This window comes from Durio zibethinus, chromosome 12 (genome assembly GCF_047325235.1).
Source record: "Durio zibethinus cultivar Kanyao isolate XHJ-2024 chromosome 12, ASM4732523v1, whole genome shotgun sequence".
NCBI classification, from domain to species: Eukaryota; Viridiplantae; Streptophyta; class Magnoliopsida; order Malvales; family Malvaceae; genus Durio; species Durio zibethinus.
Genome location: NC_143173.1, coordinates 1,574,082 through 1,643,065, shown reverse-complemented (window position 1 = coordinate 1,643,065; position 68,984 = coordinate 1,574,082). Strand labels below are relative to the sequence as shown.

Below are 68,984 nucleotides of genomic sequence, written 5' to 3'. Positions count from 1 at the left end.
ATAATCTTCTGAATTTTTCGTAGTTTATAATTCTCATGCATGGCATTGAACTGTATATGATTTCAAACTTCAATGAGAGCCATGTCTCAATCCACAATGAACAGAAAAAATTAATAAAAAATGCATTATTTTGATGCTTTCAAATTTTCTGAGTTATATTCTAGAACTTAAGGGAGGTGATTGTAAAAATCCAGTCTATATGATTGTTGTGGCAGAAAAACTGGGAAACCAATCCCAATCAAAAGGCCTTCCCCAATGCCGAGCGGACCCGTTCATATGTCTGTTCCTCCAGCACCGTCTGACTGTTCAAGAGTTCTGCTGCTGCTTCCACCACCCACCAACACCACCTTATAATTCATGAATTCCACACATTACCTTTTTATTATTATATTTTTAATTTTTCCTCTACCTGATGAATAGTTTTGTGTAATTGTTAAATCTTCGATTTTTTTTTTAATGTTTTCCTGGTAATATCTGCTATTTGGACTTTATATATAAAATGTTTTCAGCAGTGTGATTGGCTGATTGCTGTTGGTCAAAGAAACAAATACCTTTATCTTTATAATCAATGAAATAATGAAAAATGGAATTGAAGTTTCCAAAGGCTCCAATAAAAAATAGTTAGATTAGAATTGAACTTTCGAATATTAAACTTTCAATCTGATATTTTGGAAAGATCTTATATTTATGTGTTTAGAATGGTCCAGACCACTTCAACACTTCCCATCACATCTATCACATGATATAAACTTTACGTGTAATGTTAATAGGCCCATCACGAAAGGGTCAACAAAAGGAGATTCAAGTCTTTATAGAAATTAAATGGAAAAGATACATCCTTTCAATTCCACTTCCACTTCCATAAGTAATTAACTTCTTCCATGTTTTTTTTATTTATTTGAAATTATCAAAAATTAAATTTTAATAATTGAAAATAAGAGTTTAACACTTTATCATCATCTACTGCCTTACATAATTCAGCCATTAAAAACCAAAATTAGCGAAGAAAGTAAAATCATGATTCCTTGGCATCCAACCAATTAACAGTTGGCAATTTGACTAATGGGGTTTTCAAACAATGACCAATTGGAGAACTTAGGATAGGAAAGGAGAAAAATAAGATACAAATTAATTAACACCAACATGTCTTAAAAAAGTATGGAATGTATTATCTAGAGGTGGAAATACCCTATGTATTAGGGGTAGACTTTCAAACATGTTTCCCTTCCTTCTTTGTTTAAGAAAAAAGAAAAAAAAAATATATAAACATATAACAAAAACCTAAAATTTAATTAGCTCAAACTATTTCTCATTTTCCGTGTTTTTTTATACATAAAGAAGTCGTAATTTATGTATAAAAAAATAGGTTGTAGATGATAAGATTTGAATATTCTATTTACTGAATATTATATTTTAAAAATGATTATATAAATTAACTAAATTAAGTTGTAAGTTTTCGTTTTTCTTTTTTGTTCTTCTCCGAGACCTATAGTTAAGTTTTACTCAAAAGTATAGTTGGCAACGGCAGCACTCCCTAGAAGTATCTCCCCTGTAAAGGCGGTTTGAGATTGAACATAAGAAATGTTAACTTTGCTAATAGATTAATAAAAAAAGCTATTAAAGTCATCTCTTCTATCTTCTACAAGATACACATTATTCAATAGATATGAATTATGCTTACCCCGTAATTGAATCACCACTTGACATCATAAAATAATTAGTTATCAATTTTGAAGAAAATCATTAGGGGCATTTGATGGTCAAGAGGCATAATGGTTTTTTTTTTTTCTTTGAAGCTTTCAGTAAATAATTAGAGATACTTTTATCATTTATGCTAATTTGATATATCGAATTAATCTGATACGTTCAGTGTCACATCAATCCAGTATTATCCTTATTGTCCTCTAATGATCCCTCATAATTTATTTATAAATATGAAAGTCCCAACATCATTAAGAGAGCTTGATACTACTTCATTTTCTCTCATTCCCACTTCATTTCCAACGTGAATCTTTTTGACATACGTGTCGGAATGCAAACACAAGAAATTTATCCTACATTTGCCTCTAACCGCCCTTTTCTTCCCCATTGCCTTTCCAAAAACACCCCAAGGTCAGAGCTCAGCCATAACAAAAATATTAAGAACTTTCTAATTAAGCTTAATAATTTACAATTTAATTAAAAAAATCCATCTATTCCTATATATATAAGAGCCAAAATGGTAATAGGCTTCCACAATCAGAATGAAGGCATCCTTATCCATGATTGTAACTCCGTTGCTCTTAGTAGTTATTGATGGAATCAGTGCTAGAATGTGTTACGGTAGGGATATTCTGCTGCATTTTCATCAAATCCACCGTGAAAGAATGGCTTTGCAAGCTGTCACACGGTTGAAATCCACAGGGTTTCCATCGAACACTCTATATCCACCACCAGCGGCCATTATAGAAAAGTTCAAACTGCACCAATTCCAAAGATATGGCTACTACAACTGCCACCATCACCGCCGCCACCATCCTCCTTTGGGATCCGCTTAGGTGATGAAAGAAGTGGTGTCAGAGGAGGCCGAAAGTGTAATCTCCAGTATTTTTAAAGACGAGGGCCTTATTCTTCAATACCTCCTCATCGATTAGAAGTGATAATAATTTGGATCAAATCAAATTTGATTCAATTTTTCAAATATTATATAATATTAAAAATTTTTAAAATTTAATCTAAATTCGAACCGATTTTTTGTACAATTTAATTTTAATCAAATCGAATTTTATTAATTTAATTCAGTTCAATTTATCAATTTTTAAAATTTAATTATTTATATATATTATTTTGATATAAAATTTTATATATTTAAATAAATTTTCATATACAATTATTATTTTTATTTTATAAAAATTAAAAAATATATAACTAATAAAAATATATAATTTTGTTCAATTCGATTTTTTTTGTTTTTATTTTTTGATTTAAAATTGGATCCTAACCTAATATATATATAATATTCAAGCTGAATTAAAAAAATCAATATAAACCAAATTAAAACTATTATTTTAAATTGATTTTTAATTTTTTCAATATTTTCACCTTAATACCCAACCCAATGTAGTAGAAAAGGTCTTCAAATCCATAAAAAAAAAAAAAAAAGGAAAAAATTGATCATAGCTATCATTTTCTCCCCTTTCTCTGACCACATTTTGATTACACAATTAATAAAATTGACAATGATATATAATTAATATGGTCTCTAATATGTTATTGTTCAAAAATGTGATTGTTCATATATTTTTTATGTTTTTATCCATTACTAGAATTTGACCCCCCACTACTTTAGGATAAGTTATTTTTCATTGTTTTTAATATATTTATAATTATTTTTAATACAAAAAAAAATACTCACATGTTGAATCTTATAAATATATCAAAATTAAAAATAATTAATATACTATGATTACGTTTTTGTTGTTGGTTTGTTTTTTTCTATGAAGTGAACTTTCATTTTTTATTTTTAAATTTATAAACTATTTGATCAAATCTATGACCTTTTTTCAATTTATTTTAAATTATGAACATTTGAATCTTATAAATATATCAAAACTAAAAATAATTAATATATTATGAATACGTTTTTGTTGTTGGCTTTTTTTGTGCGATGATGTGAACTTTTATTTTTTATTTTTAAATTTATAAATGATTTGATCAAATCTATCCCGTTTTTTCAATTTATTTTAAATTATAAACATTTTAAAAACTTTTAGAAAAAGAGAAAGAAAACTACGAAAAAAATTGTTTTCCCTTGTAAAACGACACTCTCTAATTTCTATATAATTGCAATAAAAGCTTTCAGTTCCTTTGGATTAATAAAAATTTTAGTTTTTGAAATTTTAATTTTGAACAACAAATCAAATCATAAATATGACTAGAATAAGAAATATTTCAAATAAGAGGATTTATAAAAAAAGGCACCCAACTCATATTGAATAAAACTCCAACACATATTTATGAGTCAAATACATTAACACACATAATTTTATTTCATTTTAATAAATTATAACATGAAATATCACTTCCAAATCAGAATACATGGATTAAGTAAAGAGCATGCAAATCAAATTATTACATTACCAAACACACCGAAGTGAGCTACCATTACAAATAATTACATACCAATAGTAGCCCAAAACACGTACAGCTTGTCACCAATTTGCTCCAATTTTTTATAATAAGCAAACCTCCAAGACCTGATTAAAAATAGGGGAGCCACGACTCCCCAAAACCCCATCACAAATCCAAGCACTATGCTCACATAAAGCCAATTCACCTCAGATATTTTCTTTCCTCCACTACTACCCCCATTTGTAACATCGGGCCTTCCGCCATTTTTGTTGCAATTTTTAGTGACTGGAGGTCCGCAAAGATGATTGCCAACGTAAGAAGAATTGTCGAAGCTTTGGAGTTGGGTGCTTGATGGGATTTGTCCTGTCAAGTTGTTGTAGGACAAGTTGAAGTGATTCAAGAAATTCAAATTGGAAAAACTTGAAGGGATTTCACCATGGAGTCGGTTCATCGACAAGTCAAGAGATTCCAACATCTCCATATTACCAATGGTCTCTGGTATCTTTCCAGTTAGGAGATTCCCTGACAAATTTAATGACAACAGTCCCATGAGATGACCAAGTTCTTTGGGGATCTCTCCTGTGAGACTGTTAACTGAAAGGTCTATGCCGGTAACAAGTCCGAGTGTGGTACTGTATTCATCCACTCTTCCTTTCATCACCAATAATGCACTAAAATGAAACGAGTTGTCAGGGTAGAATCTCGAGAACCAATTAGCCACGTGTGGGTTGAGGTTTGTGGCCACGGCACTTAGGTTACTAAAACATTTTGGAATAGCTCCTGAAATGTTGTTATAACCAAGATCCAAGACATGAAGAGAATTAAGAGCACAAATCTGATCAGGAATATAGTCTTGAAAGCTATTCGAACGGAGGTTTAGAACCACAAGGTTTGAGAGCTTGTCTCCAATCCATGCTGGAATACTTCCCGTCAATTGATTTTCACTAAGATCAAGAACAAGCATATTAACTAAATGCTGCAATATGGATGGTACTTCTCCAAACAGGTTATTGTTACGAAGGCTTAATGACTCAATAAGACGCATAGATCCCAAGGATCTAGGAATTTTCCCAGTTAGACTGTTGTTTCCTAAATTTAGGACTTCCAACATTGGCATATTTTCCCAACAATCTGGAATTTCACCTGACAGAAGATTTGATTCAACGTGAAGAATGTTCAAAACTTTCAGGTTATTTGAGGAATTACAAAGAAAATTAAAAAGTGATCCTGAAAAAAAGTTCTTGGACAAAAATAAATCCCCCAATTCTGAGAATATTGCCTGTGGCAATGGACCTGTGAATAGGTTGGAACTCAAGTCAGCAATCCAACTTATCGGTAAATATGAAAACTCCCCGACTAATTGGTTATGGGAAAGGTTTAGATATTCAAATGAAGTCGAAAGGTTCCAAAACCAAGTGGGAATGACACCTGAAATTCCAGCATGGGAGATATCTAAAATATACATGTTCCTTTGGAATTGTAGCCACTGAGGAAATTGCCGACCAAGACGCCAGTTACCTAGTCCAATACCTTCACAGTGAAAAGGAGGAATCCAACTTGGGTTTGGTATAAACGTTAACATGTTGTTAGATGCCCAAAAATATCTCAATATCGTGAGATTAGAAAAGTGTGTTTCTGAGATATTTCCTTCCAACATATTATTGCTAACGTCTAAATGTTCCAAATTCCCAAGTTGTACTAAAATTTGAGGAAGAGTTCCATTCAATCTGTTGTATGAAACATCAAGAAATTTCAATGATGACAACTTACCTATCGAGAATGGAATGGGACCAGAAATGGAGTTTCGGTAAAGGGAAAGGTATGCCAAATTTTTAAATTGGCCAAGTTGATCAGGGAAATTGCCAGAAAGTTTGTTAGATGCAATATTTAATGACTCTAATCGATCCAAACTACATCTAGACAAACTCTCTATGATTTCTGAGACCTCATGATTAATTGTATTATTTGACAAATCCATCTCCCTCATATTGCAAAGACTTTCCAAATATTTGGGTTCAATCTCAAGCTGGTTATTTGAAAAATCAAGATGAGTAAGAGAGCTTAAGTTTCCAATGGCACTTGAAAAATTACCTTGCAGGCCGACACTGTTAAGACTAAGGAATTGAAGTTGGTTTAAATCAGACAACCAGTTGAGTGTCGATGATGAAGAGAATGAATTCCAACTAAGATCAAGAAATTTGAGAGAAGACATGTTTTGAAAGCCACTGGGAATCATACCTTCAACTCCACTAGAGCTAAGATCAATGGACACAAGACTACGAAGATTGAATATCCATGTCACCGAAGACAACATGTTTTGAGAAAGATCAAGAACAGCAAGAGATGTGTAATTAACACTGATTGGAGATGGACCATTATTTAGAGAGCATCCTGACAAGTGTAACTCCACCAAAGAAGGAAGATTGTGTGTTGCCTGCAGCCAATCAGTTGCTTTACTAAGATTTGCAAGGCTCAAACCAAGATACTGCAGAGATGAAAGACCAGAAACCCATTGAAGAGTTTTAGCTTCAAGTAAGGAATTGTGTCCAAGATCAAGATAATGCAGTTTTGAGAGATTTCCAAGATTATGGGGAATTGCTCCTTGGAAATTTGCCCAAGAGAGGTTAAGATACGTCAAACTCTTCATCGAACCAATGAATTCGGGAATTGCCGGGTCTCCAAATTCATTATTACTTAAGTCTAGGAAACTGAGATGTTTCAAATCGACCAAAGATGGATTTATTTTGCCTCCTAACTTTGATCGAAAGTAAGCATCCCATTCAGCAGCCGGTGCATAAGTATCAGGATTACTTGAAAGAAGCCCCAAATGCAGCTCTTTAACATGGCCAGTCAGGCTATTGCAGAAAACACCATGCCATTCACAGCAATCCTCACCTACAACCCAAGAAGATAGCCTGTTTGATTGATCAATGAGGTCTTGCTTGAACGTCAAAAGGGCTTGCCCCTCACTTCCAATGCAAAGCACATTGGAATTCCCATCACAAAAGCTAATAATAGCGGCTGCGATGACAAGAAGAAACCCAAACAAGGAAATTGTAACTGCTTTCATGGTTGCGTACTGATCATTGCTACCAACACCTAATATATAAAGTTAAAGAAAAGTGTTTTCTACCACATCAAGCATTAGGAAATTTCTTCGAAGACGCCAATTTAAATTTCCAGCTTGAATTTTCCACAGAAAGCATTCATATGTATGAATGAAATTCGACGTGTAGAAAGAACATCAAAGGAACTTGACAAGGAGGTCAAGTCAAGTCAAGTCAACCAAGTATATGGAGTTAAAAATTTCCAGAAAATCCAATTTCCAACTTGAATTTTCCACGGAAAGCATTTATGGTCCATTTAAATTCTACAATTCTAGAAAGAAGAACAAAAAAGACTTGACAAGTAAGTCAAGTCCACCAAATCTATGAAGTAAGTTCCACGGCCAAACAATTAACTCTTTAAGTCTTAGAAAAGAGAAAAAATATAAATAAAAATGAAAATATAGAAAAAAAAAAACTACAAAAAATCTAGAGAAGCTAAGACTCTTTTTCTTTTCTTTTTTTTTTTGCTATAGTTACTTACTTTTTTTTAATATATGTATGGCGCCTAAAATTATGAAATTTGTCGAAACAAGAATATTAATTCAAATTTAAAAAGTGGTTTTATATAAAAGTCTATGAGAGTAAAATGCTTAATTTTGCAAATTAAAATTTCAGTTTATCTTTCATAGTTAACATAATTATTTTTTATCCGTTAACTTTCAATACAACTTTAATCACCAAATATTAGTATAATTTTCACAATTTATAATTACAGATGCTAAATTTTAAATTTTAAATTTACTAAATAGGATATTTTAAAAATATTTGTATGAATTAATTAAGTTAAATTTTAAATTTTTAAAACAAGATTTCAATGCGTGATTTGATTGTATTTAGTATAAGTCATATAGTATCACCTAACCTTTTTTTTTTATATATCCAACAAGCAATGGAACTAACCCCTCATATAAGCCATGGAAAAAAAATTCTTTTAAAAGTACAAGGAGAGAATTTATAAATTTTAATGAAATGTTGTATTTTGATTGATTGAATCTACAACTGATGTAATAAAAAATGTAATAATTTTTTTGCATAATTGAACGATATTAATTTAAGTAATTATAATTTTATTATTTCGTATAAATTGTATATAAACTCGAGTTGTATAATTTAAATGATATATATTTAAATATAAAAGTGTTGGGCTAGTTTTGTTTGGCCTTCTACCTCCAAGCAAATGGGGTATTAGAATCTTGACAGGCCCAAACAACCCTGCTGCTGCTAATATACAAAATAAAGCCTTCCCCTGCTCCCTCCTCCCTATAAATATCTTCTATCTCTAATTTTCCTCACCATTCTCTCATCAACCTCTCTCAAACCCATCACCAATTGCCAAAATCCTTTCTTTTCTTCGTGTTTGAACCAAAACCTATCTCTTTTTTCCTTTCAGCCCCCTTTCCCACCTTCTAAAACCCTCCTAAAACCCATATAAGCTATTCCAATCCCCAGCAACCCCAACCTCTACAGCAACAACTTTACTAACCTTTTAGGCCACCCCCATCTCCATTGCCTGCCCAATTCCATTCCTTTGAACCATGAATAAGAGTCCTATGTATTGTTAATTGTGGTCATGAATAATAAAAGTATCATGTGTTGGAAATAAAATTGTGACCCAAGCATAATAAGGTAATCAAATATATCATAAAAGAAAGGTAAGGGGGTAAAAAAATAAAACCCATGAACTAAAATTGAACATTTTCGTTATCAATTAAGCCCTTGTTAAAGAAAAAACGATTAATTGTTTTCATCCAATAAAGAGCTTAATTGAATGAAAATAGATGTGTAAGAGTTTAATTGAGTGAATATATTTATTTAAATGTTCAATTGATTTGAAATAAAAGATTTAGAGCTTGATTGATTGTAATAAAATATCAGAGACTTACATGATTATTAAATTTTTGTTTAAGGTTTTTTTTTTTTAACCCTAATGCCTAAAAAATTGATAAAAAAATTACATAAAATTTAGAGAAATTAAGACTCTTTTTTCTTATTATTCTTTGCTATAGGTTTTTTTTTGGTTATGCTATATATGTTTGGCTAAAATTAAGCAAATTGTTAAAAAAGAATATTAATTCAAATACTACACTAGTTTTATATAAAAATGAAATTATAACACTCTATGTTTGTGATTTGAAACGTTTAATTTTGCAAAATTTTAATATATCTTTCGTAGTTAACATAAGTATTATTTTTTCACTAATTTTTAATAAATTTTAATCACCGTTCATTAGCATCATTTTCTCAATTCATGACTAAGTCTTAAACACGTAAATAATAATGATAAATACATTGAAAAATAAAAAACACGGCGCATAAACAAGCCAATTGATCTACCCCGTAAGGAAGAAAGCTTGTGACCGATGCTTTCCAACTTTTCATAGTAAGCTAGCCACCATGATTTGATGAAATACAAAGAAAGCTTGTGACCTCCAATTTCCTACTTGAATTTTCCACAAAAAGCATTTTATGATCCATTGAAATCCGATAATTGTAGAAAGAAGAACTAAAGGCTTGACAAAGGAGTCAAATCCACCAAGTCTGTGGAGTAAGTCCCACGGCCCGGTAATTAACACTTTAGGTCTTAGAAATGAAAAAAAATTACAAAAAATTTAGAGAAACTAAGACTCTTTTTCCTTATTATTTTTTTTTTGGTATAGTTATTTTATTTAATTTTTTTGGTATATTGTTGGAGCCTAAAATTAAGAAAATTGATGAAAAAAGAAAATTAATTCAAATATAAAACGTGATTTTATATAAAAATGAAGTTATATAAAAATCTATGAAAGAAAAACATTTAATTTTGCAAATTAAAATTTCATATATCTTTTGTAGTTTAGGTGGGTTTGAAATTAGAAGAGCAGTTTTTGATTGGAAACATTTGAAGCTTGAAGTAGATGAGACTCAGTATGAATTTGTTACTTGTTATAAGGTCGAATATGAGATTTATACATTTTAGAGAAGTTAAAAGATTCCTTTTTGCGTATTTTTTTTTTGTTATAGTTATTTTCTTTTTTTTTGTTAAATCAAATTTTACTATATTTGTTTGATTAAAATTAAGTAAATTATTGAAAAAGAATATTAATTCAAATAGAGCACTGGTTTTATATAAAAATGATGCTATAATACTTTATATATATTAATGTGATTTTAAACATTTAATTTTGCAAATTTTTAATATATCATTCACAGTTAACGCAATTAATACTTTTTTTCATTAATTTTCAATATAATTTTAGTCTCCATTCATTTGTATTATTTTCTCAATTCATGACCAAGTCTTAAATACGTAAATGATAATGATAAGTGCATTGAAAAGTAACAAACACGAAGCCTACTTTGCAAGAAAGAAAGCTTGTAACCAATGCTTTCCACCTTTCTTAAGCTAACCACAATGATTTGTTGAAATACAAAGAAAAATTGTGACCTCCAATTTTCAGCTTGAATTTTCCAAAAAAGCATTTTATGGTCCATTGAAATTCGACAATTGTAGAAAGAAGAACAAAAAAGACTTGACAAGTAAGTCAAGTCAACCAAGTCTATGGAGTTAAAATTTTCCAGAAAAACCAATTTCCAACTTGAATTTTTTTATGGTCCATTTCTAGAACAAAAAAGACTTGACAAGTAGTTCAAGTCCGCATTGTCTATGAAGTAAGTCCCACGGTCAAATAATTAACTCTTTAAATCTTAGAAAAGAGAAAAAATAAAAATAAAAATGAAAATTTAGAGAAACAATAAAATTACAAAAAATTTAGAGAAGCTAAGACTCTTTTTCCTTATTATTTTTTTTTGCTATAGTTACTTTTTTTTTTGTTAAATCAAGTTTTAATATATGTGTGGAGCCTAAAATTAAGAAATTTATCCAAAAAAGAATATTAATTCAAATATAAAAAGTAGTTTTATATAAAAATCTATGAAAATAAAATGCTTACAGTTTATCTTTCATAGTTAACACAATTATTTTTTATCCATTACCTTTTAATACAACTTTAATCACCAAATATTAGTATAATTTTTACAATTCATAATTATAAATATTGAGATTTAAATTTTAAATTTATTGAATATCATATTTAAAAAATATTTGTATGAATCAATTAAATTAAATTTTAAAATTTTAAAACAAGATTTCAATGCGTGGTTTGATTGTACTTAGTATGATTCCTATAGTATCACCAAACTTTTGTTTTTTTAATATCCAACAAGCAATGGAACTAACCCCTCAAATAAGTCATGGAAAAAATTCTTTTAAAATTATAAGGAGAAAATTTATAAATTTTGATGACGTGTTGTATTTTGATTGATTGAATCTACAATTAATGTAATAAAAAATGTAATAATTTTTTAAAATAATTGAACGATATTAATTTAAGTAATTATAATTTTATTATTTCATATTAAATGATATATAAACTCGAGTTGTATAATTTAAATGATATATACTTAAATATGAAAGTGTTGGGCTAGTTTTGTTTTGCCTTATGGCACTAAGCAAATGGGGTATTAGAATCTTGACATGCCTAAACAACCCTGCTGCTGCTAATAAACAAAATAAAGCCTTCCCCTTCTCCCACCTCCCTACAAATATCTTCTAACTCTATTTTTCCTCACCATGCTCTCATCAACCTCTCTCAAACCCATCACCAATTGCCAAAATCCTTTCTTTTCTTCATTTTTGAACCAAAACCTATCTCTTTTTTCCTTTCACCCCCCTTTCCCACCTTCTAAAATCCTCCTAAAACCCATCTAAGCTATTCCAATCCCCAGCAACCCCAACCTCTACAGCAACAACTTTACTAAACTTTTAGGCCACCCCCATCTCATTGCCTGCCCAATTCCATTCCTTTGACCCATGAACAAGAGTCCTATGTTTTGCTAATTGTGGTCATGAATAACAAAAGTATCACGTGTTGAAAATAAAATTGTGATGCAAGTATAATAAGGTAATCAAATATATCATAAAAGAAAGGTAAATGGGTGAAAAAAAAAAACCCCCATGAACTAAAATTCAACATCTTTTTTTATCAATTAAGCCCTTGTTAGAGAAAAGCTGGTTAATTGTTTTCATCCAATAAAGAGTTTAATTGAATGAAAATAGATATGTAAAAGTTTAATTGATTGAAAAAATATATTCAAAGGTTCAATTGATTTGAAATAGAAGATTTAGAGCTTGATTAATTGCAATTAAATATTAGGAACTTAAATGATTGTTAAATTTTTGTCTAAGATTTTTTTTAAACCTTATCCCTAAAAAATTCATAAAAAAAATTACATAAAATTTAGAGAAGTTAAGACTCTTTTTTCTTATTATTCTTTGCTATAGTTTTAAATCAAATTTTGCTATATATGTTTGGCTAAAATTAAGCAAATTGTTGAAAAAGAATATTAATTCAAATACAACACTAGTTTTATATAAAAATGAAGTTATAATACTTTATGTACATGATTTCAAACGTTTAATTTTGCAAAAGTTTAATATATCTTTCGTAGTTAACATAATTATTATTTTTTCACTAACTTTTAATAAATTTTAATCACCGTTCATTAGCATCATTTTCTCAATTCGTGACTAAGTCTTAAGCACGTAAATAATAATGATAAATATATTGAAAAGTAACAAACACGGCGCATAAACATGCCAATTGATCTACCCCGTAAGGAAGAAAGCTTGTGACCTATGCTTTCCAACTTGTCATAGTATGCTAACCACCATGATTTGATGAAATACGAAGCAAGCTTCCAATTTCCAACCTGAATTTTCCACAAATAGCATTTTATGATTCATTGAAATTCGATAATTGTAGAAAGAAAAACAAAAGACTTGACAAAGGAGTCAAATCCACCAAGTCTGTGGAGTAAGTCCCACGGCCCGTAATTAACACTTTAGGTCTTAGAAATGAAAAAAAATTACAAAAAATTTAGAGAAACTAAGACTCTTTTTCCTTATTATTTTTTTTTTTGGTATAGTTATTTTATTTAATTTTTTTTGTATATTGTTGGAGCCTAAAATTAAGAAAATTGATGAAAAAAGAATATTAATTCAAATATAAAACGTGATTTTATATAAAAATGAAGTTGTATAAAAACCTATGAAAGAAAAACGTTTAATTTGCAAATTGAAATTTCATATATCTTTCGTAGTTTAGGTGGGTTTGAAAATATAAGGGAAGTTTTTGATTGGAAACATTTGAAGCTTGAAGAAGATGAGACTCAGTATGAATTTGTTACTTGTTATAATGTCGAATGTGAGATTTATACATTTTAGAGAAGTTAAAAGATTCTTTTTTGTTTATTATTTTTTGTTATAGTTATTTTTTTTTTTTTTGTTAAATCAAATTTTACTATATTTGTTTGACTAAAATTAAGTAAATTATTGAAAAAGAATATTAATTCAGATACAACACTGGTTTTATATAAAAATGATGCTATAATACTTCATATATATTAATGTGATTTCAAACATTTAATTTTGCAAATTTTTAATATATTATTCACAGTTAACGCAATTAGTGTATTTTTTTTATTAATTTTGTTAATAAAATTAATAACAATCTTCCACCTCTATTCTTCCTCACCATGGTTTCATCATACTCTCTTAAACCCATCACCTATTGCCAAAATCCTTTCTTTTCTTCATTTTTGAACCAAAACCCATCTGTTTTTTTCCCTTCACCTCCCTTTCCCACCTTCTAAAACCCATCTCAGCTATTCTAATCCACAGCAACCCCCCAAACCTCTACAGCAACAACTTTACTAACCTTTTAGGCCACCCCCATCTCCATTGCCTGCCCAATTCAGTTCGCTTAACCCATGAATAAGAGTCCTCGTCTATGTTCTGTTAATTGTGATCTAGTATAATTCAAGTATCATGTGTTGGAAATAAAATTGTGATCCAAGTACAATATAAATGAAATTGATCAGTTCCTCTCCTAACCAAAAATGTATAATCTGATAAAACATGACACTGAAACAAATTTTCCTTCAGGAATGCCTCAAATTTCTATTGGAACGTACATTATCAGTGACTAACAAAGTGGATAGAGTCCAAATTGCCATGTAGAAACATAAAAAAAAATACAGTACTTCATCATTCCCAGCTTCTCCAATTATCTTTTGGCTGACCACAGTCTTCGATCACAACTGGTTGCAAAGTTCTCCCACTGTCTGAGCCAGCTTTTTCCATCTCCTTGACAACGCTTATCCATCCACTTCTTTACCAAACACAACATGCTTTCCATCAAGCCATGGAGTCTTCTCAGTGCATATAAAGAATTGGGAACCATTGGTGTTTGGTCCAGCATTGGCCATTGACAAGCAACGAGGTCCAATATGTTTGAGCTTGAAATTCTCATCTGCAAATTTCATGCCATAGATTGATTCTCCACCAGTGCCATTCCCCCTTGTGAAATCTCCACCTTGACACATGAAGCTCGGGATGATTCGGTGAAATGCTGATCCTTTATGGTGCAATGGCTTCCCAGACATTCCGAAACCCTTGTCGCCAGTGCAGAGTATTTGCAATTATATTGTGGGCTAACACAGTCAAGTAATCCAGATTTAGGTCAATTAATGTCAAATTACAAATAATTATAGTGGTATCATATTCGAACATGTAGTATGATATTAATTAAGTATGATCCTAGTTTAATTCTGTATTTAAATCCATAATATGATTGGTCAATTTTGATTAATTTATATATCGAAAAGCTCATGATGGTAACAACACATCCATGGGCTTGGATTTAGGGGGATTGATTTCTTTTCCACATTAAAAACAGTTTTAGTTATAAATTATGATAGTGATTCGGTTAGCCTTCAGCCAAATTGGTTATAGTTCAATTAGAGCTTCATCTAATTCAAAATTGTGTCCAAATTGCCTTGGCAATTGCACATATTGCTCAAGGAAAAAGTGGTTAATATTCTTCTTTCCCGAAAAGAAAATAAAAAACCTCAATTGAAAAGAAAATAGAATGGCTTTACTGATAAGGATATGGTGAGATATGGATAGAAATCTTATAAATTAGAAAACATATTTTCTTTTATACCAAGAAAAAAAGAAATTGTTGGGAATATTGACTCAAATCTCATAAGAGATTTGTTAGAGATTTGTTTGAGATTTGTCAGATATTGCTTGATGGACAAGAAGACTTGCAAGAGAAGAATTCTAAAAGGAAAGGGATTCTTAATAGGTAAGTTTGACTTACAGGAGAAGAATTCTAAGAGGAGAGGGATTCTTAATGGGCAAGTTTGTATGGTTATAAATAGGTGAAGTCTCTCAGAGTTAGGTATGAGAAAAAGATGTAAGAGAGTTGTAGGGTTTTGTGGGATAGACACCCCATAGGAGTATTGGGGCTCTACGTCTTATGAGTGTGTATATTTGTTTGTGAGTGGATTAGAGAGATTGAGAGGGTCCACATAGGTATGGTGAATGGGAGCATATGGGTATGTGTTTGGTTATGTTGAAAGGGTGCACAAGAGTTTGAGTTTGTGTTTGTTTGGGTTGAGAATACTCCATAGGACTAGAAGAGATTGAGAGTGTCTTATGAGTATTGATTGTTGAGTGAGGTTGATGATTTGATGTAAGTTTGTAATTCTCTACAACTAGTGGATCTTGTTTCTCATCCATAGATGTAGGTCAGTTGGACTGAACCACGTTAAATTGTTGTTTCTTATGTGTTTGATTTATTGTTTGATTTCGCTTCCGCTGGTGTGATTGGATTGGAGGCTTTTACCCCAACAAGTGGTATCAGAGCTGAAGGTTCGAAACATGAGAAGAGTTGAAGATTCAAGATGTGGAAAGAGCCGAAGGTTCGATATGTGAAAGAGCTGAAAGTTCGAGATGTGAGAAGTGCATGGTTTGAGACATGGGAAGAAGCAAGTTCAGAAAGCTCGATTCAAGAGAAAAGTTCGAGTTTAAGTTTTGAAGATTGAGGATTGGTTTGTATGAAGCGTGAAGACACAAGAGAAGAGAAGATGATTGTGAGACTTCCATTGTAGGTGGAGCCAAGCATGTCTAGCATGAAGACAGATGATTGATGAAATTTGAGTCAAGGTGGAGATTGTTGGGAATATTGACTCAAATCTCATAAGAGATTTGTTAGAGATTTGTTTGAGATTTGTCAGATATTGCTTGATGGACAAGAAGACTTGCAAGAGAAAAATTCTAAAAGGAAAGGGATTCTTAATAGGTAAGTTTGACTTACAGGAGAAGAATTCTAAGAGGAGAGGGATTCTTAATGGGCAAGTTTGTATGGTTATAAATAGGTGAAGTCTCTACAGAGTTAGGTATGAGAAAAAGATGTAAGAGAGTTGTAGGATTTTGTGGGATAGACACCCCATAGGAGTATTGGAGCTCTACGTCTTATGAGTGTGTATATTTGTTTGTGAGTGGACTAGAGGAGATTGAGAGGGTCCACATAGGTATGGTGTATGGGAGCATATGGGTATGTGTTTGGTTATGTTGAAAGGGTGCACAAGAGTTTGGGTTTGTGTTTGTTTGGGTTGAGAATACTTCATAGGACTAGAGGAGATTGAGAGTGTCTTATGAGTATTGATTGTTGAGTGAGGTTGATGATTTGATATAAGTTTGTAATTCTCTACAACTAGTGGATCTTATTTCTCATCCATGGATGTAGGTCAGTTGGACTGAACCACGTTAAATTGTTGTCTCTTATGTATTTGATTTATTGTTTGATTTTGCTTCCGCTTGTGTGATTGGATTGGAGGCTTTTAGCCCAACAAATGGTATCAGAACTGTGGTGTTCCCCAATAAATGGTATCAAAGCTGTGGTGTTCCCCAACAGAAATGAGAATACAAATTGGCGCAACGACCTTTATTTTCAAGTGTTCTTTTAAGCAAAAAAGAAAATAAAACTACTGCTAATATATGATTAATATAGATGATAACTCTTCATGAATTCAAAATAACTAGAAATTGTTATCATATATATATGTATGTATATATAGAAGAACGAAAATTTGTAGAAATGTTCAACTAGTATGTAATATAATTGTTGGCGAAAATTATACATAGCACTAAACTTTGATTGTACATCATCTCAAAGATTTACAAATTCACAGACAATATCCAACAAAAAATTTGGTCCTCCTCCACTATCTCAATTGAAAAGGGAGAAGAAACAAAAAAGGGAAGAAAAAATGTTGGTGTTTGACTCAAATATTCACCAATAAGGAGTTGCACTCTCAGATTTACTTAGAAGCTCCTCCAAATAATCAGCTCCTAAATCCTTAAACACCAGGATAATTTCCATCCCCATTTCCTTCTTTCTTGATCTTCATGTTCCCTGATCTTTTTGCTCTTCATGGAGTACCTTTTCTCAATTGTCAAAGTAGGAGAACAACTTTCTTCAAATCCATAGTTCATTTCTTGAAGTGAATCATAAACTGTATCCATTGGAAAATTGATTATCACCATCGGACCTCGCATTGCGAGTGTAGCTTGATCATACGCTAGCTGTAGCCTCATCTATATCCAAGGTTTCAGGCCAAAGTCTAACACCATTCCTTATGGAATCCCTTATCTCAACTGCATATTTTCCCCATGGCCTCTTCCTAACTCCTCTATATGAAACCTCCTTTCCTGTCCCATCTTCATTTGCATTCAACTTCACTTAATGATCCTTTCTAAAACTATTAACGGATGTGGTATCAAAAGTGTTTTCCTATGCTTGATTTAGGACTCCCAAAGGAACATTTCTTGGGAGTCATTTCCATTGAAAGGAAGGGTTTGGTTATAGAGATAATTGAATGATTCTGGTGAGAATTTTTTTGAGAAATATAGGAAGAAGAGGATTCAAGAGACAATTGGAGATTTGGGTAATGAAAAAATGAAGAGTCCATGCATGAAAATCAAGTAATTCTTATAATGGAAACGATTATTCTTCTTCGATCTTTTAATTAATTCACTTTGATTTTGCTTTTTGGTTTTGGTCATGGGAAATGAAATTTGAAGCTTAGTGATATATATATATATATATATATATAGTAATTACAAGCTAGGGAGGGAAAGGCTACATTATTCAAATATTTATTTTAAAAATGTAAAAAAAAAAGAAGAAGGAACAAATTAAAGAAACGATGGAAAGAGAGTAAAATTGTATGAAGATGTTATTAGCGTCCAACATCATTATTTGGTCGCAGAATCGACAGGTGAGTCAAAAGGAATACTCGTCGGGGCATGACGGCCAGGTCAAGTCAAAATTCTCTTACATCACCCGTGATGTTTCGCTTTTATGTCCTACCTATAACTCATATTTTTAGCTAATTAAAATTGTAAATCATTATGCTTAGAGTGATCAATTACAATGTTAATTACCTTATATTGATGAACATGATTTGATTAATATAGTCGGGTTATAGTTAAAGTTTGTCATAATTTTATTTTTTATGCAAGAAAGATTATAATTTGAGAATTAAAAAAAGAATTATAGATGTATAAATTTAAATTTTAATCTAATCTAAAGTACTTTTTAAAATATTTATATAAATCAATTAGACTAGACTTTGAATTTATAAAAAGATTACTTTATATATATATATATATACACTTTTCATTTAAATTATATGATATAATCATATTATTGAAAGGGGTTAATTTTAATTTTTCAAGTATCACTAATAAGTGAATGCTGATGAAATAAAAATTTACCTATCTAATAATAATGTATAATATAGAATAAATAATCAATATATTTTTAAAAATATTATTTTATGGTGTGATTTTAATAAAACAAAAAAATATATTTTTTCATTGAATAATTATTTCATATAATCCTTCTTTTATTAATTATGTCAAAATTTATCGTAAATGAGTTTCTTAAACTAGCATAATTGATGTTATACTAATTTTTTGAATAGAAAATAAGATGTTATACTAATTGTTAATACATACATTGGTCATTATTTTAAATGTTTTTATCCATTACTAGAATTTCATCCCACTATTTTAGGTAAGTTACTTTTCATTGTTTTTAATATATTTATAATTATTTTTAATAAAAAAATAATAATAATTTTAACTCACTTGTTGAATCTTATAAATATATCAAAATTAAAAAATAATAATAATTTTTAACTCACATGTTACGCTTTTGTTGTTGGCTCTTTTGCTATGACATGAACTTTTATTTTTTATTTTCAAATTTATAAATTATTTGTTCAAATCTATGACGTTTTTCCAATTTAGTTTAAATTATAAACATTTTAAAACTTGTAGAAAAAAGAAAAAGAAAAAAACAACTATATTTTTTTAATGATGACTTACGTTTGATTTTTAATTTTTTTCTTTTTATATTTCTTTATTTATTATTATTTCAATTAAAAATTTTCAAAATTACATAAATTTGGATAAAAAAGACTATTTTGCTTGATTCATTCATGGGTTAGTAATGTGAAGTGAATTGACAAAATCAGGTTGATCAGATTCTTCCAGCTTTTATATATATATTTTTTCTCGTAAACCGACATTCTCCAATTTCTATATAATTGCAATAAAAGCTTTCAATTCCTTTGGATTTATAAAAAATTGTAGTTTTTGAAATTTTACTTTTGAACAACAAATCAAAATCATAACGAAGACTAGTATAAGAAATATTTCGAATTAGAGGATTTATAAAAAAATTTTACCTTCAAGCCATATTGCATAAATCCTTGAACATAGGTCTACGAGTCAAATACATTAACACACACAATTTTATTTCATTTCAATAAATTATAACATGGAATACTACATCCATAAACCGAATACATGGATTAAATAAAAAGCTTGCAAATCAAGTTATTACATTACCAAACACACCGAAATGTGCTTCAATTACAAATAATTACATACCAATAGTAGCCCAAAACACATATAGCTTATCACCAATTTGCTCCAGTTTTTGATAATAAGCAAACCTCCAAGACCTGACGAAAACCAGGGGAGCCACTACCCCCCAAAACCCCATCACAAATCCAAGTACTACGCTTACATAAAGCCAATTCACATTAGACCTTTTCTTTCCTCCACTCCTACCTCCATTTGTAACATCAGGTGTTTCGCCATTTCTGCTGCAATTTTTAGTGACTGGAGGTCCACAAAGATGATTGCCAATGTACGAAAACCTGTCAAAGCTTTGCAGCTGGGTGCCTGATGGGATTTGTCCTGTCAAGTTGTTGTAGGACAAGTTCAAGTGATTCAAGAAATTCAAATTGGAGAAACTTGAAGGGATTTCACCATGGAGTTGGTTCATCGATAAGTCAAGAGATTCCAACACCTCCATATTGCCAATGTTCTCTGGTATCTTTCCTGTTAGGAGATTCCCTGACAAATTTAATGACCGCAGTCCTATGAGATTACCAAGTTCTTCGGGGATCTCTCCTCTGAGACTGTTAACTGAAAGGTCTATGCCGACAACAAGTCCTAGTATGGTACTGTAATCATCCTCTCTTCCTTTCATCACCAATAATGCACCCAAAAGAAACAGGTTATTAGACTCGAATGACCAGGTACTGTTTCCCACGTGTATCTTGAGGGGTTTTATGGCCATGGCACTTAGGTTACTAAAACATTTTGGAATTGCTCCTGAAATGTTGTTATAACCAAGATCCAAGAACTGAAGAGAATTATGAGCACAAATTTGATCAGGAATATAGGCTTGGAAGTTATTTGAACGGAGGTTTAGAACCACAAGGTTTAAGAGGTTGTCTCCAATCCATGCTGGAATACTTCCCGTCAATTGATTTTCACTAAGATCAAGAATAAGCATGTCAACCAAATTCTGCAGTGTAGATGGTACTTCTCAAAGTAGGTTATTGTTACGAAGGTTTAATGACAGAACACGGCGCAAAAATCCCAAGGATCTAGGAATTTTCCCAGTTAGATTGTTGTTTCCCAAATTTAAGACTTTCAAAAATTGCCAATTTTCCCAACAATTTGGAATTTCACCAGATAGAAGATTTGATTCAATGTCAAGAATGGTCAAAGGTTCCAATTTAGTTGAGGAATTGCAAAGAAAATTGGAAAGTGTTCCTGAAAATAGATTCTTAGACAAAAATAAAAACATCAAATCTGAGGGTGCCTGTAGCAATGGACCTGTGAATAGGTTGGAACTCAAGTCAACAACCAAACTCCTAGGAAAATATGAAATCTTCCCCACTAGTTGGTTGTTGGAAAGATTTAGATATTCAAATTGAGTCGAAAGGTTCCAAAACCAAGTGGGAATGACACCTGAAATTTCAGCATGGGAGATATCTAAATGAAACAAGTTCTTTTGGAATTGTAGCCACTGAGGAAATTTCGGACCAAGATGACAGTTACCTAATTCAATATTTTCACAGTGGAAAGGAGGAATCCAACTTGGATTTGGTTTAAACGTTAACATGTTGTTAGATGCCCTGAAAATTCTCAATCTTGTGAGATTAGAGAAGTGCATTTCTGATATATTTCCTTCCAACATATTATTGCTAACGTCTAAATGTTCCAAATTCCCAAGTTGTCCTAAACTTTGAGGAAGAGTTGCATTCAATTGATTGTTTGAAACATCAAGCAACTTCAAAGATGATAGCTCCCCTACCGGAAGAGGTCCGGTTAATTGATTGTACGAAACATCAAGAACTTTCAATGATGACAACCTCCCTATTGAGAATGGAATGGGACCAGAAATGGAGTTTTCAGAAAGGGAAAGGTATGCCAGATTTTTAAATTGGCTGAGTTGATCAGGTAAATGGCCAGAAAGTTTGTTAGATTCAATATTTAATGACTCTAATCGATCCAAACTACATCTAGACAAACTCTCTATGATTTCTGATACCTTATGATCAATTCCGTTATTTGACAAATCCATCTCTCTCAGATTACAAAGACTCTCCAAACATTTGGGTTCTATAATTTCAAGCTGGTTATGTGAAACATCAAGATGAGTAAGAGAGCTTAAGTTTCTAATGGCACATGAAAAATTACCTTGCAGGCCGACACTGCTAAGACCAAGGAATTGAAGTTGGTTGAAATTAGACAACCAGCTGAGTGTCGATGAAGAAGAGAATGAATTCCTACTAAGATCAAGAAATTTGAGAGAAGACATATTTTGAAAACCATTGGGAATCACACCTTCAACTTCATTGGAGCTAAGATCAATGGACACAAGACTACGAAGACTGAATATCCATGTAGGCACCGAAGACAATGTATTTGTGGAAAGATCAAGAACAGCAAGAGATTTGTAATTAACACTGATTGGAGATGAATCATTATTTAGATTGCAGCCTGACAAGTGTAACTCTACCAAAGAAGGAAGTTTGTGTGTTGCCTGCAGCCAATCAGTTGCTTTACCAAGATCTGCAGAACTCAAATCAAGATACTGCAGAGAAGAAAGACCAGAAACCCATTGAAGAGTTTTAGCTTCAAATAGGGAATTGTATCCAAGATCAAGGCAATGCAAATTTGAGAGATTTCCAAGCATATGGGGAATTGTTCCTCGAAAATTTGCCCGAGAAAGGTTAAGATATGTCAAACTCTTCATCGAACCAATGAATTCGGGAATTGCCAGACCTCCAAAGTCGTTATTGCTTAAGTCTAGGAAATTGAGACATTTCAACTCGATCAAAGAAGGATTTACTCTGCCCCCTAGCTTTGAGCGAAAGTAAGCATCCCATTCAGCTGACCGAAAATAAGCATCCCACAGAGCAATTGGCTTATCCTCATAAGCATCCCTTTCAACGACTGGCACATCTTCAGCAGGACTTCTTGAAAGAAGCCCCAAGTGCAGCTCTTTGACGTGGCCAGTCAAGTTATTGCAGAAAACACCAAGCCACTCACAGCAATTCTCACCTTCAACCCAAGAAGATAGCCTGTTTGATTGATCAATGAGGTCTTGCTTGAACTTCAAAAGGGCTTGTCTCTCACGTTCAATGCAAAGCGCATTGGAATTCCCATTACAAAAGCTAATATCGATGGCTGCGATGGCAAGAAGAAATCCAAACAAGGAAATTGTAACCGCTCTCATGGTTGCATATCGATCCTTGCTACCAACACCGAATATATAAAGTTAAAGAAAAATATTTTCCACCACATCAAGTGCTAGGAATTTTCTTCAAAGGCCTCCAATTTAAAATTCCAGCTTGAATTTTCCTCAAAAGCAATCATACGTATAAATTCGACAAGTGTAGAAAGAATATAAAAAGAACTTGACAAGAACTTTAAGTCAACCAAGTCTATGGAGCAAGTCTCACGGCCAGCTAATTAACTCTTTAGGTTTTAGAAAACAGGAAAAAATGAAATAAAAAATGAAAAGTTTAGAAAAAAAATAAAATTACATCAACTTTAGAAAAAAGTTAAATACTCTTTATCTTTATTTTTTTTCTATAGTTATTGCTTTTTTTGTTAAATCAAATTTTGCTATATATTTTTAGCTAAAATTAAGCAAAATTGTTGAAAAAAGATAATTCAAGTACAACACTGGTTTTATATAAAAATAAAGTTATAATAATTTATGTACATGACTTTAAACATTTAATTTTGTAAATTTTTAATATATCTTTTATAGTTAACACAGTTATTATTTTTTCATTAATTTTTAATATAATTTTAATCACCGTTCATTAGCATCATTTTCTCAATTCATGGCTAAGTCTTAAACACGTAAATGATAAGACGACTGCATAAAAAAGTAACGAACACGGAGCACAAATAAGCCAGCTGATCTAACCCTTGAGGAAGAAAACTTGTGACCGTTGCTTTCAACTTTTGATAGTAGGCCAACCACCGTGATTTGACGAAACACAAAGAAAGCTTGTGACCTCCAATTTCCCACTTGAATTTTCCACAAAAAGCATTTTATAGTCCATTAAAATTCAACAATTGTAGAAAGAACAAAAGACTTGATAAAGGAGTCAAGTCCACCAAGTCTATGGAGTAAGTTGCACGGCCCAGCAATCAACTCTTTAGGTCTTAGAAAAGAGAAAAAATAAATAAAAAATAAAAATTGAGAAAAAAATAAAATTACAAAAAATTTAGAGAAGTAAAACTCTTTTTCTTTATTATTTTTTTGCTATAGGCTTTTTTTTTTTAAATCAAAATTTGCTATATATGTTTAGCTAAAATTAATGTAAAATAAGTGATGATGGTAATAATTAATGGTTAAAATAAGATATGATAATGTAAACTATATATATTTTTTTTGGTAAGTAAAAGTAAAATTAATGGTGAATAAGTGATGATGTTTATAATTAATTTAATATTATCAAGTTCAACTAATTTAAAAATAATATTTTTATGAATTATAATAAAGAAATTAAAATTTATATTTCGTGTTATCAGGGAGAACTGAAAACCTCCCACGACTAACCCAATCAACAAGCACACGTTCTTCATCCTTACCACCTTCATTTGTAACAACTTTTCTGTTGTAGTTTACACTGACCGGAGGTCCACAAAGTTGATTGCCAATGTAAGAGAACTCGTCAAAAGTTTGGAGTTAGGTACTTGATGTGATTCTACCCCTCAAAATCAAGAGATTTTAGTATCCTCATTGTCACGCTCCAAACCTGAAGATTTAGAGCTTAATAATAATGCCGCATACTTATGAGACGAATCTTATAAGCGTATAAGACAACAGATATCTAACTAAATTAAAATCTTCAATAATCTTTAAAATAATACTTTACAGAATCTCAAGTCTATAAAATTATACTCTTTGTAAATTAGTCGAATATACTAAAATTCTTACTAATAAATCTTTTAGAATCAATAATAAAATACTCACTTCAAAAGTAATACCAAATTAAAGATAGATTCTAATCTTGCTAATCAAAGTAGTTGTCAAGATTAAGTCTCCTATGACGCAAACATTGAAATTTGAAAAAGTAAAGAAAAATAAAGGAATGAGTACGATGACTCGGCAAGTAACTGATATCCCCTCAGTTGGATTAAGCATGTCACAAAACATTTAGGCCAAAACATTAACTAAGTGATTCAAAAATATTTTGGGTAATCTTGTGTTCAAACACATTTTCACAAATCATATTCTCAAAATCAAATTCTCAGATTACAAAATGAAATAAATATCACAAAATTATAAAATTTATTAGTCTCCTGTAACATACTACGATCACCTTAACCCTTGTAGTGTAGGTTAGAATCAGAAATTTTCCTTTAGTGCAATGAGACAAAAATATATCAGAAACAACTAGATCATTGCACTGACAATCATAATTAACCCGTTAGTGCAATAGGATAGAACAAAAATTATAGTAACCCCTTTAATGCAGTGGGATAGAAGTATATCACTGATGGTACGATGAATAAAAACTACTATTCTCAACCGATGGCATGGTGAACAAAAACCACTATTCTTAATTGGTGGCATGGTTTGAAACCAATATCAATATCACAAAATACATGTCGACATGACCAACAATTAACCCCTATTGGCAGAGTCAAAATATAGTCATACTATGAGACAAAAACCACAATATATTTTCAGATTAGCCAAAATATACAAATTCAATATTTATAAATTTTTGCAAAACATAATCCATACATAGTAAATTCCATAATCATTCCAAAGCAACATTTCATATTCCAACAAACAACAGTTATATAAATATATTATTATGAAATCATATTTGAAAATCAAAACAATGTCAAACCATATTCCAAACTCATAACAAAGAAATCATATATATATTTTGCATACTCAACCCGATTTACAAAATAAACAAACAAAACTATATATATTATATATTTCAACTCTAAATATATTGAAGCTAACATTTATAGACATAAATTTCAAAGGGATATCAAATTACTTACCTGATGTGCTAAACCAAAACTTAAGCGGTAAATCACTCAATTTTTTTAATATCCTAACAATTCAAGAAATATTTAAAAATCAAAATTTAACCCAAAAACATAAATTTAACAAGGTAAACCTTCCACATATTATTCTAAGCAAATTGGGTTATGTGGCAACCTTTTTGACAATTCGAAACTATTTGAAAATATTTTTTTTAGTATATAAAACAAATTTTCTTTTAATATAGCAAAATGCCTAAAATTGAGTATAAATATGAAATTAAGGATTAAAACATAAAAAAAATCAGTAGGAATTTAAATTTTTACAAATATTTAATTTTTAACATTTAATAGTAATCATTTTTTTTTTATAAATCTAAATATAATTTAATAGTTCTTTAACAATGCCAATAACATGAAATTAATACAATAAAAATATATTAAAATAAGTAAAAATTCATTAAAAATAATATAACTAAAATTCAAGTAATTTATAACTAAGTACATCAAATATTGGCTAAAAATAATTTTTAAAATAATTAAAAATGAGAATTTCTAAATTCTAAAATTTTCACATTCCATGATCATTTGACTTAATTTGAGCCACAAAATCTTGAATATACTACAGTTCCTAGTGACAAAGAAAAGCATTAATTTAAAGAAAAAATGTAATACTACAACTTAGAATTTTGTTTTGGCAAAAATGATTTTTAGAAGCCTAAGTTTTGAAGTCTAAAACTTGACAAATTATCACAAACAGCCCAGATTTTTTGAGTTTTTTTATTCATGAAACCTATTTTGGGGCTTTGATTCTCTTAGCCTATAAATAATTTGAACAAACCAGTTATATCACTAGAAAGTTCACATTTCGTACTATCAAAAGCACCTAACTTTTGACCAAATTGGCCATTGGAGTAGGGAATTCTGGTGGCTCAAAATTAGGCATTTGTAATTGCAAGAAACCTCAAAAATCAGAAACTTGAAACATTAAATTCTCCTACATTACTCAACTAACACACATACAATTAGAAAGATCTTGAAGAGACATTTCCATTGGTATCACAATTTTGTAGGATTGTCACCAAAAAATTGTCAGAATATTTTTGAAATTGAAAAAATATAAAAATATAAGTTGGAGTTTGTAGAAAATTACATAAAACATGAAAATTCTAAAAATTTTAAGCAAAATCTTACCAAAATCAGTGATTTCTAAGATTGATTTGCCCTATCTCTTCCTCTATTCTTCTTCTCAAGTATTTCTTAAAGTTTTCCCTTTTTTTCTATCAGAGAAAACTATTAACAAAAGTTGTTGATAAGTTTTCTTTTTATTTTCTTCTCCTTTATTTTTTTTTTAACCAATGATACTTATGGGTTGGGTCACTGATATAATAACTTAGGCTTGGGTATTGCACTTATGTTGTCAATGTGGTCAGGTATCTTTCCTCCTAAGGAATTTCTTGATAAATTTAACGATTGTAATCTTGTGAGACTAGCTTGTTCTTTAGGGATCTCTCCAATGAGATTGTTGTACCCAAAAAAGAGTAATGTCATAAAAAAAATAGTACTAGGGAAAAAAACATAAAAGGTGAGTTTGGTGCAAATTTCATATGAAATGATCCTCTTATATATATATATATATATATATATATAAGTAGACCTATTCAAGGATCGAGTTATCTGTCTAAACTCGAAGGTTTGCTCAAGTTTTGAAAGGGTTTGGATAAAAAATTAAAACCTGTTAAACATGGTTTGGACATAATTTTTAGATCCACTTAAATTTTGAATTGAATTTTAGACAAAAAATTTAAAACCCAAGTCCAGCCCAATTGAATTCACATAAATAGAAATTTTTTATTTTTATATATATGTAAATTATATATAAATTAATTTACGTATGTATAAAAATTATAAATATTTTATTAAACTTAATTGTTACTTTTATATAATTTTTATTTTTAATTTTTATAAATATAAATATATATTTTAATTTATATATATATATGTGAATTAAATATAATTTCATTGAACTTAATTTAATAACATTTTTTTCAAATTTTTGTTATAAAAAAAGTTTAATGAGTGTATTTGGGATTTATTTTTTTAATTTAAGTCAGGTTTGAAAAAATTTTGAGATTCGAACTTCAAGTCTGCTAGGTCTAGACAAGCATATAAGCTATTAATACTAAACCTGACCTGAAACCAAACCGATCTTACCCATGAACACCTTTATACATGAGTCTTGGATATTGTGTAAAAAAAACACAATAGTAGGGGGTAGTTTTATCTAAATTAAAGCATAAAAGATGTCATCTTGTGCAAATAACTAAAAAGAAAAAAGATCATATAACAAATTAATTGGATATTCAAATTGATAAGGTATTAGCTAATATTATTTCAATTTCAGTAATCAAAATTAAAATTCCAATGACTCAAATAAAAAATATTATCTTAAATTGGCGATATTTTAATTTGTGGAGATAAATTTCAAGGATAAATTTGCTATGTGATTTTGGACTAGTTATAGATTAATATTTGGTTTGAATCATATAACATTTCTGGTAATTATATTGTATAGTCTTACTTAACTCCTAAGAAGAGATTTAAACATTCCACCATAGAATGTCTACGTTTTCCAATTCTTTATCAAAGCAACTCCTTTCTTTATCAATTATTTGTTAGACAAAAATAAATAAGCAAAAAAAAAACAATAAAAAAGAATTTTAGCTTTGAGGCATGAATAATATTTTTTTAAAGGCAATTATACCTTTAGGATACAACAAAGCCTTAAACTCTCCAATCAGAAATAGTGAAAATAGTCATACTAAAAGATTTATTTATAATGAATGAATAGACATAAACTTCTATTCAGATAGTTACGATCTTTTGTATAATCATGACCTTTATGAATAATAATCTATTTATATTCAAATAGTTATGACCATTTGTCATATGATATTTGTTTCTGTTCAAACATAATTATTTAAAATATGAATAAAATTAATACAAAAATTAATTTTATTAATCAATAATTAAATCTTTCTATCCAATGTGAAATTTACCATATTCTAAACTACCAACAATCCCCCACTAGTTTGGAATGTGGTGTTTAATTTTTACCTTTCACACAAATAAATATTATGAATACAAGAAGGTATCTCTCGATTTAAACCTTCAATTAGCGTATATATCTTAGAATTCTAACAAAGTTGATAGTGTCCGCAGATTAAACCTTAACTCCTAGTGTTAGAATTGAAAATGTAACACACATAATACTTATTTATTCTTCTGTTAGAGGTTTATAACTGCTTTTAGCACTATTATGGTCATATGCTTATCCTATTCATAAACATTTACAAGAGAAACCCCAACAATTCTTTTTTTTAAAGCGGCACCACTTCTATGTTTATATAGGTAGAGTTTCCATTATGTCTCAATTGCTTTAGACATTTAAAACTCCATTAAGAGAATAAAAACTCATCCTCCCACGCAATAGATCACACTAGTTTCTAAAATTTGAATGGATTTTACTAATGTTTAATAGACACATAACAATAACTTGTTTTCATCTATTAAACTTTGTAATTAGAGGTTACTAATTCAAAGTTGGGTTCCTATTATTGGTGTCTAATAGTAAGGGTTTAAATCCATTCTACTTGTAGTACTACTAACCAAATATCTTGGAATTTAATCTTCTTTTATGGTAATTACCCCCAATTGAGATCCAATTGAGATTGAATCTTTAATATAATCACTTCAATCTAATATGTCCAAATTTTTCATTTTGCATATCATTTATATGCTCCAGACATTATTACCTCATTATTATCATTTTAAGAAATAGTTAGTTTTGGTTGTGGCCACAACTCTATATTCATAACTTTCAACCATTTTATCTCCATACTTTTATACATCCTTAATACAATTATAATTCTAGTACAATTGGAAAAACTCAATGAATAAACTAAACTATTTTAGTCCTTTTTAATATATTTTTTAAGGACTTTTTTATGGCTTTAATTTAATAAGTGTTTAAACTTATTAGCTTGTATAATTTGCTCATAAAATTATACTAAAATCGTACAACACGATGGTGGTAATTTTTTTTATTTCTTTTGATTCTTATCACCCCCACCATATGCAAGTATGCATTCCTTTATTAAAGAATATCTCATTCAACTATCAAGATATCATATATATACTTAATCAATTTGCCATTTCATATATCTTTTTATTATTTAGTGGTTTTTTTTTTTTTTAAGTAGGAGGCCTCCAAATCCACCCTTAGTGAAAGATAACTAGCCGATATCTTAATATTTCAATAAAAGTTTTAAAACTTTTATATTTTAACTCATTATAAGAGTTTGCATCAATAAGCTGATTTTAAATATAATCATGCTTCTATAGTCTCTTTTTAAGACTTTTATGTCAATTCATTTTATATGAATCTATTTCATCATGGACAAATTTTTTTTTTATTACCATGAACAAAACCATTTCCATCAACCAAATGGATTAAAGAGCATTCCTTTTGCTATTATAAAAGTTTTCAAAATTAAAAGATTTTTGAATCACTCATGCTTCCAAAGTAAATATACTTTGAAATTTTCACTATATAAAACCATAGATGATAAATCATTTCTACAATCTATGAATTAGACCATATACATAACAAAAAATTACCACAATGTGATCAAGATTGTGGCATCAATTTTGGCTTATGGCTTTTCTAAGCCAACCATAATAATCTACCTCATACCTACAAATCATTTAGATTTGGCTATTAAAATTATCTCATTTATAATGATAGCTTTTAATGAAAACCAACTATCTCAAATGTTATCATGAGTTTTCAATGCATATAGTAATGGTCCAATGGCCAATCCCAAGTTCATGATTATTGAAACCTCTAAACTTGATTTTAAACTTTTATGAGAACTTTATTTCTCCACCATTGTGCAACTTATATATCTCTGTTATTTACCACTTTTAATTGGTTATAATATTTTTTCGATATATAATGAATTCAAACTTTACTCATAGGACCAATATACCTATGTAAAATAAGAGTTCATAATATATTTAACTCCAATTTTAATTACTTTCACAATCATTTTGTGATTAATACGTTCATATCAAGATCACCACTCTCAACAATAGTAGGAATTTCGATAGAACTTGGAGGTGAGCCAATATTTAAAGATGCTGAATTCTTGGACTCCTCCACAGAACTTCCTTTGGGATTGGAGTTACCACTGCGATGTCTGTAATGCCTGGAACACGATGACGTTCCAGATACAGAGTCATTATCCTTCTCAACAGAAAATGCTTGAACAGGAGTGGTATTTTGATTACCGATTAAGACAAGTTGTTCCACAGCATGAACCACACCCTCTCTAACAAACATTTTGGAGAAGGTTCCAGGAAGCTTCTCCATGAGGATCTCAGCAATTTGGAGGGAAAGAACCAGGACATATGGATCTTTCCATGCTATAACACCAGCCAAGAAACTTGATATGTTTGTCCCACTCAACCGCTTCTGAAGCATCTTTGCACTGCTGAAGTACATCAGTTTTCCAATAACTGAAAGACATTTGTAGCGAACAGTGCTATTGACACTAAAACTATAGATATGTATGAGAACAGGAAAGAGATCCATTCCAAACTGCTGAAGAAGTTTGGGTTGATCATTCAACAATTTTCACTTGGGCTGAAACCTCAGTAGCGTTTCCATTGGTGTCTTCTTGCTTGCCAGAGCTACTAGCAGAAGACTTCTTCACAATAGATCCTTTCAAAAATATATTTAAGCTGGCAGGGAGGGAGATGGTTCCTTGTGGCAATGGAGGAAGAAGCTCATTTGCTAGATTGTCAATCTAAAAGATCTTCTCTGCTGGTCTACTTAAAACTGGCGGAACAGATGAGTTGGAGGAAACGCCAGAACTGGCGGAACAGATGAGTTGGAGGAAACGCCAGAACCTAATAGTATATCTTTAAGTATGCCACTGATAGCAAGCAAAAGTAAAGTTTTTTTTTTTTAGAGGAGACCCCCTTGCACATGCTGAAAAAAGTCAGCCTGAGTAACAAGTCCATGATTGCACAACTCATCTAATTTATCAGGGGAAGATGCAAAGGTTTCAGCAATGCGAGTCAAAAACATGAGTGTTTCTTTTGTAGAGAATCAATCCGTGAAGCCACATTAACTTAGAAATCTCTCCAGTAGCCACACTAGCAAGCAAATTCATTCCAGCATCATTCCTAACTGGTACGCATGCATTTGCTTCAGAGTACTTGACACAACTTTCAATTAAAGCATTAATGGAGCTGAAAGAAGCCTCCAGCAGTTTCCCTGATTTAAGTTCATTTCCAAAGATGGGGAAGCCATTTTTGTAACTTCAGTTGTTTTCCTGGCATCTTCTCCAGTTTTACAATTTTTATTTTATTTTATATGGAACAGCTGTGTGTGAACCATCTCCCTCATCAGACCCAATCAGCATATCTTTCAAGTTATTGTTCTGCCAAGATTCAGTATTCACATCAGCGATAATATTTGTCCAGCAAGTATCACTTTTCTCCTTCATGTTACAATCTAATTGTTCAGACTTCTCTGAAAGCATAGGAGAAGAAGCTCTGCTCAGACAGAATGATCTTCAAGAGATCATCCACTGGCACTTTGTGCTCGACTTCTACCTTGATTTGGGATGTTAACAATGAACTTATGACTATTACCCTCAGCCATAAGAGCATCCATGGCCTTTTCACATGTTAAACCAGACTGATATTTTATGCAAAAGCAGACTTGCTTGCAGTCTCTCCTTGAGCAAGCTTAACCGAACCAGTTTTAGAAACAGAAAGTTAAGGTACTGAACTCTTCATGGCAACCTCAGATGACCCAGAGTACTTGCTTTCACTGTGAGAAACTTCAGTAAAACAAGGTCTTGCAGACCAGGTAACAGCCTGATTTGAACCAGACTTAGCATCCATCTCAGCATCAACTCATTTTTTTTATATATATATCAACTAAACTCGCTTTCTTCTGTATTTTTATATTCTTGTGACTACGCAAATGATTCACAGACTTACCAATGTTACACATCTGTAGAGCTGTAAGATTTATAGGTAGCTTATCAAGTGCTCTTAGTAAGGTTAAAAGAAAATCGTCAACTGATCTGTCATCCTTGGCCTCATAGGTTGTTCTGTTTCCATTACCGTGGCTAATGCCTTACAAGGAGACGCTCCACCATATGGTTCATGACCTTCACTACCTTCTAAACTCTCCACGTGCTCACATTTCTTTTGGGCAGTGACAGTTTCCCACTTAGGTTTTTGTTTCTCATTATGACTGGCATGACTACGTGCATCAGTCTCAACATCCTTTTCATCTTTCACTGCATCAACATTTTCCAAAACCATATCTTTAGCAGAAGCATGCTTCAGCACCTTTGACTCATTTAGCCTTTTCTAATATTAATCTCCAAATCATGCCAATTTCTTTTCTTTACATCTTCCTTAGGCAAAATTAAATTTTCTTATATAATTGCCTTTAAATTGTTAGAGAAAAATACATAAGAGAAAAAAAATAATAGAAAAGAATTTTGGCTGTGAGACATAAAGAACATTTTCTTAAAGACAATTATACCTTTAGGATACAACAAAGCCTCAAACTCTCTAATCAAAAATAGTAAAAATGATCATACTAAAAGATTTATTTATAATGAATGAACAAACATAAACTTATATTCAGATGGTTATGACCTTCTGTATAATCATTACCTTTATGAATAATAATTCATTTATATTCAAATAGTTGTGACCATTTATCATATGATATTTATTTCTGTTCAAACATAATTATTTAAAATATGAATAAAATTAATACAAAAATTAATTTTATTCATCAATAATTAAAATTTTCTATTCAATGTAAAATGTATCATATTCTAAACTACCAACGTTATTCCTTTCATCTATGTCTGGTTATCTCCATATGTTTAGAGTTTCCAGAAACTGAACCCTTTATTTTCTACGATAAACAATCCTTTTGAATTTGATTAATATGTAAATGTTACATATTATAATGATTTATCATTCAAAAACAAAAGAATAAATAAATAAATAACAAAAATAGTCAAGAATGATTCGGTTCTTTTTATTTGTTCAATGTGAAATCATGGATTTGTATGCAAAATTATTATTGACCAATATTTTCCAGGCCTGAAAATTTTGCAACAATCATGTTCCATTTGGACGGCCTCTCGGATGTCAAAATGAATAGTTTCAATGTGATTCGATGAAAATCTTTATTATTATTCATTCAAATGAAGCATTATTTTATGATGGTTTAATTGGTACAGGTCAACTATTTTCAACATTTGGTCTTGTAAAATTATAGTAGGGCATTCAGTTACCCCTAAAGGTTTCCAAATTTCAAGTTTCAACCTATCAATTACCAGATAAGCAAGCAAATTAATCAGTGAATCTTCTATTTCTATAGTTTCTGGTTTCAGAAAAGCTCGTCAAAAAATGATTAATATAACAGGGCTTTAAAGTTTAAACTTCACCCCCCCCCCAAAAAAAAAAAAAAACTTGGTCAAAAGTTTTAAGTGAGAGTTCTTAAATATTCAATTTTAATAAAATGCTACTTGCTTTTTCTACTGTGTAGAGTTTAGGGTTGTGTGTAATTTGAACTTTTATTCTAAAATCTTGTTATTGTTCATAATTTTTGGATAAAAATAATGATCGGTGAAAATTTATCCATTAATTTGTAAATAATATATATAATTCTTATAACTTTTATAACAAATTCAAATTCAAATTTACTCTTTTAATTTTATTTTTCAAAACAATTAAAAATAATAAAAATGATTTAAAATATACTAAAAAAAAAGAAAAGAAAATGCATAAGCAAAAGGATAAAAATGAAAATAGCCAAATCGGGATAGCACATAAAGACCTCCACTTAAAGACGGCAAAGGCTCGAGTAAAGACTAGTTTATATTCGTTTTAACTTTGATCATATTATTATTTTTTATACTCGATGCCAACTTGATATATATATATATATATATATAATCTGTATTAGGTTTACCTTGACCAAGAATCAATTCAATAATATAACATTAATAATTATAATTTTGAATATAAATTATATCTTAATTATTAACATAAATTATTAATATAACAAATAAAAATAAAATTAAATAATATATATTCTTATATATATACCTTGAGACGAGGTAGAATAAAGTATCTTAAACCTGGTTTCGACTCGATTTTGATCTTAAAAAAAAAAAAAAATCATCCTACTTCGATCCGATTTTGATTTTAAAAATTGTCCCTATTATATTGATGGATTGAAACTAATCAAATATGTGTTATTTTGACATCTCAACCTCCAATGACTTCATTTTTTACAAAATTTATTTTATTAAAAAAAGAAAAAATAATAAAATAAAACAAAGGAAAGGAAAGGAAAGGGCTGAAAAAAAAAGAAAAAAAAAACTAAATGGGATGCCACATGAACACTTCTACTGCCAATTTAGTTCTCCAAACATAGATAAAAAAAAAATAGATAATTAAAAACAAAAAATAGCCAAAACTTAAAAAAACAACCCAAAAAAAAAAAAAACCAAATTAATAGGGGTGCCTAATGAATACATCCATTTAAGGATGACAACTTGTCATGACATGTTTTTATTCACCCTGACTTTGATTTATCTTTTTAATAATTCAATCCAACTAAAAGGATTTATAAAAAAAATTGTACCTTCAACCCAATTTAAATAAAACTTGAATACACATCTATGAGTCAAATACATTAACACACATAATTTTATTTCATTTCAATAAACTATAACATAGAATACCATATCCAAATCCGAATACATGGATTAAGTAAAGAGCATACAAATAAAATTATTATATTACCAAACACACCGAAATGAGCTACCATTTCAAATAATTACATACCAATAGTAGCCCAAAACACGTATAGCTTGTCACCAATTTGCTCCAATTTTTTATAATAAGCAAACCTCCAAGACCTGATGAAAAACAAGGGAGCCACTACTCCCCAAAACCCCATCACAAATCCAAGCACTATGCTTACATAAAGCCAATTCAACTTAGACCTTTTCTTTCCTCCACTGCTACCTCCATTTGTGACATCAGGTGTTTCACCATTTCTGCTACAAGTTTTAGTGACAGGAGGTCCGCAAAGATGATTGCCAACGTAAGAAAACTTGTCAAAGCTTTGGAGCTGGGTGCTTAATGGGATTTGTCCTGTCAAGTTGTTGTAGGACAAGTTGAAGTGATTTAAGAAATTCAAATTGGAGAAACTTGAAGGGATTTCACCATGGAATCGGTTCATGGACAAGTCAAGAGATTCCAAAACCTCCATACTGCCAATGTTCTCTGGTATTTTTCCTGTTAGAAAATTCCCCGACAAATTTAATGACCGCAGCCCCATAAGACTACCAAGTTCTTTGGGGATCTCTCCTGTGAGACTGTTAACTGAAAGGTCTATGATGGTAACAAGTCCTAGTGTGTTACTGTATGCATCTTCTCTTCCTTTCATCACCAATAATGCAGCCAAAGGAATCAAGTTAATACGGTCGAGTTCCCAGGCGAAGTTACCCACATATTGGTAGAGGGTTTTTGTGGCCATGGCACTTAGGTTACTAAAACATTTTGGAATAACTCCTGAAATGTTGTTATAACCAAGATCCAAAACTTGAAGAGAATTAATAGCACAAATTTGATCAGGAATATAGGCTTGAAAGTTATTTGAACGAAGGTTTAGAACCACAAGGTTTAAAAGCTTGTCTCCAATCCATGCTGAAATACTCCCCGTCAATTGATTTTCACTAAGATCAAGAATAATCACCTCAACTAAATGCTGCAATGTGGATGGTACTTCTCCAAACAGGTTATCGTTTCGAAGGTTTAATGACCTAATGCTACGCATAGATCCCAAAGATCTAGGAATTTTCCCAGTTAGATTGTAGTTTCCTAAATTTAAGACTTGCAACATTTGCCAATTTTCCCAACAATTTGGAATTTCACCTGACAGAAGATTTGATTCAATGTCAAGAATGGTCAAAGCTTCCAGTTTAGTTGAGGAATTACAAAGAAAATTGGAAAGTGATCCTGAAAATAGGTTCTTAGACAAAAATAAAAACCTCAAATATGAGATTGGCAGTGGCAATGGACCTATGAATAGGTTGGAACTCAAGTCAACCGTCCTCTTCATCGGTAAATATGAAATCTCTCCAATTAGTTGGTTATGGGAAAGGTTTAGATATTCCAACTGAGTCGAAATGTTCCAAAACCAAGTGGGAATGACGACTGAAATTTCAGCATGGGAGATATCCAAACGAGACAAGTTTTTTTGGAATTGTAGCCACTGAGGAAATTGCGGACCAAGATGCCAGTTACGCAATTCAATACTTTCACAGTGGAAAGGAGGAATCCAACTTGGATTTGGTTTAAACGTTAACATGTTGTTAGATGCCCTAAAAAATCTCAACCTCGTGAGATTAGAAAAGTGCATTTCTGATATATGTCCTTCCAACATATTGTTGCAAACGTCTAAATGTTCCAAATTCCCAAGTTGTCCTAAACTTTGAGGAAGAGTTGCATTCAATCGATTGTTTAAAACATCAAGAAATTTCAATGATGACAACTTCCCTATTGAGAATGGAATGGGACCACAAATGAAGTTTCCAGAAAGGGAAAGGTATGCCAAATTTTTAAATTGGCCGAGTTTATCAGGTAAATGGCCAGAAAGTTTGTTAAATCCCATGTTTAATGACTCTAATCGATCCAAACTACATCTAGACAAACTTTCTATGATTTCTGATACCTCATGAACAATTCCATTATTTGACAAATCCAACTCCCTCAGATTGCAAAGACTTTCCAAATATTTTGGTACTATAATTTCAAGCAAGTTACCTGAAAGATCAAGATGAGTAAGAGAGCTCAAGTTTCCAATGGCACTTGAAAAATTACCTTGCAGACCGACGCTACGAAGACCAAGAAATTGAAGCTGGTTTAAATTAGACAGCCAGTTGAGTGTCGATGATGAAGAGAATGAATTCCAACTAAGATCAAGAAATTTGAGAGAAGACATGTTTTGAAAACCATTGGGAATCACACCTTCAACTCCATTAAGGGTAAGATCAATGGACACAAGACTACGAAGACTGAATATCCATGTAGGCACCAAAGACAACTTGTTGGCAGACAGATCGAGAACAGCAAGAGATGTGCAATTAACACTGATTGGAGATGGATCATTATATAGATAGCATCCTGACAAGTGTAACTCTGCCAATAAAGGAAGTTTATTTGTTATCTGCAGCCAATCAGTTGCTTTACCAAGATCTGCATGACTCAAATCAAGATACTGCAGAGACGACAGACCAGAAACCCATTGAAGAGTTTTATCTTCAAATAGGGAATTGTGTCCAAGATCAAGATAATGCAGTTTTGAGAGATTTCCAAGATTATGGGGAATTGCTCCTTGGAAATTTGCCCAAGAGAGGTTAAGATATATCAAACTCTTCATGGAACCAATGAATTCGGGAATTGCCAAGCCTCCAAAGTCGTTGTTGCTTAATTCTAGGAAACTGAGATGTTTTTGTTGGGATTTGCTTTGAATCTCAGAATCCCACATCAAAAGTTAAGTGAGTTTGAGTTTGTCTTGTATCCCACATCGGGAGTTTAGTAAAGGTATAAAGGGTTTCACCCTTTATAAATAAGATGTTTTGGTTTTAGTTTAGTAACTTCAGAGAGTTAGACACCAAGAGAATAGCTAAGTGAGTAGGCTATTAAAAGGGTGTAATTGGGTTTTGGGTTAAGTTTTGAGTAAGGAGTTTTAGGAGACTTTTCTCATTCTAAAAGTCTCACAATTGTAAAGATTTATTTGATAGTGGATTAGGTTTGGAGTAGGTCATTTTGAGTTGGGCCGAACCAAATATATTTCTGTGTTCTTATTCTTGATTTGAGCTTGTTATTTTGTGTGTGTGGTTGCTGCGCGTGGGATGCCAGTTTGGAAGCTTGGAAGGGTCAATGAAAATTGAGGCTACAGCCCATCGCAAGTCCTTTTTCTTTTCAACTAAAGGACAGACCAGACAGAGCTTAGCCCCTCTCTTTTACTTTTATTGATTCTATCTCCGATCCCGATCCTCAGCTTAGTACAGTCCAGCCAGCCTGATAGTAAGTCATTCGGAAAGATAGGGAAGCGTGTTGTAAGACAATCAATCAATTCCTCACCTCAAGTGCGGTGTGTTTCAATATGCATCCAAACCTAAGGCCTATGTCCTATAGTTAGTATGTTTCGATCTAGAGTTATCATTCTTCGCTCAATGGTTTCGAAAGGAAAGCAAGTTCTGAAGCCAACGAGTTACATAAAAGGAACGACTGACTAAGAGTAAGAGAGGGAAGATCATTTGTGTGTTCTTATTCTTGATTTGAGCTTGTTATTTTGTGTGTGTGGTTGCCGCGCGTGGGTATTGTGGTATTTCCCAACAAGTGGTATTAGAGCGAGGTTCGAGGTTCGTGGGTCCAAGAGATCGTGAAGTAGTGTTTGAAGATGTCTGAAGAAGGTATGTCTGGTATGTCTATGCCTAAGTTTGAGATTCCGTTATTTGATGGAAAGAGTAATTTTATGTTATGGCAAAGTACGATTCAAGATCTGTTAGTACAACAAGGGTTGGATCAAGCATTAGAGAGTAGCAAGCCTGAGGGAATGTCTGATGCTAATTGGAATAGGATTCAAAAGAAGGCTGTTAGTACTATTAGATTGGCGTTAGCTCCAGAAGTAAAGTACAGTGTGTTGACTGAGAGTACTCCAAAGAGTTTGTGGGATAAGCTTGAAGGTATTTATGCTTTGAAGTCGTTGACTAATAGATTATGTTTGAAGATGGATCTGTATTCTCTGAAGATGGAAGAAGGTATGAGTCTTCATAATCACTTGAATGAGTTTAATAAATTGGTTTCTCAATTGCTAGCGATTTCTGTTGATGAGTTAAAAGATGAAGAGAAGGCTTTAATTTTGCTGTCATCTTTACCCAAGTCTTATAGGCCTTTAGTTCAGACTGTGTTGGTAAGCAGGTCTGCTTTGAAGTTGGATGATGTGACTGTCCTGTTGCGTGAGAATGAAAGGTTTATGGGAGCTCGGAACTCATCACCTGGGGGGAGTACACTAGCTGTAGAGGGTTTTGATCAAGGGAGGACTCAAAAGAGGATTGATGGATCGAGATGGAGATCTAAGTCAAGAGACAGAGATTACAGTGATGTAGAATGTTATTATTGTGGTGAGAAGGGACATATCCAAGTACGCTACAGGAAGCTGAGAAGGGATATGGTTGCTTTCAAAAGGGCGAATGATGAGAAGAAATCAGATGAAGAAAAGAGTGATACTGTTGCTGTCGTGTCTGATGATGATGATGTTGTTTTGACAACTTGTGTGGATGAGACTCAGACTTTGAAAAGTGATAAAGGTTGGGTTTTAGATTCAGCTGCTACAGTTCATGTTTGCAATGATAGGAGCTGCTTTATGGAGTTGAATGAGAATGAAAAGTATGGGGATATTGTGGTTGCTAACGAAAAAAAGGTGCAGATTCAAGGCATTGGGAGTGTTTGCCTTAGATCTCACAATGGTGTTATTAGGACACTTCGTCATGTAAGGTATGTACCAAATTGTCACTACAATTTGATTGCTTTGGGTGAGTTAGCTTCTCGGGGGTACACATTTTATGGTAGTAATGATTGGTTGAAAGTGTATAAGAATGATAGTGTGATTCTACAAGGGAATAGGGTCAATCACTTGTACATGTTTGATGGAGGCTCAGTTGCTGGAATGCCTGTGATGAAAGAAAAGAAGAAAGGTAAGCATGTTAGCTTTGCAGATACTGTTGAAGTGTTTGGAGATTCAAGTCAAGGGAGGATTTGTTGGGATTTGCCTTGAATCTCAGAATCCCATATCAAAAGTTAAATGAGTTTGAGTTTGTCTTGTATCCCACATCGGAAGTTTAGTAAAGGTATAAAGGGTTTCACCCTTTATAAATAAGATGTTTTGGTTTTAGTTTAGTAACCCCAGAGAGTTAGACACCAAGAGAATAGCTAAGTGAGTAGGCTATTAAAAGAGTGTAATTGGGTTTTGGGTTAAGTTTTGAGTAAGGAATTTTATGAGACTTTTCTCATTCTAAAAGTCTCACAATTGTAAAGATTTATTTGATAGTGGATTAGGTTTGGAGTAGGCCATTTTGAGTTGGGCCGAACCAAATATATTTGTGTGTTCTTATTCTTGATTTGAGCTTGTTATTTTGTGTGTGTGGTTGCTGCGCGTGGGTATTGTGGTATTTCCCAACAGTTTCAACTCGATCAAAGAAGGATTTATTTTGCCTCCTAGTTTTGACCGAATGTAAACATCCCATTCAACATCCCATTCAGCATGCGGTGCATGCACATCAGGTCTACTTGAAAGAAGCCCCAAATGCAGCTCTTTGACATGGCCAGTCAAGTTATTGCAGAAAACACCAAGCCATTCACAGCAATCCTCACCTTCAACCCAAGAAGATAGCCGGTTTGATTGATCAATAAGGTCTTGCTTGAACTTCAAAAGGGCTTGTCTCTCACTTTCAATGCAAAGCACATTGCAATTCCCATCGCAAAAGCTAATAATGGTGACTGCGATGACAAGAAGAAATCCAAATGAGGAAATTGTAACCGCTCTCATGGTTGCATACCGATCATTGCTACCAACACCTAATATATAAAGTTAAAGAAAAATATCTTCCATCACATCAAGTCAAGTCAAGCAAGTCTATGGAGTTTGAATTTTCCACAAAAACCAATTTCCAGCTTGAATTTTCCACGGAAAGCATTTATGGTCCGTTTAAATTCTACTATTGTAGAAAGAAGAACAAAAAAAACTAGACAAGTAAATCAACTCTACGGAGTTAGAATTTTCCACAAAAACCAATTTCCAACTTGACTTTTTCACGGGAAGCATTTATGGTCCATTTAAATTGCATATATGGTCCATTTAAATTCTACAATTGTAGAAAGAACAAAAAAGACTTAACAAGTAAGTCAAGTCAACCAAGTCTATGGAGAATTTTCCACAAAAACCAACTTGAATTTTCCACGGAAAGCATTTATGGTCCATTTAAATTCTACAATTGTAGAAAGAAGAACAAAAAAAGACTTGACAAGTAAGTCAAGTTCACGGTCAAACAATTAACTCTTTATGTCTTAGAAAACAGAAAAAATGAAAAAAAAATGAAAATTTAGAAAAAAATAAAATTACAAAAAATTTAGAGAAGCTAAGACTCTTTTTCCTTATCATTTTTATGCTATAGTTACTTTCTTTTTTTCTTTTAAATCAAGTTTTAATATATGTATGGCGCCTAAAATTAAGAAATTTGTCAAAAAAAGAATATTAATTGAAATATAAAAGTGGTTTTATATAAAAATCTATGAAAGTAAAACGTTTAATTTTGCAAATTACAATTTCAGTTTTATCTTTCATAGTTAACACAATTATTTTTTTATCCATTAACCTTTAATACAATTTTAATTACCAAATATTAGTATGATTTTCACAATTCATAATTATAGGTGTTAAAATTTGAATTTTAAATTTATTGAATGTTATATTTTAAAAATAATTGTACAAATCAATTAAATTGAATTTTAAATTTTTAAAACAAGATTTCAATGCGTGATTTGATTGTACTTAGTATGATCATATAGTATCACCAAACCCTTTTTTTTATATCCAACTAGCAATGGAACTAACCCCTCATAGAAGCCATGGGAAAAAAATTCTTTTAAATTATAAAGAGAGAATTTACAAATTTTAATAACGTGTTGTATTTTGATTGATTGAATCTACATTTGATGTAATAAAAAATGTAATAATTTTTTTACATAATTGAACGATATTAATTTAAGTAATTATAATTTTATTATTTCGTATTAAATGATATATGAACTCGAGTTGTATAATTTAAATGATATATATTTAAATATAAAAGTGTTAGGCTAGTTTTGTTTTGCCTTATACCACCAAGCAAATGGGGTATTAGAATTTTGACAGGCCTAAACAACCCTGCTGCTGCTAATAAACAAAATAAAGCCTTCCCCTTCTCCCTCCTTCCTACAAATATCTTCTACATCTATTTTTCCTCGCCATGCTCTCATCAACCTCTCTTAAACCCATCGCCAATTGCCAAAATCCTTTATTTTCTTCATTTTTGAACCAAAACCATCTCTTTTTTTCCTTCACCTCCCTTTCCCATCTTCTAAAACACATCTCAGCGATTCTAATCCCCAGCAACCCCCCAAACCTCTACAGCAACAACTTTACTAACCTTTTCGGCCACCCCCATCTCCATTGCCTGCCCGATTCCGTTCGCTTGACCCATGAATAAGAGTCCTCGACTATGTTCTGTTAATTGTGATCAAGTATAATTCAAGTATCATGCGATGGAATAAAATTGTGATCCAAGTATAATATAAATGAAATTGATCAGTTCCTCTCCTAACCAAAAATGTATAATCTGATAAAACATGACACTGAAGCAATTTTTCCTTCAGGAGTGCCTCAAATTTCTATTGTAACGTACATTAGCAGTGACTAACAAAGTGGACAGAGTCCAAATTGCCATGTAGAAACATAAAAAAAAAAATACAGTACTTCATCATTCCCAGGTTCTCCATCAATTTCTTTTGGCTGACCACAGTCATCGATCACAACTGGTTGCAAAGTCCTCCCACTGTCTGAGCCAGCTTTTTCCATCTCCTTGACAACGCTTATCCATCCACTACTTTACCAAACGCAACTTGCTTTCCATCAAGCCATGGAGTCTTCTCCATGCGTATAAAGAATTGGGAGCCATTGGTGTTTGGTCCTGCATTGGCCATTGACAAACAACCAGGTCCAGTATATGTAAGCTTGAAATTCTCATCTGCAAATTTCATGCCATAGATTGCTTCTCCTCCAGGGCCATTCCCCTTTGTGAAATCTCCACCTTGACACCTGAAGCTCGGGATGGTTCGGCGAAATGCTGACCCTTTACAGTGCAATGGCTTCCCAGACATTCCGTAACCCTTTTCCCCAGTGCAGAGTGTTTGTAATTATATCGTGGGCTAACACAGTCAATCAATTAATCTGGATTTAGGTCAATTAATGTCAAATTACAAATAATTATAGTGGTATCATATTGTAATATATTCAAACATATAGTACGATATTAATTAAGTATGATCCCAATTTAATTTTGTATTTGAATCATAATGTGATGGATCAATTTTGACTAATATATATATATATATATGAAGCCGGTCCATTAGATTTTATAACTTTAATTTGATAGGTAAATAACAGTTCTCTCTTTTTTTATTATGCAAGTCGTTGATTGAGCTCGATAGGCAGCATAAAAAAGCTCATGATGGTAAAAACACATCCATGGGCTTGGATTTAGGGGGATTGAGTTCTCTTCCACATTAAAAACAGTGTTAGTTATAAATTACGATAGTGATTCGGTGAGTTTTCAGCCACATTCAATTAGAGCTTCATCTGATTCAAAATTGGGTCCAAATTGCCTTGGCAATGGCACATATTGCTCAAGGAAAAGCTGGTTAATATTCTACTTTCACGAAAAAGGATGTGGTGAGATATGGACAGAAATCTTATAAATTCGAAAAAAATATTTTCTTTTATACCAAGAAAAAAAGAAATGAGAATACAATTTGGCGCAACGACCTCTATTTTCAAGTGTTCTTTTAAGCAAAAAGGAAAATAAAACTACTACTAATATATGATTAACATAGATGATAACTCTTTATGAATTCAAAATAACTAGAAATTGTTATCATATATATATGTATATATAGAAGAATGAAAATTTGTAGAAATGTTCAACTAGTATGTAATATTATTGTTGGCTAAAATTATGCATAGCACTAAACTTTGATTGTACATCATCTCAAAGATTTACAAATTCACAGACGATATCCAACAAAAAATTTGGTCCTCCTCCACTATCTCAATTGAAAAGGGAGAAGAAACAAAAAAGAGAAGAAAAAATGTTGGTGTTTGAACTCAATTATTCACCAATAAGGAGTTGCACTCTCAGATATACTTAGAAGCTTCTCCAAATAATCAGCTCCTAAATCCTCAAACACCAGGATATTTTCCCTCCCCATTTCCTTCTTTCTTGATCTTCGTGTTCCCTGATCTTTTGCTCTTCATGGAGTACCTTTTCTAAATTGTCAAAGTAGGTGAACAACTTTCTTCAAGTCCATAGTTCATTTCTTGAAGTGAATCATAAACTGTATCCATTGGAAAACCGAGTATCACCATCGGACCTCGCATTGCGAGTGTAGCTTGATCATACACTAGCTGTAGCCTCAGCTATATCCAAGGTTCCAGGCCAAAGCCCAACACCATTCCTTATGGAATCCCTTATCTCAGCTGCCTATTTTCCCCATGGCCTCTTCCTAACTCCTCTATACTAAACCTCCTTTCCTGTCTCATCTTCATTTGCATTCAAGTTCACTTAATGATCCTTTCTAAAACTATTAACGGATGTGGTATCGAAAGTGTTTTCCTATGCTTGATTTAGGACTCCCAAAGGAAGATTACACGGGAGTCATTTCCATTGAAAGGGTTTGGTTATGGAGATAATTGAATGATTCTAGTGAGAAATTTTTTGAGAAATATAGGAAGAAGAGGATTCAAGAGACAATTGGAGATTTGGGTATTGAAAAAATGAAGAGTCCATGTATGAAAATCAAGTCGTTCTTATTATGGAAACGATTCTTCTTCGATCTTATAATTAATTCTCTTTGATTTTGCATTTTGGTTTTGGTCATAGGAAATGAAATTTGAAGCTCAGTGTTATATATACAGGAATTACAAGCAAGGGAGGGAAAGGCTATATTATTCAAATATTTATTTTAAAAAAGTTTAAAAAAAAAAAAGAAAGAAAGAACAAATTAAAGAAACGATGGAAAGAGAGTAAAATTATATGAACAAGTTATTAGCGTCGAACATCATTATTTAGTCGTTAATAGTAGAATCAACAGCTGAGTCAAAAGGAATACTTGTCGGGGCATTGTGGCCAGATCAAGTTAAAATTCTCTTACATCACCCATGATGTTTCACTTTTATGTCCTGCCTATAAGTTATATTTTTAGCTAATTAAAATAGTAAATCACTATGCTTAGAATGATCAATTACAATGTTAATTACCTTATATTGATGAACAAGATTTGATTAATATAGTCAGGTTATAGTTGAGTTTGTCGTAATTTTATTTTTATACCAAATAAATTAAATTTGAGAATTAAAAAAAGAATTACAAGTGCATAAATTTTAATTTTAATCCGATTAGAAGTACTTTTTAAAATATTTGTATAAATCACTTAGATTAGACTTTGAATTTATAAAAAGATTACTTTATATATATATGCTTTTCATTTAAATTATATAATATAATCATATTATTGACACAGGTTAATTTTAATTTTTCACGTACCACTAATAAGTAAATGCTGTTGAAAAAAAATTTACCGATCTAATAATAACGTATAATATAAAATAAATAATCAACATTTTTTAAAAATATTATTTTATGGTGTGATTTTAATAAAATAAAAAAGATATATTTTTACATTGAATAATTATTTCATATAATCCTTCTTTTATTAATTATGTCAAAATTTATCATAAATAAGTTTCTTAAACTAGCATAATTGATGTTATAATAACTTTTTGAATTGATAATAAGATGTAAAAGTCAGTGGTCACTTTCTAGGTGGCATTATAGGTTAGTTTTACCTCTTCCCTCAAGTGCTACCTTTCTTTTTTTTTTTTTCTTCAAATTCACACCCTACATAAGCATAACCTTCCAGCCTTAATTGGATGATTTGCCACTCTTTAATTAGTCTCTAATATTTTATTGGCCAAAAATTTGATTGTTCATATATACATTGGTCATTATTTTATATATTTTTATCCATTACTAGAATTTGATCCCACTATTTATAATTATTTTTAATAAAAATAAAATAAAATTTTAACTTACATATTGAATCTTATAAATATATCAAAACTAAAAATATTTAATTTATTATGGTATCGTTTTTTGTTGTTGGCTTTTTTTGCTATGATGTGTACTTTTATTTTTTATTTTCAAATTATAAATTATTTGATCAAATCCAAGATTTTTTTAATTTATTTTAAATCATAAACATTTTTTAAAACTTTTAGAAAAAGAGAAAGAAAAATGCGATTAAATTTTTTTATGATGATTTAGATTTAAAAGAAAAATACGACTAAAATTTTTTATGATGATTTAGATTTGATTTTTAATTTTTTAATTTTTTAATTTTTTTTGCCTTTTTATATTTTTATATTTATTATTATTTTCAAATTTTTGATAAATAGAACTAAAAAAATACATAAAATAGGGTAAAAAGTATTAGGCTTGATTCACTAATGGGTTCGTAAGGTGGGGTGAATTGACAAAAACGGATTGGTTAAATCCGGCCCATTTCGCATGCTTTTTTTTTTTTTTTTTCTGTAAACCAATATCCTCCAATTTTTGCATAGTTACAATAAAAGCTTTCAATTCATTTGGATTTATAAAAATCTGTAGTTTTTGAAATTTTACTTTTGAATAACCAAAATCATAAATAAGACTAGAATAAGAAATATTTCAAAATAAAAGATTTATAAAAAATTATACCTTCAACTCATATTTAATTAAATTCAAACACACATATATGAGTCAAATACATTAACACAATTTTATTTCCTTTCGATAAATTACATGTAATCCTACTTCCAAATCCGAATACACGGATTAAGTTAAGAACATGCAAATCAAGTTACTGCATTATCAAACACACCAAAATGAGCTGCCATTACAAATAATTACATACCAATAGTAGCCCAAAACACGTATAGCTTATCACCAATTTGCTCCAGTTTTTGATAATAAGCAAACCTCCAAGACCTGATGAAAAACAGGGGAGCCACAACTCCCCAAAACCCCATCACAAATCCAAGCACTATGCTCACATAAAGCCAATTCACCTTAGATCTTTTCTTTCCTCCACTGCTACCTCCATTTGTAAAATCAGGTGTTTCGCCATTTCCGCTGCAATTTTTAGTGACTGGAGGTCCGCAAAGATGATTGCCAATGTAAGAAGACCTGTCAAAGCTTTGGAGCTGGGTGCCTAATGGGATTTGTCCTGTCAAGTTGTTGTAGGACAAGTTGAAGTGATTCAAGAAATTCAAATTGGAGAAACTTGAAGGGATTTCACCATGGAGTCGGTTAATCGACAAGTCAAGAGATTCCAACACCTCCATATTGCCAATGTTCTCTGGTATCTTTCCTGTTTGGAGATTCTTCGACAAATTTAATGACCGCAGCCCCATAAGATTTCCAAGTTCTTTGGGGATCTCTCCTGTGAGACTATTAACTGAAAGGTCTATGCTAGTAACAAGTCTAAGTGTGGTACTGTATTCATCCTCCCTTCCTCTTGTCACCAATAACGCACCCAAATAAAACAGGTTATCAAAGTCTAATTCGAAAGCCCAATAACTTAGGTGTTGGTCGGAGGGTTTTGTGGCCATGGCACTTAAGTTACTAAAACATTTTGGAATAGCTCCTGAAATGTTGTTATAACCAAGATCCAAGACCTGAAGAGAATTAAGAGTACATATTTGATCAGGAATATAGCCTTGAAAGTTATTTGAACGGAGGTTTAGCACCACGAGTTTTGAGAGCTTGTCTCCAATCCATGCTGGAATACTCCCCGTTAATTGGTTTTCACTAAGATCAAGAATAAGCGTAACATTTAAATGCTGCAATGAGGATGGTACTTCTCCAAATAAGTTATTGTTACGAAGGTTTAATAACTCAATATGAACCATATATCTCAAGGATATAGGAATTGTCCCAGTTAGATCGTTATTTCCTAAATTTAAGACTTGCAAACTTCCCAAAATTTTCCAACAATCTGGAATTGCACCTGACAGAAGATTTGATTCAATGTCAAGAATGCTCAAAGTTTCCAGTTTAGTTTGGGAATTACAAAGAAAATTAGATAAGGATCCTGAAATTAGATTGTTAGTCAAAAATAAATACTCCAAATCAGAGGATGCCTGCCGCAATGGACCTGTGAATTGGTTGGATCTCAAGTCAACCATCGAACTCATCAATAAATATGAAATCTCCCCGCCTAGTTGGTTATGGGAAAGGTTTAGACATTCAAATTGAGTTGAAAGGTTCCAAAACCAAGTGGGAATGACACCTGAAATTTCAGCACAGGAGATATCTAAAAAAGACAAGTTCTTTTGGAATTGTAACCACTGAGGAAATTGCGGACCAAGATGCCAGTTACCCAATCCAATACTTTTACAGTGAAAAGGAGGAATCCAACTTGGGTTTGGTTTAAACGTTAACAAGTTGTTAGATGCCCAAAAAAATTTCAATCTCGTGAGATTAGAAAAGTGCGTTTCTGATATATTTCCTTCCAACACATTATAGCTAACGTCTAAATCTTCCAAATTCCCAAGTTGTCCTAAACTTTGAGGAAGAGTTGCATTCAATCGATTGTATGAAACATCAAGAACTTTCAATGATGACAACTTCCCTATTGAGGATGGAATGGGACCAGAAATGGAGTTTCTAGAAAGGAAAAGGTATGCCAAAATTTTAAATTGGCCAAGTTGATCAGGTAAATGGCCAGAAAGTTTGTTAGATGCAATATTTAATGACTCTAATCGATCCAAACTACATCTAGACAAACTCTCTATGATTTCTGATACCTCTTGATCAATTCCATTATTTGACAAATCCATCTCCCTCATAGTGCAAAGACTTTCCAAACATTTAGGTTCTATAATTTCAAGCTGGTTATGTGAAACATCAAGATGAGTAAGAGAGCTTAAGTTTCCAATGGCACTTGAAAAATTACCTTGCAGGCCGGCACTGCTGAGACCAAGGAATTGAAGTCGGTTTAAATTAGATAACCAGCTGAGTGTCGATGAAGAGAAGGCATTCCTACTAAGATCAAGAAATTTGAGAGAAGACATGTTTTGAAAACCATTGGGAATCACACCTTCAACTCCATTAGACCTCAGATCAATGGACACAAGACTACGGAGACTGAATATCCATGTAGGCACCGAAGACAACGTGTTTCTCGAAAGATCAAGAACAGCAAGAGATGTGTAATTAACACTGACTGGAGATGGATCATTATTTAGAGAGCATCTTGACAAGTGTAACTCCACCAAAGAAGGAAGTTTTTGTGTTGATTGCAGCCAATCAGTTGCTTGACGAAGATCTACTTCACTCAAATCAAGGTAATGCAGAGACGAAAGACCAGAAACCCATTGAAGAGTTTTAGTTTCAAATAGGGGATTGTGTCCAAGATCAAGATAAAGCAATTTTGAAAGATTTCCAATATTATGGGGAATTTCTCCTTGGAAATTTGCTAGAGAAAGGTTAAGATATGTCAAACTCTTCATCGAACCAATGAATTCGGGAATTGCCAGGCTTCCAAAGTCGTTGTTGCTTAAGTCTAGGAAACTGATATGCTTCAACTCGATCAAAGAAGGATTTATTTTGCCTCCTAGCTTTGACCGAAGGTAAGCATCCCATTCAGCAACCGGCTCATCCGCATCAGGTCCTCTTGAAAGAAGACCCAAGTGCAGCTCTTTGACATGGCCAGTCAAGTTATTGCAGAAAACACCAACCCACTCACAGCAATCCTCACCTTCAACCCAAGAAGATAGCCTGTTTGATTGATCAATGAGGTCTTGCTTGAACTTCAAAAGGGCTTGCCCCTCACTTTCAATGCAAAGCACATTGGAATTCCCATCACAAAAGCTAATAACAGTGGCTGCGATGACAAGAAGAAATACAAACAAGGAAATTGTAACCACTTTCATGGTTGCATACTGATCATTGCTACCAACACATAATATATAAAGTTAAAGAAAAATGTTTTCCACCACATCAAGCGCTAGGAAATTTCTTCGAAGACCTCCAATTTAAATTTCCAACTTGAATTTTCCACAAAAAGCATTCATATATATGAATGAAATTCGACGTGTAGAAAAAACATAAAAAGAACTTGACAAGGAGATCAAGCCAACCAAGTCTACGGAGTAAGTCCCACGGCCAGCCAATTAACTCTTTAGGTCTTAGAAAAGAGGGAAAAAATGAAATAAAAAATGAAAAATTTAGAAAAAAATATAAAATTACATAAAATTTAGAGAAGTTAAGACTCCTTTTCCTTTTTTTTTTTTTTTTTTTGCTATAGTATTTTTCTTTTTTTTTTTTTTTGTTAAATCAAATTTTGCTATATATGTTTGTCTAAAATTAAGCAAATCGTTGAAAAAATATTAATTCAAATACAACACAGGTTTTATATAAAAATGAAGTTAAAATACTTTATGTATGTGATTTCAAACGTTTAGTTTTGCAAAAATTTTAATTTATCTTTAGTAGTTAACACAATTATTATTTTTTATTAATTTTTAATATAATTTTAGTCACCGTTCATTAGCATCATTTTCTTAATTTATGACTAAATCTTAAACACGTAATGATAATGATAAATGTATTGAAAAGTAACAAACACGAAACATAAATTGGCCAGTTGATCTACCCCGTAAGGAAGAAAGCTTACCTATGCTTTCCAACTTTTCATAGTAAGCTAACCACCATGATTTGAAAGAAAATTTGTGACCTCCAATTTCCAGCTTGAATTTTCCACAAAATCTTTTTTTATGGTCCATTGAAATTCGACAATTCTAGAAAGAAAGAAAAAAAAAAAAAAAACCAACAAGTAAGTCAAGTCCACCAAGTCCATGGAATACGTCCCACAGCCAGGCAATTAACTTTTTAGGTCTTAGAAAAGAGAAAAATAAATTAATAAAAAATAAAAATTTAGAAAAAAATAAAATTACAAAAAATTTAGAGAAGCTAAGACCCTCTTTTCTTATTATTTTTTGCTATAGTTTTTTTTTTTTTTTTGGTTACATCAAAATTTTGCTATATATGTTTGGTGCCTAAAATTAAGAAAATTGTTGAGAAAAGAATTTAATTCAAATATAAACATGATTTTATATAAAAATGAAGTTATATAAAAATCTATGAGCGTAAAATGTTTAATTTTGCAAATTAAAATTTCAGTTTATCTTTCATAGTTAACACAATTATTTTTAGCTAATTAAAAATTGTGTAAATCACTATGCTTGTTCAATTACATAGTTAATTAACTTATATTGATGAACATGATTTGATTAATATAGTTGGGTTATAGTTAAGTTTCCGGTAATTTTATTTTTTATGCCAGCTAATTAACTTTTTCGGTCTTAGAAACGAGGAAAAAATGAAATGAAAAATGAAAAATTTTGAACAAAAATAAAATTACATAAAATTTAGAGAGATTAAGACTCTTTTTGCTTATTATTTTTGCTATAGTTATTTTCTTTTTTTTTTTTTTGTTTAATTCAAATTTTGATATATATGCTTGACTAAAATTAAGCAAATTGTTGAAAAAGAATATTAATTCAAATACAACACTGGTTTTATATAAAAATGAAGTTATAATAACTTTATATATATATATGTCATTTTAAACATTTAATTTTGCAAAATTTTAATATATCTTTCATAATTAACGCAATTATTATTTTTTATTAATTTTTATATAACTTTAATCACCGTTCATCAGCATCATTTTTTTCAATTCATGACAAAGTCTTAAACAAGTAATGCTAATGATAAATGCATTGAAAAGTAATGAAGGAGCCTAAACCAACTTATCTACTCTGTATGAAAGAAATCTGGTAACCAATGCTTTCCATCTTTTCATCGTAAGCTAACCACCTTGATTTGTTGAATTACAAAGAAAACTTGTGACCTCCAGTTTTCAACTTGAATTTTCCACAAAAGGCATTTGATGGTCCATTGAAATTTGATAATTCTAGAAAGAAGAACAGAAAAGACTTGGCAAGTTACGTCCATCAATTTTATGGGAGTAAATCCCACGGCTAGACTATTAACTCTTTAGGTCTTAGAAATGATAATAAATAAATAAATAAATACATATTTTTTTAAAAAGTAAAATTACAAAAAATTTAGAGAAGCTAAGACTTTTTTCCTTATTTTTTTTGCTATAGTTACTTTTTTTTTTTTGGTTAAATCAAGTTTTACAATATATGTTAGACACTTAAAATTAAGAAAATTATTGAAAAAACAATATTAATTCAAATATAAAACATGGTTTTATATAAAAATGAAGTTATATAAAAATCTATGAAAGTCAAACGTTTAATTTTGCAAAAATTAAAATTTAGGTTTATCTTTCCTAGTTAACATAATCAATTTTTTTATCCACTACAACTTTAATCAGTAATATTAGTTTGATTTTCACGATTTCTAGTTACAGATATTAAAATTTGAATTTTAAATTTATTAAATGTTACTTTTTAAATGTGATTATATAAATTTGAAATGCAAGGGTACCAAGGCATTTATAATTTGGAAAAAAGGTAATCACATGGAAAAAGTTATGAGTGATGGTTTATCTCATTTTGCTTTGAATAAATCCTTTCTCCTTGAAGCCAAGATCTATTCTTGCATCCTTTCTGTTGGGAATAGTGATTGAAATCCTATAAGAGATTTATTTGGGATTGATTAGATATTGTTTGATAGACAAAAAAACTTGTAGAAAAAGAATTTTAAGAGAAAAGGGATTTTTAATAGACAAGTTTGACTTGTAGAAGAAGAATTTTAAGAGAAAAAAGATTCTTAATAGGCAAGCTTTTATACTTATAAATAGGTAAAGTCTTTATAGAGTTAAGGATGAGAAAAATATACAAGTGAGTTATAGGTTTTTATAGGATAAACATCCCATAAGACTACTGAAGATTTACATCTTATGGGTGTGTATGTTTGAATGTTTATAAGTGGACTAGAGGAGACTGAGAGGGTCCACATAAGTATGATGCATGAAAGTGGATTAAAGGAGATTAAGAGGGTCCATATAGGTATAATGTATGGATACATATGGGTATGTGTTTGTTTGTTTTGAAATGATGCACATGGGTTTGTATTTGTTTAGGTTGAGAATACTTTATAGGACTAAAGAAGATTGAGAGGGCCTATGTGTACTAATTGTTGAGTGCTTGATTTGATGTATGTTTGTAATTCTCTACAACTAGTGAATTTTTTTCTTATCCATGAATGTAAGTCAATTAGGTCGAACTACATTAAATTATTATCTTTTGTGTGGTTGATTAATTATTTGATTTTGTTTCTGCTGGTGGGATTGGATTAGACCTGAAGGTTCAAGACGTGAAAAGAGCTGAAAGTTCAAGTCATGGGAAAAGACACGCCTAGAGGAGCTCGATTTAAGAGAAGAGTTCGAGTTCTATTTTTTGTTTTTTTAAAATTATTTTATTTTATTTTTTATTAAATTATTATTATTATTATTATTATTATTATTAATATTATAGTGAAATGAAAACAGTAGACCCAGACAAAATCGGTGTCTACAATCTTTCATAGTTAACATAATTATTTTTTATCCGTTAACTTTCGATACAACTTTAATCACCAAATATTAGTATAATTTTCACAATTCATAATTATAGATGCTAAATTTTGAATTTTAAATTTACTAAATATCATATTTTAAAAATATTTGTATGAATTAATTAAGTTAAATTTTAAATTTTTAAAACAAGATTTCAATGCGTGATTTGATTGTATTTAGTATAAGTCATATAGTATCACCTAACTTTTTTTTTTATATATCCGACAAGCAATGGAACTAACCCCTCGTATAAGCCATGGAAAAAAAATTCTTTTAAAAGTATAAGGAGGGAATTTATAAATTTTAATGAAATATTGTATTTTGATTGATTGAATCTACAACTGATGTAATAAAAAATGTAATAATTTTTTTGAATAACTGAACGATATTAATTTAAGTAATTATAATTTTATTATTTCGTATTAAATTGTATATAAACTCTAGTTGTATAATTTAAACGATATATATTTAAATATAAAAGTGTTGGGCTAGTTTTGTTTTGCCTTCTACCTCCAAGCAAATGGGGTATTAGAATCTTGACAGGCCCAAACAACCCTGCTGCTTCTAATATACAAAATAAAGCCTTCCCCTGCTCCCTCCTCCCTCCTCCCTACAAATATCTTCTATCTCTATTTTTCCTCACCATTCTCTCATCAACCTCTCTCAAACCCATCACCAATTGCCAAAATCTTTCTTTTCTTCGTGTTTGAACCAACACCTATCTCTTGTTTCCTTTCAGCCCCCTTTCCCACCTTCTAAAACCCTCCTAAAACCCATATAAGCTATTCCAATCCCCAGTAACCCCAACCTCTACAGCAACAACTTTACTAACCTTTTAGCCCACCCCCATCTCCATTGCCTGCCCAATTCCATTCCTTTGACCCATGAATAAGAGTCCTATGTATTGTTAATTGTGGTCATGAATAATAAAAGTATCATGTGTTGGAAATAAAATTGTGACCCAAGCATAATAAGGTGATCAAATATATCATAAAAGAAAGGTAAGGGGGTAAAAAAATAAAACCCATGAACTAAAATTGAACATTTTTGTTATCAATCAAGCCCTTGTTAAAGAAAAAACGATTAATTGTTTTCATCCAATAAAGAGCTTAATTGAATGAAAATAGATGTATAAGAGTTTAATTGAGAGAAAATATTTATTTAAATGTTCAATTGATTTGAAATAAAAGATTTAGAGCTTGATTGATTGTAATAAAATATCAAAGACTTAAATGATTATTAAATTTTTGTTTAAGGTTTTTTTTTTTAACCCTTATGCCTAAAAAATTGATAAAAAAATTACATAAAATTTAGAGAAATTAAGACTCTTTTTTCTTATTATTCTTTGCTATAGGTTTTTTTTGGTTATGCTATATATGTTTGGCTAAAATTAAGCAAATTGTTGAAAAAGAATATTAATTCAAATACTACACTAGTTTTATATAAAAATGAAATTATAATACTCTATGTTTGTGATTTGAAACGTTTAATTTTGCAAAATTTTAATATATCTTTGGTAGTTAACATAAGTATTATTTTTTCACTAATTTTTAATAAATTTTAATCACCGTTCATTAGCATCATTTTCTCAATTCATGACTAAGTCTTAAACACGTAAATAATAATGATAAATACATTGAAAAATAAAAAACACGGCGCATAAACAAGCCAATTGATCTACCCCGTAAGGAAGAAAGCTTGTGACCGATGCTTTCCAACTTTTCATAGTAAGCTAGCCACCATGATTTGATGAAATACAAAGAAAGCTTGTGACCTCCAATTTCCAACTTGAATTTTCCACAAAAAGCATTTTATGATCCATTGAAATCCGATAATTGTAGAAAGAAGAACTAAAGACTTGACAAAGGAGTCAAATCCACCAAGTCTATGGAATAAGTCCCACGCCCGGGAATTAAGACTTTTGGTCTTAGAAATGAGAAAAAAAATTACAAAAAAATTACAAAAAATTTAGAGAAACCAAGACTCTTTTTTTTTTTTTTTTGCTATAGTTATTTTATTTAATTTTTTTTGTATATTGTTAGCACATAAAATTAAGAAAATTGATGAAAAAAGAATATTAGTTCAAATATAAAACGTGATTTTATATAAAAATGAAGTTATATAAAAATCTATGAAAGAAAAACATTTAATTTTGCAAATTAAAATTTCATATATCTTTTGTAGTTTAGGTGGTTTTGAAATTAGAAGAGAAGTTTTTGATTGGAAACATTTGAAGCTTGAAGTAGATGAGACTCAGTATGAATTTGTTACTTGTTATAAGGTCGAATGTGAGATTTATACATTTTAGAGAAGTTAAAAGATTCCTTTTTGCTTATTATTTTTTGTTATAGTTATTATTATTATTTTTTGTTAAATCAAATTTTACTATGTTTGTTTGATTAAAATTAAGTAAATTATTGAAAAGAATATTAATTCAAATAGAGCACTGGTTTTATATAAAAATGATGCTATAATACTTTATATATATATTAATGTGATTTTAAACATTTAATTTTGCAAATTTTTAATATATTATTCACAGTTAACGCAATTAGTATATTTTTTTTTATTAATTTTCAATATAATTTTAGTCTCCATTCATTTGTATTATTTTCTCAATTCATGACCAAGTCTTAAATACGTAAATGATAATGATAAGTGCATTGAAAAGTAACAAACACGAAGCCTACTTTGCAAGAAAGAAAGCTTGTAACCAATGCTTTCCACCTTTCTTAAGCTAACCACAATGATTTGTCGAAATACAAAGAAAAATAGTGACCTCCAATTTTCAGCTCGAATTTTCCAAAAAAGTATTTTATGGTCCATTGAAATTCGACAATTGTAGAAAGAAGAACAAAAAAGACTTGACAAGTAAGTCAAGTCAACCAAGTCTATGGAGTTAAAATTTTCCAGAAAAACCAATTTCCAACTTGAATTTTTTTATGGTCCATTTCTAGAACAAAAAAGACTTGACAAGTAGTTCAAGTCCGCATTGTCTATGAAGTAAGTCCCACGGTCAAATAATTAACTCTTTAAGTCTTAGAAAAGAGAAAAAATAAAAATAAAAATGAAAATTTAGAGAAACAATAAAATTACAAAAAATTTAGAGAAGCTAAGACTCTTTTTCCTTATTATTTTTTTTGCTATAGTTACTTTTTTTTTTTGTTAAATCAAGTTTTAATATATGTGTGGCGCCTAAAGTTAAGAAATTTATCGAAAAAAGAATATTAATTCAAATATAAAAAATAGTTTTATATAAAAATCTATGAAAATAAAACGCTTGCAGTTTATCTTTCATAGTTAACACAATTATTTTTTATCCATTACCTTTTTATACAACTTTAATCACCAAATATTTGTATAATTTTCACAATTCATAATTATAAATGTTGAGATTTAAATTTTAAATTTACTGAATATCATATTTAAAAAATATTTGAATGAATCAATTAAGTGAAATTTTAAAATTTTAAAACAAGATTTCAATGCGTGGTTTGATTGTACTTAGTATGATTCTATAGTATCACCAAGCTTTTTTTTTTTTTTTTAATATCCAACAAGCAATGGAACTAACCCCTCGTATAAGTCATGGAAAAAAATTCTTTTGAAATTATAAGGAGAAAATTTACAAATTTTAATGACGTGTTGTATTTTGATTGATTGAATTTACAATTGATGTAATAAAAAATGTAATAATTTTTTTAAATAATTGAACGATATTAATTTAAGTAATTAGAATTTTATTATTTCGTATTAAATGATATATAAACTCAAGTTGTATAATTTAAATGATATACACTTAAATATAAAAGTGTAGGGCTAGTTTTGTTTTGCCTTATGGCACTAAGCAAATGGGGTATTAGAATCTTGACATGCCTAAACAACCCTGCTGCTGCTAATGAACAAAATAAAGCCTTCCCCTTCTCCCTCCTCCCTACAAATATCTTCTAACTCTATTTTTCCTCACCATGCTCTCATCAACCTCTCTCAAACCCATCACCAATTGCCAAAATCCTTTCTTTTCTTCATTTTTGAACCAAAACCTATCTCTTTTTTCCTTTCACCCCCTTTCCCCACCTTCTAAAATCCTCCTAAAACCCATCTAAGCTATTCCAATCCCCAGCAACCCCAACCTCTACAGCAACAACTTTACTAAACTTTTAGGCAACCCCCATCTCATTGCCTGCCCAATTCCATTCCTTTGACCCATGAATAAGAGTCCTATGTTTTGCTAATTGTGGTCATGAATAACAAAAGTATCATGTGTTGAAAATAAAATTGTGATGCAAGTATAATAAGGTAATCAAATATATCATAAAAGAAAGGTAAATGGGTGAAAAAAAAAACCCCCCATGAACTAAAATTCAACATCTTTTTTTATCAATTAAGCCCTTGTTAGAGAAAAGCTGGTTAATTGTTTTCATCCAATAAAGAGTTTAATTGAATGAAAATAGATATGTAAAAGTTTAATTGATTGAAAAAATATATTCAAAGGTTTAATTGATTTGAAATAGAAGATTTAGAGCTTGATTAATTGCAATTAAATATTAGGAACTTAAATGATTGTTAAATTTTTGTCTAAGATTTTTTTTAAACCTTATCCCTAAAAAATTCATAAAAAAAATTACATAAAATTTAGAGAAGTTAAGACTCTTTTTTCTTATTATTCTTTGCTATAGTTTTAAATCAAATTTTGCTATATATGTTTGGCTAAAATTAAGCAAATTGTTGAAAAAGAATATTAATTCAAATACAACACTAGTTTTATATAAAAATGAAGTTATAATACTTTATGTACGTGATTTCAAACGTTTAATTTTGCAAAATTTTAATATATCTTTCGTAGTTAACATAATTATTATTTTTTCACTAACTTTTAATAAATTTTAATCACTGTTCATTAGCATCATTTTCTCAATTCGTGACTAAGTCTTAAGCACGTAAATAATAATGATAAATATATTGAAAAGTAACAAACACGGCGCATAAACAAGCCAATTGATCTACCCCGTAAGGAAGAAAGCTTGTGACCTATGCTTTCCAACTTTTCATAGTATGCTAACCATCATGATTTGATGAAATACAAAGCAAGCTTGTGACCTCCAATTTCCAACCTGAATTTTCCACAAATAGCATTTTATGATTCATTGAAATTCGATAATTGTAGAAAGAAGAACAAAAGACTTGACAAAGGAGTCAAATCCACCAAGTCTGTGGAGTAAGTCCCACGGCCCGGTAATTAACACTTTAGGTCTTAGAAATGAAAAAAAATTACGAAAAAATTACAAAAAATTTAGAGAAACTAAGACTCTTTTTCCTTATTATTATTTTTTTTTTGGTATAGTTATTTTATTTAATTTTTTTTGTATATTGTTGGAGCCTAAAATTAAGAAAATTGATGAAAAAAGAAAATTAATTCAAATATAAAACGTGATTTTATATAAAAATGAAGTTGTATAAAAATCTATGAAAGAAAAACGTTTAATTTGCAAATTAAAATTTCGTATATCTTTCGTAGTTTAGGTGGGTTTGAAAATATAAGGGAAGTTTTTGATTGGAAACATTTGAAGCTTGAAGTAGATGAGACTCAGTATGAATTTGTTACTTGTTATAATGTCGAATGTGAGATTTATACATTTCAGAGAAGTTAAAAGATTCCTTTTTGTTTATTATTTTTTGTTATAGTTATTTTCTTTTTTTTTTGTTAAATCAAATTTTACTATATTTGTTTGACTAAAATTAAGTAAATTATTGAAAAAGAATATTAATTCAAATACAACGCTGGTTTTATATAAAAATGATGCTATAATACTTCATATATATTAATGTGATTTCAAACATTTAATTTTGCAAAATTTTAATATATCATTCACAGTTAACGCAATTAATATTTTTTTTTTCATTGATTTTCAATATAATTTTAGTCTCCATTCATTTGTATTATTTTCTCAATTCATGACTAAGTCTTAAATACGTAAATGATAATGATAAGTGCATTGAAAAGTAACAAACACGAAGCCAAATTGATTTTCAGTCATAGTCTTAAAATTCTCAAAACAAGTAACACTATTAGAACAACACTTCAATGGATAAAACCACGTATAACAACTGAAATTATCCATAAAATTAATATAATAACAAAACTTAGTAATAGTAATAGTGGACGATAGCCCCCAAAGATCATAATGAATTAATTTAAGAACATTAAAAGTTATCCTAGTAGATAAACCAAAAGGCAAACGTTTATTTTTTCCTACTTTACATGTTGCACAAGTTAAGTTACAAAAGAAAGAATCATTAGGGCAGATGAGCTTATTATATTTTAACTGTGTTGTAATCTTGCTAGTTGGATGTCCAAGTAATTCATGTTAAATTGTTCTAGAAACTGAAGAAATGCCACTGTACAAAACATGTTGGTCACATTGCCCCACACCAACGAATCGCCCCACATTTCTTACAGGGATCACATAAAAGTTGCCTTTAATTGATTCATCTAGAAGTACCTTTCTCGTGCGAAGATCTTTAATAACAAAACCCCAAGGAAAATAATGGAAACCACTATTATTATCTCTGGTTAACTTAGTAATTGACAATAAATTTTTCTTTAATGCTGGAATAAATAGAATATTTTTCAATGCTAATTTTGTAAAACCAACACATATAGAAGAATCAACAATATGAGGGATGTTTAGAAAATTATCATCACCAATAAAAACACCTTTATTGCCAGCATAAGGAGTGGATTGATGCACCAATGATGGATTGGAAGTTATGTGACTAGTAACACCTAAATCTGCCAGCCAGTAGGTATCATTGTCATTGTCCATTGGAGCATTAAATAGAGTATCATTTGAAGTAGCAGTAGAAAGATGAAGACCAGCAAAAGAATTGCTCAAAGTATGATCAGATTTATTGCAGTGGTATTGACATGTTATGGTAGTATGATTGAATTGGTGACAAATCTGACACTTTATAGTCCGATTTGCATATTGAGAATGTGAAAAGTTCTTGTTATCTTGGTTATTTGATTGAAAGTCTCGTTAAGGCATATGATTTATGCGAGAAAAAGACCAAGAATCACGATAATCATACCTTTAATTAATCTATCCAGTGCACCTAAAATCACGACAAAGAATATTGAAACTCTGACATCGATTGTTTAGGTGAGTTACCATGGCTGTCTCATGGGAACTAATAATGGCATTCATAGGTTGTGATAACAATACTTGCATTCTTTTCAAGCGTTGCTTATGAAATAATAACCATGTTTTCAAATCATTAAAAAAATGGGATTCTCTATACTTTTAATAGTAAAGACAATTGGTTGATATTCAATGGTATTTGGCAATTCATTCAAAGTATGAGTGATCAATTTTGAATCAGAGATAAGATGATTTATGGCAGCAAAATTATCTAAAATAGATTTTATCTTGGTAAGATATTCTCCAATAAACATAGTTCTTTCACTCAAACTCTGTAACTCATCACGCAACAGATCTAACTTTGCTTGACATTATTGATGAAAAATAATTTCTAAAGTTATCCAAACATGGCGGGAAGAGGACAAACCTAAGACCTATGCTTGTGCACTTGGTGACAATGTTACCTTATGATAGGAGAAAACAAATTGATCATTCTTCACCCACTCTGTATATGCAAGATTAGATGTGGTTTCATTATCTTTAGTTATTATTTTAGGATAATGTGCAATGGTGCCATCAACATGCCCCATTAGATCACAACATAATAAAAAAGGTATTATCTGATCACGTCAAAGCAAATAATTTACTGAGCTTAACTTAATCGAGATAAAGCTAGAAATATTGGGGAAAAATATGGTATGAAAGAGGATTGGTTGTTGAAAGCCATTAGAAGGTTTAAGAAATAATATATTATAAAGAAAGTTATTGGAGTAGAATGATAAAAAGTAATTATTTTTCGATTTGAGAAAAGGAAAAATATTTAGATCAAATTGAAGATGAGGAAAGAAGGAAGGCAGCCACTTTGATACCATGAAATGAATTTGTAAAGAACAAATGTTTTGTCCTATCCCATTTAGGGTTATAGCATGTATATTTATGTCATGAGAGAACACAAACATATTTACACATAACTAAATATATAATTATTGACAACATATTCTGATAAGAACAAAGCAATTACTTTGAGAAAGAAAAAAGCATTAGCCACAATCAACTTCCTGCACATCTGAAATATCATCTTGGTACGCTTTTTATTCCATTGCATGATTAAAGTCCATGATACAATTGTTCTACTGGCCTATCAACCGTATAATCGAACATTGAATAGGGGTGAGGTAGGGGAAGATATATAGAATAGTAATTGACATTCTTAATATAGTGTCATTTTCTTATCAACCTATGCATTCAAGCAAATGGAACAATTGTAACTTCAGATAGCACCATCTAATTTCTAGACTATTTTAGCTTTTTCCCAATGTCTTAATCAGATTACTCTATCTTTTTATATTTAGATTTTGCTGCAGCATTAAAGGGGTTGAAGCCATCATGAAAATCAACCAATTCTTAGGGCCAGGAGCTTGTATATTTAATTAAACTTGGGTGGCATAAGACATAGGATTTCTATAGAATAGCTCTTCAAGCAGGCATATTAGAAGTAGACTGCTTTCCAGTTGTATGCATAATTCAATTCTTTCTGGATGTCTAGCTCTTGGGGCTTGATAGTTGTAATTGTTGTAACAAAATAATGTGTGCAAAATTTTCATAGATTATTATAATTTATAGAACTCTATTTAATTGTAGAAACTATAACTATTTCATGCAAATAAAAGGTATGGGATTTGTTAGACTCAAAGCTCTCAATCCAATTGAATTGAACATTCACATTAGCGAAAGTAAAATTAAATAATCAATTAATCACATGGGAGACAACAACTTAACGTGATTTGGTATAATCGAACTATGTCTACGGATAAGAAAAAAGATCCACTAGTTGTAGATAATTATAAACATACAAATTTCAATCAACCATTCAACAATTAATGCCCATAGACCCTTTCAATCTCCTCTAGTCTTGTAAAGTATTTTTAACTTAAGTAAACACATACCCATATGCACTCATGCACTATATCTATGTGGATTCTCTCAGTCTCCTTTAATCTACTTACAAACATTCAAACATACATACCCAAACGTAAATCTTTGTAATCTTAGAGGGTGTCTATTTCATAAAACCCTATAACTTTCTTACATCTTTTTTTCATACTTATCCCTGTAGAGACTTTACTTATAAATATAAATTTACCTATCAGTAATCCTTTTGCTCTTATAATTCTTCTTCTATAAGTCTTCTTGTCCAAGTAATATTTAGCCAATCCCAAACAAATCTCTTATAAAATTTGAGTTATTATTCTCAACAGGATTCACATGTGTGTGTGTTAGCCTACTTGATATGCTTGCATAAGTTCAAAGTTGATAGAAGCAATCAAGTTGTTAATATTGTTAACAAATTGTCATGCTTCGTTTCTAGATTTGCTAATTATATTGGCAATTATATATCTGAAAGGAAGCAATATAGTTAATATAATATAGAATGATCTCATTACTTATTTATGGACCAAGTTTTATGAATTGGTAGAACATTGGGGTCAGCAAGGGTGAAAATGATCTTACGTGTATTTTTTGAGTGAAAATAATGTATTTAGATAAAAGTGCATCAAATTATATTTAACTAATATAATTGTATTATTAATTATATATAATATAATTGTATTATATGCATTTTATTTGTTAAATAAAAATGTTAAATATTTTATAAAAATTTTATATAGATGACATGTGATAAATAATAATTGATTGATTTTAAATAATTTTTATGATTCAGCTAAAAAAATATAATTTTAATTAAAAAAAGATATTAATAATTTATAGCATAAATATATTTACTTAATAATATTAGTAAAACATTATATATAAGTTGATAGAATTAGCATGATTAAAATTTAAGTTAAAATGATATATAATTTGAAAGTTTAGAATAAATTATACATTTTGTTGTTTTAAATAATCAATTTATATATTTTCTAAAAAAATACTACTCATGTCTAACTCATGTCTATCGGAATTATTTTTTAACCTAAAGATCTTGTTATTTCCAATGACTTTGAAAGTTGCTGACAAGGAAAACATCATTGAGGGAAGAAAAAATTGGATGAAAGGAGTGATATATTTTGGATCCCTTTGTCTTTTTCTCAGAAGTTTCCATCCATTGACCTTGAAGACACCTAGCACCAGCAAGCTCACAAGTTATTATAAAATTGTTACGAAATGTTCAGTCTCAACTTCATTAGATCCATATCCTACAAGTTTTTTTAGCTCTCTGGCTAAAGGCATTGCCACCATGAATGCAGTTTCATACTCGCTTATTTTCTTCTTCATTTTTGGACTACTAATTTCTCATTCTACAGCCATGGCCAAGGAGGCTGAAGCTGCTCCTACCTCCTCTTTGGGTGACATCTCTTCCTCTTATTTTTCTTGTAAGTTTTATGTGGTGTCTGCTAGGGTGTTGCGTCCTCTGAGGTCAACACCTCCACCACCTAGAGGCAATTCTCGTATTTATCATCCTCCTAATTTATCAGCTCCTCCACCACCACCACCACCGCCAACCCGCCACCACCATCGCCGCCATGTTCGTAATCAAAAGTCGCCACCACCATCATCATAGCGTCTGATCTCTTGAAAATGCCAAAAGTATGGTTCAAGAGCTACATCTAATCGCAGTTTATTTTCTTTTTCTTTCTTTCTTTTCTTATGAACTCTTGTATTATGTAACTCTAAACTATTGTGAAATTGTTGTTGTTTTTTTTTTTTTTTTTTGCAATTGTATGATATTCAAAACAATATAATATTCAAAGATCTCAACTGCCCTGTCAAAGCTACCAAAATTGAAAGTAGTAAAAGTAATAAAACAATATAAAACTACTCTTCATATTCAGGGTTACTTGATTGTAGATGAACCACTTTTTCCTTCAAAGCCAACATGTGCAAATGCCCTCTAACCGAAATGCTTATGATCTTCTGAATTTTTTTTAGTTTATCCTTGTTATGCATGGCATTGAACTGTATATGATTTCAAACTACAATTAGAGCCATGTCTCAATCCGCAATGAACAGAAAAAATTAATAGAAAATGCATGATTCTGATGCTTTCAAATTTTCTGAGTTATATTCTAGAACTTAAGGGAGGTGATTGTACTTTATCCTTGTTATGCATGGCATTGAACTGTATATGATTTCAAACTACAATTAGAGCCATGTCTCAATCCGCAATGAACAGAAAAAATTAATAAAAAATGCATGATTCTGATGCTTTCAAATTTTCTGAGTTATATTCTAGAACTTAAGGGAGGTGATTGTAAAAATTCAGTCTATATGATTGTTGCGGCAGAAAAACTGGGCAACCAATCCCAATCAAAAGGCCTTCCCCAATGCCAAGTGGACCTGCTCATATGCCTGTTCCTCCAGCACCGACTGACTGTCCAAGAGTTCTGCTGCTACTTCCACCACCCGCCAACACCACCTTATAATTCATGAATACCACACATGTCCTTTTTATTATTATTTTTTTATTTTTCCTCTCCCTGATGAATTGTTTTGTGTAACTGTTAAATCTTTATTTTTTAATGTTTTCCTGGTAATATCTGCTATTTGGACTTTATATATAAAATGTTTTCAGCAGTGTGATTGGCCGATTGCTGTTGGTTAAAGAAACAAATACCTATATCTTTCTAATCAATGAAATAAGGAAAAACTTAAATGGAATTGAAGTTCCCATAGGCTCCAATCAAGAACAGTTAGATTAGGATTGAACTTTCGAATATTAAGTTTCTAACCTAAAATCAATTAACATCATAAAAAGATTTTGTTATATTTATGTGTTTAGAATTGTATCGAATTATAATACTCTATGTTTGTGATTTGAAACGTTTAATTTTGCAAAATTTTAATATATCTTTGGTAGTTAACATAAGTATTATGTTTTCACTATTTTTTAATAAATTTTAATCACCGTTCATTAGCATCATTTTCTCAATTCATGACTAAGTCTTAAACACGTAAATAATAATGATAAATACATTGAAAAATAAAAAACACGGCGCATAAACAAGCCAATTGATCTACCCCGTAAGGAAGAAAGCTTGTGACCGATGCTTTCCAACTTTTCATAGTAAGCTAGCCACCATGATTTGATGAAATACAAAGAAAGCTTGTGACCTCCAATTTCCAACTTGAATTTTCCACAAAAAGCATTTTATGATCCATTGAAATCCGATAATTGTAGAAAGAAGAACTAAAGACTTGACAAAGGAGTCAAATCCACCAAGTCTATGGAATAAGTCCCACGCCCGGGAATTAAGACTTTTGGTCTTAGAAATGAGAAAAAAAATTACAAAAAATTTAGAGAAACCAAGACTCTTTTTTTTTTTTTTTTGCTATAGTTATTTTATTTAATTTTTTTTTGTATATTGTTAGCACATAAAATTAAGAAAATTGATGAAAAAAGAATATTAGTTCAAATATAAAACGTGATTTTATATAAAAATGAAGTTATATAAAAATCTATGAAAGAAAAACATTTAATTTTGCAAATTAAAATTTCATATATCTTTTGTAGTTTAGGTGGTTTTGAAATTAGAAGAGAAGTTTTTGATTGGAAACATTTGAAGCTTGAAGTAGATGAGACTCAGTATGAATTTGTTACTTGTTATAAGGTCGAATGTGAGATTTATACATTTTAGAGAAGTTAAAAGATTCCTTTTTGCTTATTATTTTTTGTTATAGTTATTATTATTTTTTTTTGTTAAATCAAATTTTACTATGTTTGTTTGATTAAAATTAAGTAAATTATTGAAAAGAATATTAATTCAAATAGAGCACTGGTTTTATATAAAAATGATGCTATAATACTTTATATATATATTAATGTGATTTTAAACATTTAATTTTGCAAATTTTTAATATATTATTCACAGTTAACGCAATTAGTATATTTTTTTTTATTAATTTTCAATATAATTTTAGTCTCCATTCATTTGTATTATTTTCTCAATTCATGACCAAGTCTTAAATACGTAAATGATAATGATAAGTGCATTGAAAAGTAACAAACACAAAGCCTACTTTGCAAGAAAGAAAGCTTGTAACCAATGCTTTCCACCTTTCTTAAGCTAACCACAATGATTTGTCGAAATACAAAGAAAAATAGTGACCTCCAATTTTCAGCTTGAATTTTCCAAAAAAGTATTTTATGGTCCATTGAAATTCGACAATTGTAGAAAGAAGAACAAAAAAGACTTGACAAGTAAGTCAAGTCAACCAAGTCTATGGAGTTAAAATTTTCCAGAAAAGCCAATTTCCAACTTGAATTTTTTTATGGTCCATTTCTAGAACAAAAAAGACTTGACAAGTAGTTCAAGTCCGCATTGTCTATGAAGTAAGTCCCACGGTCAAATAATTAACTCTTTAAGTCTTAGAAAAGAGAAAAAATATAAATAAAAATGAAAATTTAGAGAAACAATAAAATTACAAAAAATTTAGAGAAGCTAAGACTCTTTTTCCTTATTATTTTTTTTGCTATAGTTACTTTTTTTTTTTGTTAAATCAAGTTTTAATATATGTGTGGCGCCTAAAATTAAGAAATTTATCGAAAAAAGAATATTAATTCAAATATAAAAAATAGTTTTATATAAAACTCTATGAAAATAAAACGCTTACAGTTTATCTTTCATAGTTAACACAATTATTTTTTATCCATTACCTTTTTATACAACTTTAATCACCAAATATTTGTATAATTTTCACAATTCATAATTATAAATGTTGAGATTTAAATTTTAAATTTACTGAATATCATATTTAAAAAATATTTGAATGAATCAATTAAGTGAAATTTTAAAATTTTAAAACAAGATTTCAATGCGTGGTTTGATTGTACTTAGTATGATTCTATAGTATCACCAAGCTTTTTTTTTTTTTTTTAATATCCAACAAGCAATGGAACTAACCCCTCGTATAAGTCATGGAAAAAAATTCTTTTGAAATTATAAGGAGAAAATTTACAAATTTTAATGACGTGTTGTATTTTGATTGATTGAATTTACAATTGATGTAATAAAAAATGTAATAATTTTTTTAAATAATTGAACGATATTAATTTAAGTAATTAGAATTTTATTATTTCGTATTAAATGATATATAAACTCAAGTTGTATAATTTAAATGATATACACTTAAATATAAAAGTGTAGGGCTAGTTTTGTTTTGCCTTATGGCACTAAGCAAATGGGGTATTAGAATCTTGAC

The 68,984-nt window shown here is 30.5% G+C and overlaps 3 protein-coding genes and 5 pseudogenes across 3 annotated transcripts; all 8 read right to left on the bottom strand.

Moving 5' to 3' along the window:
* Positions 1-3,965: 3,965 nt before the first annotated feature.
* Positions 3,966-7,716, bottom strand: LOC111280240 (receptor-like protein EIX2). Its single transcript, XM_022867448.2, has one exon. The coding sequence runs from the start codon at positions 7,178-7,180 to the stop codon at positions 4,154-4,156; it is 3,027 nt and encodes a 1,008-aa protein (XP_022723183.2). The 5' UTR covers positions 7,181-7,716; the 3' UTR covers positions 3,966-4,153.
* A 6,102-nt stretch (positions 7,717-13,818) lies between these two features.
* LOC111280242 (peptidyl-prolyl cis-trans isomerase-like) lies at positions 13,819-14,735 on the bottom strand (annotated as a pseudogene).
* Positions 14,736-17,133: 2,398 nt separating this feature from the next.
* LOC149515529 (ethylene-response factor C3 pseudogene) lies at positions 17,134-18,153 on the bottom strand (annotated as a pseudogene).
* Positions 18,154-20,056: 1,903 nt separating this feature from the next.
* Positions 20,057-23,488, bottom strand: LOC149515528 (receptor-like protein EIX2; annotated as a pseudogene).
* Positions 23,489-35,665: 12,177 nt separating this feature from the next.
* On the bottom strand, positions 35,666-42,272 carry LOC111286960 (receptor-like protein EIX2). Its single transcript, XM_089768947.1, has 2 exons — positions 41,376-42,272; positions 35,666-38,654 (listed from the first exon to the last, which is right to left on the bottom strand). Exons 1-2 carry the CDS (start codon positions 41,741-41,743, stop codon positions 35,960-35,962), a joined length of 3,063 nt encoding a protein of 1,020 aa, XP_089625073.1. The 5' UTR covers positions 41,744-42,272; the 3' UTR covers positions 35,666-35,959.
* Positions 42,273-43,083: 811 nt separating this feature from the next.
* LOC149515527 (peptidyl-prolyl cis-trans isomerase 1-like) lies at positions 43,084-44,275 on the bottom strand (annotated as a pseudogene).
* Positions 44,276-45,104: 829 nt separating this feature from the next.
* LOC149515526 (ethylene-response factor C3 pseudogene) lies at positions 45,105-45,797 on the bottom strand (annotated as a pseudogene).
* A 2,079-nt stretch (positions 45,798-47,876) lies between these two features.
* On the bottom strand, positions 47,877-51,025 carry LOC149515525 (receptor-like protein EIX1). Its single transcript, XM_089741589.1, has one exon. The coding sequence runs from the start codon at positions 50,981-50,983 to the stop codon at positions 47,954-47,956; it is 3,030 nt and encodes a 1,009-aa protein (XP_089597715.1). The 5' UTR covers positions 50,984-51,025; the 3' UTR covers positions 47,877-47,953.
* Positions 51,026-68,984: the final 17,959 nt, after the last annotated feature.

What these genes read in the sequence shown, in the direction of transcription:
- LOC111280240 (XM_022867448.2), bottom strand. Translation starts at nt 7,180, where the DNA reads ATGAAAGCAGTTACAATTTCCTTGTTTGGGTTTCTTCTTGTCATCGCA.
- LOC111286960 (XM_089768947.1), bottom strand. Translation starts at nt 41,743, where the DNA reads ATGAGAGCGGTTACAATTTCCTCATTTGGATTTCTTCTTGTCATCGCA. An exon ending in TCTTTGATCGAGTTGAAACT is followed by an intron (nt 38,655 to 41,375) that starts GTTGGGAAATAC and finishes TGAGATTCAAAG; the next exon opens with CAAATCCCAACAAAAACATC.
- LOC149515525 (XM_089741589.1), bottom strand. Translation starts at nt 50,983, where the DNA reads ATGAAAGTGGTTACAATTTCCTTGTTTGTATTTCTTCTTGTCATCGCA.